Source organism: Anguilla anguilla, chromosome 3, assembly GCF_013347855.1.
Source record: "Anguilla anguilla isolate fAngAng1 chromosome 3, fAngAng1.pri, whole genome shotgun sequence".
NCBI classification, from domain to species: domain Eukaryota; kingdom Metazoa; phylum Chordata; class Actinopteri; order Anguilliformes; family Anguillidae; genus Anguilla; species Anguilla anguilla.
This window is the reverse complement of record NC_049203.1, coordinates 6,363,110-6,424,057: the sequence shown is the minus strand read 5'-3', so window position 1 is coordinate 6,424,057 and position 60,948 is coordinate 6,363,110. Positions and strand designations below refer to the sequence as shown.

At 47.3% G+C, this 60,948-nt stretch overlaps 5 protein-coding genes across 7 annotated transcripts in view; 2 read left to right on the top strand and 3 right to left on the bottom strand.

The window, feature by feature from the left end:
- Window positions 1-1,257: 1,257 nt before the first annotated feature.
- On the bottom strand, window positions 1,258-7,376 carry drap1 (DR1-associated protein 1 (negative cofactor 2 alpha)). The gene is made up of 7 exons (XM_035411742.1): window positions 7,239-7,376; window positions 5,510-5,582; window positions 5,044-5,137; window positions 4,464-4,586; window positions 4,114-4,198; window positions 3,459-3,550; window positions 1,258-3,237 (listed from the first exon to the last, which is right to left on the bottom strand). The coding sequence occupies exons 1-7, from the start codon at window positions 7,278-7,280 to the stop codon at window positions 3,060-3,062; spliced, it is 687 nt and encodes a 228-aa protein (XP_035267633.1). The 5' UTR covers window positions 7,281-7,376; the 3' UTR covers window positions 1,258-3,059.
- Window positions 7,344-10,588, top strand: c3h11orf68 (chromosome 3 C11orf68 homolog). 3 transcript variants are annotated; one of them, XM_035411740.1, is made up of 2 exons: window positions 7,344-7,427; window positions 9,035-10,564. In XM_035411740.1, exon 2 carries the CDS (start codon window positions 9,062-9,064, stop codon window positions 9,806-9,808), a length of 747 nt encoding a protein of 248 aa, XP_035267631.1. In that variant the 5' UTR covers window positions 7,344-7,427; window positions 9,035-9,061; the 3' UTR covers window positions 9,809-10,564. The 3 variants fall into 3 exon arrangements, with proteins under 3 accessions (XP_035267631.1, XP_035267630.1, XP_035267632.1); XM_035411739.1 differs by lacking the exon at window positions 7,344-7,427 and adding an exon at window positions 7,641-7,796 and having other exon boundaries at window positions 9,035-10,588; XM_035411741.1 differs by lacking the exon at window positions 7,344-7,427 and adding an exon at window positions 7,819-8,045 and having other exon boundaries at window positions 9,035-10,588.
- Window positions 10,589-11,528: 940 nt separating this feature from the next.
- Window positions 11,529-27,790, bottom strand: rela (v-rel avian reticuloendotheliosis viral oncogene homolog A). The gene is made up of 11 exons (XM_035410170.1): window positions 27,530-27,790; window positions 22,285-22,317; window positions 21,395-21,531; window positions 19,622-19,767; window positions 18,289-18,380; window positions 17,886-18,020; window positions 17,492-17,596; window positions 16,918-17,133; window positions 16,320-16,397; window positions 15,602-15,688; window positions 11,529-14,943 (listed from the first exon to the last, which is right to left on the bottom strand). The coding sequence occupies exons 1-11, from the start codon at window positions 27,540-27,542 to the stop codon at window positions 14,075-14,077; spliced, it is 1,911 nt and encodes a 636-aa protein (XP_035266061.1). The 5' UTR covers window positions 27,543-27,790; the 3' UTR covers window positions 11,529-14,074.
- A 2,182-nt stretch (window positions 27,791-29,972) lies between these two features.
- On the top strand, window positions 29,973-49,421 carry LOC118223738 (serine/threonine-protein phosphatase PP1-beta catalytic subunit). Its single transcript, XM_035410668.1, has 8 exons — window positions 29,973-30,132; window positions 44,185-44,316; window positions 45,804-46,034; window positions 46,807-46,911; window positions 47,378-47,449; window positions 48,508-48,659; window positions 49,045-49,179; window positions 49,284-49,421. Exons 1-8 carry the CDS (start codon window positions 30,081-30,083, stop codon window positions 49,386-49,388), a joined length of 984 nt encoding a protein of 327 aa, XP_035266559.1. The 5' UTR covers window positions 29,973-30,080; the 3' UTR covers window positions 49,389-49,421.
- Window positions 49,422-52,619: 3,198 nt separating this feature from the next.
- LOC118223737 (equilibrative nucleoside transporter 2-like) overlaps window positions 52,620-60,948 on the bottom strand; it is a 10,680-nt gene continuing 2,351 nt past the window's right edge. Inside the window, exons 3-13 of the mRNA XM_035410667.1 lie at window positions 60,416-60,496; window positions 58,630-58,775; window positions 57,389-57,528; window positions 56,915-57,049; window positions 56,362-56,459; window positions 55,937-56,009; window positions 55,297-55,490; window positions 54,612-54,714; window positions 54,084-54,169; window positions 53,377-53,576; window positions 52,620-52,828 (exon numbers count right to left, since the gene is read on the bottom strand). Coding sequence (XP_035266558.1) covers window positions 52,717-52,828; window positions 53,377-53,576; window positions 54,084-54,169; window positions 54,612-54,714; window positions 55,297-55,490; window positions 55,937-56,009; window positions 56,362-56,459; window positions 56,915-57,049; window positions 57,389-57,528; window positions 58,630-58,775; window positions 60,416-60,430 — 1,302 coding nt within the window. The 5' untranslated portion in view covers window positions 60,431-60,496 and the 3' untranslated portion in view covers window positions 52,620-52,716. The remainder of the gene's footprint in view (window positions 52,829-53,376; window positions 53,577-54,083; window positions 54,170-54,611; window positions 54,715-55,296; window positions 55,491-55,936; window positions 56,010-56,361; window positions 56,460-56,914; window positions 57,050-57,388; window positions 57,529-58,629; window positions 58,776-60,415; window positions 60,497-60,948) is intronic.

Below are 60,948 nucleotides of genomic sequence, written 5' to 3'. Positions count from 1 at the left end.
TACAGCAGAGGGAGGGGCTCCAAAAAAAACCCCATTAAATATGCACCCACCCACGCCCCCACACACACACACAAACACACCCATCCACACACACACACACACACACACACACACACACACACACACACACAATAGCATTAAATAGCAAATATAGCACTTCATTGGATTAAGGGCCAGTTTCACAAACGCAGATTAAACCCAGTCCAATATTAAATTCAGTTTTGAATGGAGATTCTCTATAAACAACAAGAACCATACGAAGTTGCCAGGACAAATTCATACAAAACTCAATTTAGGCCAGGACTAAGCTTAAGCTGTGTCTGTGAAACCAGCCCACCGCCACCAGTTTCTGGCACACCTTGAGTGATAGGCTCTATGGAGGGGTTGATTTTATTTTAATTTGGTAAATTCAGGAACTGAGATTCAATTAACTGAACCAAAAATAGAACTGACCCCAAAATGGCTTCATGGATTTGTATGCAATATTTTATGCATAACACTTCACAAGTGCCTTTCAGATTGGTTCAAAGCAAAATTATTTGTTGCTTTTTAAACTGGTGCTATATTTCAATAGTGCAGGGAGATTACATCATTTTGTAGTTTACAGTTTAAAGGCGCATGTTAGTCAAACCAATAATAATAAAAAAATATTGTATCACAGTGAGTTTAATGGATAAAACACTGGAATGTATTGCAGGGGCATCAACAGGAAATTAATTTCAGTTAACAATTGAAACATATTTTACAGGCTATGGCTCCAGACTTACACTACAAGTCCCATTGTGCAAAACTACAAGTATGTTTAAAACCATAGAAATTGGTTGCGCATTTACTGTACCACCTGCTATTGTTTAGCGAACTGTTTGAAAATGGAAACAAATGCTAAATATAACTGGTTATGATGGTCCGGGTCAAGTTATTATTTTAATAGACACTTAACAGACTGTGGCAGAAGCAGAAACAATCCTTTACGCCCTTTACAAATATCAACGTCGGAGTTCTGCTCTTTACCGTAATAACAAGTGTAAACGTGCACCATAATTGCTTCCCAGTCGCTACATACAGTACTTTAACTTTATCAATCACTTTTTTTTTTTCCAAAATCACTTCTTTAAAATTTATGTCGTAGGTGTATTTTGAGGGATACTTTCAGTGTTAAGCATTAACAAATATTTTCTAGGCATACTAATAAAATCAGATCTGTACATTTAAAACTTGTTTCGCCTACTGAGAAGGAAATGCATGTCAACAGACTGATATACTGAAACTTGAACTTTATTTCACTCATACAAAATAAAAAAAAGATGTTAAAAGTTTACAAACACCAAATTCACTCGCCTCTCATTAAACATTTAGATGTGAAGCAAAAATGGGATCTGCTCCACAGTTTCTCACTTTATACATTAAAACAGCTTAAAATAAACGGGGGGAAAAAGAATATTTATACTAAGGAGAAAACTATTACACCAACATGATTGGGGTAGGAAGCAAGAGGGGGAGGGGAGGTGGAAGGTGGTGGATAGTTCTGAATTCTGCAAAACAAAAAAACCTTGATTTCAGTAATCATTCCTCTCAGTGAAAACTAAAAAGTTTGCAAATAATGTCAAAAATAAGAACCGTGTGCCAGTTCTATTCCCTTTTTTTATATATATTGGAATATACTGCTTTAAAAACACAATGCAACATTGCGTAATTACTGTGAGTGGGCCAAGCAGTTTCTGGGCCAATGCACTGCACCTGTCAACTGCATCAAACGCCCTCTGTCCAACCGTAATGCAGCTTCTGCCATCGTCATAGCAGCTGGGCCATGTAAGCACACAGTGCTGTGTGGACACCCAAGCAAATGAGATGGGACTCACTTGGTGAGTCTTCGTTGGGTGTGGGGGGGGGGAGGGGGCGGGGCATAGGACTACATGGCACTGATTTAATACGGAAAGGTACACCTGTAATTCCTTTTGAACGTAACATCTGATGAAAATGTACACTTTTATCTCGATGGCCCCAATGGTGCACACGTGGGTGGAAATATTTTAAAATAAGGGGGGGGGGGGAATCAATACTAAAAAAAACAAATGCTACCAATGAAGGCAAACTACACTACTAAAGACTGCTCTGTGGTGACAACGTCACTTCTCATTTATAAAACATGACACAAAAGGAAAATGGGAAAGGTCTTCGATCGTAGATTGCCAGAGTTGTGACCTGCCACAAGGTGACCGCTCCCCTTCTCTGCCGTTCCCCCTAAAAAAAATGTCCTGAACAGTCGCATTTCATGGGTGGTGGCCAATCTACAGCATTAAAGGAGAACTATTTCTATAAAAAAAAAAAAAAAAAAAAAGAAAAAGGAAACCAGACACCTGAAGCTCTGAGGCTGCACAGAAGCAGGTGAGCTGGTCGCCCGCATCTCTCTGAGAAGGTTGGAGCATAACTGTACTGAGGATGTTTCACTGGTCACCTGCAACCTAGGCAACCAAGAGAGGAACTCTTTCCGGAAGCCCTCAAATCCCACCCAGTCCATACAGTACCAGAGCCCTTTTACTTTTCTGAAACGCCTAGCCGACATTACTGGAGAAAGAGGGCGAGTTTGAAAGGAACATAAAAAAAAAAAAAACTCAGATCAATTTTTCTCCACAAAAACAAATTCTTTTTAAAAATGATCGCACTACATTACATTGGCCCTAAGCCTGAAGTACATGTGCAGGGACCACCCGAGTACTATGCAATTCCATGTGCAATTAAACTGCGCTCAGGGTTCTACATAGAGTACACACATGCATACATGATACTAACATAGTAGCCGCACATGTCGCTGCAAGTGCAAGACCATTGTAATGTAGTGTACCCCCCCTCCCCAAAAAATAAACATAAAAAAATAAATCAAGAATGGTAAAACACATAATATACAAACTATTATTCACTGGCGATGGCGATGTCTGGCCACGCCTCCTTCTCTCCCGGTGGTGTAGGCTCCGCCTCCTCCCACGGTCCGAATGCAGTCAAATTAAAACAACCAACGTAAAGTGTAAAACAGCGTGGGGCGGGGGAGGGGGGGGGGGGAGCTATGAGTCATAGTCTTCGTCGTCATTGTCATCGTTGTGAGGCGGGGGGGCGGGCGGGGGCGGCGTGGACCCCATCAGGGAGGGGTGCGGGGCGAAGGACCCCAGAGACATGGCCAGGCCGCCCTGCCCGCTGACCGTGTGCAGGTACTGCGGGTGCACGTCCGGGCTGACGCCAGAGCTGGAATTGGCAGAGGAAGAGACAGGCTTGTTTTGACCACGGCGATGACACAAGCACCTCACCTGCATACCCCGTGGGCATCCCCCCCCTCCCTCCCCATCCCCATCCCCATCCCCTTCCCCATCCCCATCCCCATCCCCATCCCCATCCCCATCCCCATCCCCATCCCCAACCCCAACCCCATCCCCTTCCCCATCCCCATCCCCTTCCCCCGAACCTACCTCTGGAAACGGGAAGCGGGCTGCATGTTGGAGCTGGACCGTGACCCATCATCCTCCTCCTCCCCGTCCATCTCGCTGTCCTCCGAGTCGTCCTGAACACGGTCAACAAGCGGTCACTTTTACTCAGCACATGACCGCGTACCTCCCAAACCCCTGGGCTGATCCTGCCTATCAGCCTGCTTCTGGGGGGGCCACATTAGCTAAAGAGGTAGAGCAGGCGTCCGGCAGTCGGGGGAGCTGCCGGTTCGAACCCCGGCCCTCTGGGCAAAATAGCTGAAGTATCCTTGAGCGAGCCCTAACGCCTAATCCCAATGAGCTGGTTGGCGTCCATGGTTGTGATGTCATCTTATGTTAAGAAATTACAGAGAGAACCACCACTAATCGCGAAGCCTATTGGTAACCACGGCACCGATAGTGATTGACGGATGCTTTCAGGATATATACTTCTAAGACCCCCCGTGGAATGAGACCAGAAAGTAGCACCAATCGTCTGCGTTGCTGTCAGGTATATGCTTTGTGATTGGTGGAGCTCCTCACTGTTCTTTTTACGCATAAGGTGGCATCGTCTGCCGTAGTTTAACACCCCCTTCAGGTACTCTGAAGGTCGGTAAAAGCCCCAGAAGGTCTGGGACGTCCCGATAAGGGCAGGGCGCACCTCTTGCTCGGACTCCGTCCCCGACTGCTTCTTGTCCTTCCCCTTGGTGCCGCCGCCTCCGTTCTTCCGGCCCGGCTTTCGGCCTCTGGGGGAGAAGAGCGGAAACATCCCATCAGCCCCCGCCAGAAACGGCAAGACCCAGGGCGCGTAAACAAACCTCACACCCTCCCTCCCTCTCCCACTCAAGTGGAATGATCGTCTCGAGCACAGTTCCTGAACCCGCAAACGCGCACTCAGTCGGAAAACCAACGGTTCTGCAAAAAAGACTCCTAAACTGATCCTCAGGTCAATTTGATTTGGGTACAGCCCCCCCCCCCCCCCCCCCCCCCCCCCTCCTCCATTCCCCTCACCTGCGCGGGACCTTCTCGCCCCCCTCTGTGTGGTTGTCCTCGGCCTCCCCCTGCATGTCCGGCACTGCCGCCACCAGGTCCTTCAGAAAGTCGAACTGCTGCTCCAGCTCGATGCACTGCTTTCTGTAAGGACGGCAAAGCGGGGGGAAAAACGCCCATCTTTGCACTGAGAAGGGAATGGCTGCGCTGGCCTGGGTCCTGTTCACTAAGACGCTACCTCCACAAACAGGCACCTTTAGGCCACACTGCATGACCAAATCTTTGAGGAACATATGCTACCACCACTCTCGTACAACTGCCTCTCTGACGGACAGCTTCAGTCTACAGGCCCACAGAGTTCAAATGGCCTGTGCAGAATACACACTTCACAGACCTACCACCATGCCCTCTACAATATCACACATCAGCACATGCACTACTGCCACAGCTCAAACACAGATTCAAAAAAACAGCACTCCCTAAACCTGCACCCACATACATGCACACACAAACATAGACACACACAAACACACAACCATATACACAAGAAACACACAACGCACAACCATACAGAGACATACACACTCAAACTCAATCTTACAGATGTGATGTCGTCATGGTCTTTGCATTCCGTGACTGCGTGACTTGACAGGCTTTTGTCAGAAGGGATTCCAGGAAGAGTTCGAGGGCCCGTGCTGGCGTTCACGTTAAGGGGAACAGATATTCGGTGCATATTCCTACGTTACTTTCTAGCCTAGAGAACACATTGCAGTTAATTAATGATACCGTGTTCTCAGCTCTCATGGTCGTCCTGGTTTCTAAACAGGCCAATCAAGGTGGGTGCAAGCCTGCACGTGCTCAGCTAAATAATAAGGATATTGTGCATATTCCTAAAAACGGCAAAATTCCTTGAACATGAGTAATTAATACCAAGCATTAGGCATTACTAGATCACAAATAATGCAGTCACGCCGAAAACACGCAAAAGGCATAATGCGAGCAAAGAATTTGGTAAAGCAGGCGGTATGACGAACAAGAAACGCTTATCAGCCGTTTGTAAAGTATACAGATGATGACGGGAACTGGTGCTGCAACTTTTCCAATCTCTTCATCCGTCTGCATGATTTTCTTTATTCTTGCCTGGACAGAGAAGGGGGAGACCAACTGGTTAGTCATAGCCACCCCCGTTCCATGCAATCACTAAAAAAGCACAATCCATTTACGAGGATTGACCCGAGTTCTTCTGTATCCTCACATTTGACTCCATGGCTTTCAGCGCTTTTATTTCGACTGCACAAACCAATAACAATCAGGACATTTGCCGGTTAATGGCCTATATAGTAAAATAATTCGAATGAATGAACCCGGGAGCACGAGAATTCGCGTAAGCCTGTTTTAAAATACGAGTGACATTATATTTCACTACGTAGCAAAGTTACCGAGTTACTTTATTAAATAATGGCAAATCCATAACGCCTTCTAAAACAATTTCACGCCTGCCTGCAACAGCACACAGACAACCTTAAAATGACATGAAGCACAAAAATGGATGTCGAAGCCGAGCCTTAGAGTGTTTTCCATTTTCGGAAAGCTAGCTGCTATGTTCATTAGCAACAGTGTCTTTAAGTAGGGGTGATTTGTCACTGCCCACACCTAAAGAGATTTCCATATGTTGTAATTTCAGCACTATTGCCAGCAGTGAATGGTTGAATGTGTGCTACTTTGCTATAGCACAAGCACAGTAACCCCAAATGGCGTAACTGGTAGCTAGTTAGCTAATGACTGCTAAAATCAGCAGGCTAGGTCGATGTACTTGCTCATTGGTGGCACTTTAGATGGCCAGTAACAATACTAAGCAGGCGAGATATCAAAATCAGGCGGCTTTAAATTCATGTAAATTTACCGATCTAATTCCCAACAGTCCTTCCAAAAACAGTTTGTTTGCATGACAGTGCTAACTAGCAATCTAACAAACTCCGAACCAGCGGGATAGCTAGCTAATCCCATTATGTAGCCAATGTTACAAGAACAAAACAGAAAGCTAGCTTTGCGAATGTAGCCGAGTTGACGTGCTACATTGAGCCCTTTCACGACTAGCTAACATTGGCTGTCTAACATTAGCTAGCTAGATAACAAGACTTGTTTTGTCAGGTTTAGTTATGGGAAATTAACTAGCTTTCAACCCAGTAAGCCAGCATCACAATGGTAATGAAATTGGGTACAAGCATAGCTAACGTTAGCTAGCAATATGTTTCTGACACTTTCTATTCAGATAAGTTGGCCAGCAAGCTACAAATTGAATGTTTTGTATAAATGTTCAATTACAGTCGAACCTTTTTGTTCATTGTAATTTCCACACAACGAAAGGCCATGTTTTCTACTAGTTGTAATGTTAATGGAAAATTCCCCATCAACACCAAGTAGCTACCAATACCAATCTAGTTTACTCCAACTAGTGCTAGCAATTTTTCATTTTAGCTAAGCCAGCTTGCTAAGTTGAAAACTTTTTAAAATACCAAGTTTTTCAGAGTGCAACGGAACCGGTTTGACCGCCATGGAAAGTCCCACGATTTGGTTTTTTTATTTTTATTTTGAACGTGACTCGCTTAGCTATCAAGGACGATTCATGTTTCCAACAGCACCATTTAACACCAAAAGGCCCGGCAAACGTCTTAATAGAGCCCGTGGCTCTGAGGTGGACAGCTAGCTAACAGTAGCTCAACTAGGCCCGAGTGCTATGCCCATCCAAGATAATGTTTCTCACGTCTAAAAGTGTGTGCGTTTCCGCTTACTCACCGGAGGAAATCTGGCGTTGTATTTCTTTTTTTTACTCGGCATTTTTCATACAAAAAATACTTATTTTCTGAAGATTTACGCTTTTATTGTTATTATTTCCCCGTGTCTTCGGACACAGTCCCAAGCAGCGACGCCTCCTCTCGGGCAGTTTCGGGGGACACCGCGGGATCTCGTCTCGTCGTTCGACAGGTTTGGATATTTCTCTGTACCAGTCGGATTGGACAGGAGTAGAACAATCAGTAACGACAGGACCCAAATGCTACTCTCCTTATAGTATCCAAATGATGATCCATTTCGTTTTGTAACTTACCATGAATATCGAGCAAATTATTAAACGTTCAAAAGTTTATGGGGTTTTTTTTGTTGGTTTTTTAAAAATTAAATAAAGTTAATGCGTGTGTATTCTTATGTTTACGGTAAAGTCTATCCTTATGTTCCAGATTCAGGTTTAAATAAAGTTTATTTTAAAAATGAAGACGTACTAATGCTAGACTAACATGAAATCAAGTATAGAAATTTAGATATGAATGTAGTACGAGAGTGAGCCACCGCAACGCTGTAAGTAGCTATGGCCTAGTATCGTTAGCCGGTTTTGAAAAGCGGACAGAATCGTATCTTTAGCTTGGGTTTGCCTGGTGGCTAATGTTAGCCAGCCATAGAAATGTTTCGAAGAGAATGTGGCCTTGGGTTTTGGTGATAACATTATCTTAGATTGTTGATATTTAATAGAGAAATGTAACAGTGAGCTAATTCCTAGCTAACTTGCCGACTTCGTAGTTTGCCCAACACTTCGCAAACATAGCTAATGTAAGTTAGGACTTTGTTGTGAGAAATCGAACGTATGTTAGTTAACATTTGGCTATTAGCTAGCTAGTCTAGCTAACTATACTGAATATCTAACGAGCAAAATCTTTAAGTTAAAATTTAGGCAACTGCGGGCTGTGGGAGATGGGCCAGAAACGGGTGGTTAGCTAGTTCGTTGTTAACGCTCGCAAGACATTTTCTGCTATTTTAAATGTAACATGTGGTTTATCTAATCTGTTTAGCCTCTATAGCCAGGTAGTGCTTAAGTAACGTCAGACTAGACCCAAAATGAAAAAATGTCATCTTATGAAAATAAGCTTTCCATGCTGTCACGCGTTGGTAGCAAACAAAAATTGGACGTGGGCAGTTGGTACTTTTCCTCTCTTCACGTTAGGCCGTCCAATCGTGATCAGAAAATTTAGCAACACATTTTATACGTTTAACAATTGATTGACCCAAACTACTTATCAGTACACTAAACAATTGAGAAAAAATCGTTTTGATTCTTGCTGTATTTTAAAACGTATATTCTCTCCGATTGTTCTTTATCATGTTCAAATAAATAGGACATTGAAGGAAGGCACCCGATAGTCTACATAAGTTCACAGCAAGTAAATGCCAAACTCGTAATCAGTACTCGAAGGAGTAATGATTTACGTTACATTGTATCAATCGAACACGATGAAGTACTGTAATGAAATGAGTTACCAGTTGAGTTTTATTGGCGAAAAAAACGTTAGTTTTTTCTCACTCCATAGGTGTCACGTACACTTACTGTATTTAATCACTTTTTTTTAATAACCATTTTTTATTATTATTGATGTCCCAACCATGGTTATCTAGGTCCAAAGGTCACGTAGTTAACCACTCTGTGTAAAATGCAAGCTTCTAATCTGCCTGATTGTAGACCTTGGTGTATGCATGTCTCGGCTTCTCCTGTCGGTGGAGTTAAGCTGAGCTCCCTCTAGCGACTATAAACAGTTTATTTTCAGTCTGATAGAAGTCCACGTGCAGACAAGATGAAGGAGGAGGCTGGTGCAGAGGGAGAGATGGAGAACGCGGAGCCCCTTTCGGCCGAGAAGTACGCCGCCGAGGCACTGGCGGCCGACATGGACCCGTGGATCGTGTTCGACTCGTGCAAGACCCCCAGGGCCGAATTCGAGGGCTGGCTGGAGTCCAACCGGCCCTCCCAGGTGAGCCGGTACAGGGACGAGGAGGGGGGGACGGGCCCCGTGGGGTGGATCGCCGTGCTGGGCCCGGACCACTGCCCCAGCATGGGGAACGTGACTGGCCTGCAGGAGAGCTGGGAGCGGCTCCAGGCCAGCGGGAGGCCCGTCAGCTTCCAGACGGTGAAGGAGCTGGCGCTCAACCACAGCGTGCTGATGGGCAAATGGCTCATGTACCTGGACACGGGCTTCAAGGTGGACCACGCCTGGGAGTGCATCGCCCGGGCCGTCCTGGACGGGAAGATCTGCTCGGCCAAGGTCAGCCCCCGCGACCCCAAGCCGGACAGCAGGCACGTCATCTGCGTCTACAACCATGCCTTCACCGAGGAGGACCAGGTCGTGAGGCTGGACGCGGCCATCCGCGCAGCCGGCGTCAAGTGCCCGCTCTCCTACAAGCCCGACGTCTACACGTACCTGGGCATCTACCGCAACAACCGCTGGAAGCTCTGCCCCACCATCTACGAGAGCAAGTTCGACCTGGAGTGTGTGCCTCGCCGCTCCCACATCGTCAACAAAGTCACCGGCGCGGAGGTGACATAAGATGGCGTCGGGGGCGGCGGCGTCGTGGTGGTGGGATCGGACGGACGGACAGGACGGACGCTGAATAACGGCACGGTTTGTGAACGTTCACTCGTGCGGACGCGTTTTTTCTCTCTCGTATTTGTTCCGTTTGTGCCACTACAAAAAAAAAAAAAAAAAAAAGTAGTACGGAAACCTGCGTGCTTCCGATTTCACTACCAGGAATTACACTGGATCCTAGCTTCCGCTGCACGAGCCAGCCTTATACCTGCTTAGTGAGGAACCTGGTGCATAAACTACAACAAAAAAAAAAAAAAAACTGAATGGAAAATAGTCAAACTGTCAGCTGCCCGCGATTGGCTCTGGCCTTTAGGATATTGCCGGGGTTGAGATTTTGTTCATGGTCACACTTGTCACTGGAAAAATAACGGCACTGACCAAGTTGAAAGACTTCAGCTGTGTGAGCTGGGACAGCCGGAAATGAGGAGAGGCTGGGTTTCGCCCTGGTCACAAGGTTTCAGTGTGGAGACAAGGACAGCCATTTTATTTCCACACATCCATCCTGAGCTACAGCCCGGCAAATAATCAGTTTACAAAAAAAAAAAAAAACACACACACAGCAGAAACAGACATTTAAGGGCTGTAACAATGGTTTCCTTTGCTCAGAAATGAGCTGACGTTTTTGTTATTTTATACGCAAACATAATTTTGTTTTCTGTGTTATATTCTATACACCTGTCCTATACGTTTGCCAAATAAAAGCAAATTTGGAAACCAGCTCTTGAATAAATTGCTCAATTTTTACATCATTCTGCACATAGGTGTGTGTGCATGTTTTTATCAGGACCAATAACCCATGCAGACAGAGAGGTGTTTTCACATTCAAGGAAAATGTTATTTTGGGAAGGGACTTGGGGATTTCCACCCCAAAACAGGGGAAGGGACTGGGGATTTCCACACAAAAAAGCCAAAGAGGTAAAGGGTGTAGACATCCATGCCTGGATTCAGAATGGAAAAAGTTTCATGTTACAAATTATTTAACACTGTGGGAAGTACCTGGAGCCAGCTGAGTATCTTACAGGATCTCCACACACAACACATGCTTACATCAGATGGTCTGCATGGGGCACCTGGATTAAATGAATGTCTATACAAGCAGAGATCACATCACTGAAAACAAATGACATATTAAATCTGTTTTTCAAACCAACTCACGTCTCCCTTTCATGGGAAAAAAAAAAAAAAATGAAATCTGGCCCTTCACTAAAATATAATCCACTGCCGCTAACACCACCCCCCCCCCCCCCCACCCCCATTCAATTCCAAAATTAATCGCATGCAGCAAATGAGCGCTTTGCAAATGACACACAAATCCTCTAAAATACCCACCAGACCTGGAAGTGCCTCTCCTGCAGCCACAGCTAGGGCTGTTACCTCAAGCTGAAAGGGACCAAGATTAAGAGATGGGGGGGGGGGGTGTGGTCATCCAGTTGTTGATTCCCCTCCCTCCATCCCCCCTCCCCCCCCCCCCAGATCAACAACACAAAATAAGTTTACAATGAACAATTCAAATGGAATCAGTACTTGTTTGGTCTATATATTTAGGTTTAATATGTATATATGCATAGCCATTTTGCACAAAATATCCACATAGATTTGTTTCCCAGAAAAGATAATGGGGGGCCAAATGTGTTTACCAACATCTGAAGGAGGAAGCAGACGCAGATTTTTGTTTTAGCAGATGTTACCATGGTTACTGCACAATCCCCAAAAATATATTTCCTGTGGCAACAACGGTAGAAACAAGTTCTGCAATTTTCAAAGCTGCAGACCCATAAATTGACCGTGAGATGGGTAGGAGCCGATGAGCAAATAAATAACTGTGACATATAGTCCCAAACAGTAATAAAAATAATGTCCAGGCAGAAGTTTCTGTTTATTTTCAGTATGCGTATTGAACAGTCTCAAGTCAATGCAACGTCAGTGTGTTTACTACCATGATGTTCGTACTGGATTTTTATTTACTTCGGTGTTGTGTGTGAATGTATTTGTGAAAATATAAAGTGTGTGCTTGCGTACAGATTATGCGTACAACCGTTACTGAGAATAAAGGCACATCATAGCGAAGTCATTTACAATGTTTCTGTGCTGCCGTATGGCAAGTGACAATAAGGACACAATAAAAGACATGAAGGCATCAAACTTGAGCCACTTGAGAACTTGTGGTATACACAACTATCTGACAAGTTGCTAGAAACTGGCTACATCTGCTCATTTCATCTGGAGTAATGCCACTTGCAGAACTAATCCTGTTTTGTTTTTTTGTCTGGACCGCAACAGCGGGGCCAGCCCTACAAACGTGAATGTCTGACTGAGTGAGTGACGAAGTTACACCATTGGTCGGCCGAGTTATAAAGTTACACCATTGGTCGGCTGGATGAAGTGTGTTAGGTCCAGCCATATACTAGGTTTTGACCTGGTCTTGTTAATCAGCTAACAAGCGGGTGTTTTTGAAATTAAAATCCTCATAAAGAAATGAGACAACAAAGTATAGAGACGGACACACAAGTAAAAACAAAGATACTGTACAAATGTACACTGGGTGGGAACTCAACACCAGCCACCAGCCAAATTCTGGTAATATTTATCTGGCTGGTAACAGTCTACTCTTGCCAGCTCCTTAGGTAACCACCCATCACTTGGAGGACCTGTTCAGTTCTAAATGCCTAGTTGTCCATTAAAACAGTTAACTTGGCTGGTGAATATTGGGATGCGTCAGCCACTGTGGCCAGTGGACAAAAAAAAAGTTAGCTTCCTGCCCTGAACTCCAGCTCATAGCCGTTCAGGGAAACGAGACACAGCATTTCATGCAGTGTCAGGAAATAGCCACCGACTGCACAAGAGAAGATTGGGGATGTCACGTTTCTCTTCGTTTCCCTTTCAGGGAACCAATTTTCCGCCATGCAAGCAGTCTGAAACAAGTTCCGCTCAGTAAACTGTACACTGGGGTTGCTCATCTCTAGTCCTGGAGGGAAACAGTGCCCACACAGTTTTGGTTCCCACCAGGCACTTTGACTAACCAAACAACGGGCTCTACCGAGCCTGCTTGACTTTCCTACCCAGCCTGGAAGACTGGAGACTGGAAGAGAGGTGGGGAACTGGTGGAACCGCTCCAGGGCTGGAGGTGAGCCATCCCTCTTTTTTCACTGCTACAACTTTAGCCGGTAAGTAAGGCACACTAGTCTTTCCCCTGAAGAGAGTCTGCTGTGAACTGCTGGCCCTCTCTCTACTAGCTATTCAACTGCCCTACTGCCCCCTGCCATTCTGGGAGGAACAGGAAGTCCAAACACTCCCCGCTGCTGAATGGAACAGCACCAGTATATTGGACTGGGATCCACACCTCGCCCCAAAATGAGGGAATTGTTCCACCACACTTCTGCAGGCAGGACTTGTGAGGCTGTCTGCAACACAGCAAGCTTCTCTTGAGTTACCTCAGTATGTCCAAAAGGGAACAAAGAATCAGATCAGCAATAATGAGACCAAAACTGTATTTTGCTGTGGATTTTCTTCACGGTTTCTTTCCAGCACGTTCACATCCAAGGTTCTCGAACCCACGGTACGGACCGAACAGTTGCAACTTCGTCCTGTGACCCTGAAGACACTTCTTGGCAAGGCTGCTTTATAGGGGGTCAGGATTTTCCAGTGGAGACATTTAACAAGATGTGCGCTGTGGAGCATCTTCTTCTGTAGACACACTGAAATACAGTGGGGTCCTGGACAGTAACGTACAGTCATGATACAACAAAAGCAAGTTTACAGTTGTCCAGTTGCTTTGAATAAAAAGTACTTCCTTCAGTCTAGCCCCGCCCACTTTTTTCTTTTTCTTTTTTTTCCTGGGCGGTGTGCATTGCATATTCATATTTGACAACATTTATAAAAACACTTACGTGGGCATGACCTCTCTGGCTTTCAGCAGACTCCAGATACATGTATGGCCCTGTTAAAACAGGGTCCCCCCCCCCCCCCCCACTATATACAAATTCCTGTTTAATATGCCCCGGCATAGCTTGGGAGGTCCTGAGCAAACCCACACCTATAACAAGGAGAAACGAACCCCTCGTCTGAAAAGTCTCAAACCTTCCCCATTTTGACTGTTTGTTGCCTGAGCCCCTCCAGCACCATGGCAACAACAGCATGACCAGAACTGCTGGGGGAGGACAGAGGGGGAGGGGGGAACACATTGGGGCAGCTCAGTTTGGCCAACGAAGAAGCAGGGAGTAGGCGGGGTTAAGTGTGGTGTCCGGGCATGAAGCTGGGCGGGGTGCCGCAGTTCAGAAGGGACATGAGGCGGTCCTCGTCCAGGTCGTCCAGGTCGTCGAGGACCGGGGGGTTGCTCGCCGCGGCCATGGGGACCTCCATCATGCCCTCGTTCTGCAGCAGGCTCATGATGCTGTTGGGGTAATTCATCCACGTGCCCCCGCAGACGTGGTTGTTGGCGGACAGGTCGGGGGGCTCGTGAGCGGAACTGTCGGAGGCTGAGGAGGACTGGGCCATGGGGCAGGACCCCCCGGCGTTGCCCAGACCATCCCCCGCCATGCCGCTCTGGCCCAGCAGGGCCTGGAAGGCCTCGGTGTCGATGCTGTCCAGATTGCCGGACACGTGGGCGTCCCTCAGGCAGGGGAACTCGGCCAGCTCTTCGTCGCCCAGCGCGTGGTCTGTCCTGAACCGCGCCCCCGACCCAATCGCCCCGAAGGCGGACCCGGGCTCCGAGTGGACGGCGGCCTCGGGAACTCCCGCCCCGACTCCGCCTCCTCCGCCTCCTCCTGCACCTCCTCCTGCTCCGTCAGCAGCGCCCAGCTTGGACCCCGTTTCCTGGCTGCTGGAGAAGGGGAAGTTGAACCCGAACAGGTCGGACAGGTTCACGGTGCGGAAGTCTTGGGAGGGGGCTGCCGCGGAAGGGGCGGGGCCGGGGGCGGAGAGGCTGGTCACCGTGGAGGCCGTCGGCTGGGAGTCCAGAGCGAGGCCGCCGCGGAACTGCCAGGGTTCCGAGACGGGGACCGCCTCCGGCTTGGGCGGGGCGGAGAACAACTGGCCCGGCTGCTGGCCAAAAAACGGCGAGGGTTTGACTGGAGCCACCGGAGCCACAGGGTGTACCACTGCAAGGGACAAAACAAACAGAGCCCACTGAGTGCCCAGTACAAACGCAGGGCACCCGCTCAGTGCCCAGTACAAACGCAGGGCACTCACTGAGTGCCCAGTACAAACGCAGGGCACTCACTGAGTGCCCAGTACAAACACAGGGCACCCCCTGAGTGCCCAGTGCAAACGCAGGGCCTGAGTGCCCAGTGCAAACGCAGGGCACTCACTGAGTGCCCAGTACAAACACAGGGCACCCCCTGAGTGCCCAGTGCAAACACAGGGCCTGAGTGCCCAGTACAAACGCAGGGCACCCGCTCAGTGCCCAGTACAAACACAGGGCACTCACTGAGTGCCCAGTGCAAACGCGGGGTACCCGCTCAGTGCCCAGTACAAACACAGGGCACTCACTGAGTGCCCAGTACAAACGCGGGGCACTTTGCATTCAACACTGACGTTACAAAATGCCCTTCACGTGTCACTTCTTGCAGCAAAATGAAACGAAAAACTCTTCATATTTGTGTTTTGATTGTCCACGTTCATACCAGGGCTGAGAAATGCTTTAGCAACTGCACAAGGGAGACAATGACAGTGTTAGTTCGACTTCTGCGTGTGCGTTTTAGTGCAAAGCCTGAACTTCCAAAAAAAGATCAATCTACTTGTGGATCGCTGGCTTACCAGGCTGCACCCGAGCGGCTGGGGGTTTGGAAGCAGGCACTGTTCTCCTGGCCGCGGGGAATGGTCTCCTCTCTCCAGACACAGGCCCTGAAATTCCCCCCCGGCCCGTTAGACCAGACCCACTGAAGCAGCGGCAACCAACCTTGTTCCTAGGAATCTACCACCCGGAAGCTTTTCATTTCAACACTAATTTGGCACACCTGACTCTTTCATTAATTGGCAGCTCAACGAGATCTCTAGCTGTTGAATGAGGTGTGGCTTTGTTAGGGTTGGAGTGAAAACCTGCAGGACGGTGGATCTCTAGAAACAGGGTTGGTTACCACTGCACTGCATGAACCATTCCTGCTGCTCCAGTTTCCCATTTTCACTGAAAAGTAGAGATTCGGCAGGAGACCCAAAAGGGGTTTCATCTGCAAGGACTACTGTTGTTTTTCAGATTTATCTGTACTCGCTATGATCATTTACACACTACATTACCAAAGCATTTAACTCTAATCAACCTTCATCGATATAACATTAAAACTTTCTATACGTTGTTTTAGTTGCGTATTAACACCATTGCTTCGCTTAATTACATCAGGTTTGTCCACAGAACAACGGTCAGGTATTCATCACCTGAATCACTCATCATCTGCTGAAGCAGAACCCCTAGACTAGCAAACTACCCACACAAACAGCAAAACGGAACAAAAAACAGCCAAGCTAAGGGGACACTCACCTGGCATGCTGTTTCCCAGCTTCAGGTTCTGGAACATTCCCTCAGTGCGCTTCCTCTTCTCCATCAGTCTGTACTCATCTGTGGGGAGACAGAGGCGAGATCAGCGCCCAGAGTCACACCGCAGACCAGACGCTGCACAGCTGCCGCGTGACCGGCTTCCCTATGTTCCTTTTTTTAAAATATCGTTAGTTCCGTCTCTTCTGCAGCTGAGGTTCGGTATTTTACCATCTGCCAGCTTTTATATTATTTTTAAATTAAAATTTAAAAAAAGTATGCATGAAGGGTTGTGGTTGAAGGCAAACATTTAGTGAAGCAACACAAACCAGAAACACTGCAAACCTCCTGTTCCTAACCCAACCAAAACCTCCTGTTCCTAACCCAACCAAAACCTCCTGTTCCTGACCCAACCAAAACCTCTGGTTCCTAACCCAACCAAAACCTCCTGTTCCTAACCCAACCAAAACGTCCTAGTTGGGGAGGAACAGAGGAATGGAGGAATGCTCGAGTTGACCATCTGGAACATTCTAATCACATATATGTGACCTGACGCCTGAGAGGGGGTTAATCCAGCCAATCGGACGCGAGGGCGGGCACACACCTTGGTCGGCAGGCAGGTACTGGAAGTCCACGGGCTCGCTGACCTCGCGATCGGACGGCCTGCGCAGCTGCATCTTCACCCGCACGGGCTCCGTGAGGTGGGGGTCACTGTAGGGGGGCGTGCGGAAGACGATGGCCACCTGCCGGTGGACGTCCGCCTGGGAGAAGGACCCTTTCCCCTCCCAGGAGTCCAGGTAGAAGCGCACCTCGATGTCCTCTGGAGGAGGAGGGGGGATAGCAGTCAGTGTACCAGAGACAAGCCATTATCTGTACAGAGGAACCATCCCCTTTGCTTTCTGACAATTATGGCAGGTTCTCACCCAACAGTGCATCTGCAGCTGGCTTGACTTTGTTTCTTTTAAAACTCCCAGTAAAAAAGACTGAGTGAAAGACAGAGGGAGGGGGGGGAGAGAGAGAGTGAGAGAGAGAGAGAGAGACAGAGACAGAGTGAGATAGAGAGACAGTAAGAGAGAGGGAGAGATAGAGAAAGGGGGGAGAGGGAGAGAGAGGCAGAGACTGAGGGGAGAGACGGACAGATATACAGTGAGATAGACTGGCAGAGGGTAGCGACAGACCTTTCTGCACTTTGTCACACAGAAGGAAGATTTCATCGCCGCCCCTGCAGCTCCCGGAGTTCTTGTTCACCCGACAGATCTTCAGCTCGGCGGTGTTGGGAGCCCCTGAGGGGAGAAGAGGAGCAGAGGGAAGCGTTTACCCCCAGCATGACCCCCTCCCCCCCTCACCATTACACCATGTACGTGTGTGCTGCAGACTCACGGTTGTCGTATAGGGGCTGGGAGTGAAAGTGTGAGTGTGTGAGTGTGTGCGCGTGCGTGTGTGCGTATGTGTGTGAGTGTGTATGTGCTGCAGACTCACGGTTGTCGTATATGGGCTGGGAGTGAAAGTGTGAGTGTGTGTGCGTGCGTGTGTATGTGTGTGAGTGTGCGTGTGTATGTGCTGCAGACTCACGGTTGTCGTATATGGGCTGGGACACCACAGGCTCCAGGGGGCAGATCTCCCCCGTGGGCAGGGAGATGGAGGCCTGGAAGCAGAGCCGCACCGCGTTCAGGTCGTACTCCTCCGCCCACACCTCCGCCTCAGAAACTGCAGGGAGAAACGCACGCACACAGGGACACACGCGCACGCACGCACACACACACATGCGCACGCACACACACACACATGCGCACGCACACGCACATAGACACACACACACACACACACACACACACAGGGGCACACACGCGCACACACACACACAGGTCAACAGACATAAAAGCTGAAGAGAGCAAAATACAGTGTATTGACTCAAGTGGTAAAGCATGACTCCAGCGAGCTGTGTGCCACAGCCAGAACGGCGTGCAGTACTCACTGTTGTAGGGATTGTTGTGCGTCTGCAACCTGCAGGAAATGGCCTCGGCCACATCTTTCTTCTTCACGCACTGAATGCCCAGATTCTGAAAGCTGCGTGCAGAGAGCGAAACGGCCAGCAGAGGGCGCTTCAGTCAAAACACAGGAAGCCGCGACGCTGGGCTCAGTGTTAGCCGCTGTCTTGGAGCCCCCACAATGCAGCAGTGCTTTTCACAGCCCTCTTCATTTACACCACTTGTGTTCTCAACGGAGACAGAGCTTAAAACTTTAAGGGGTTCAATCGGGTCAAGAATGTCCATCTGCTCTGGGCTTCTCTGCAATGCACCCTTGTTAATGGTGTTACATTAAATAAAGTTTTATTGACCGACTGGGAGGGTAGAGGTAATTAAATCAAATATAAAATTATTTTGCCAGAAAAAAGCCATAAATGTTTAACATGTATTTGTATGCATGAATGTATGCATGTACATGCTTACTGCCAAATAACTTTTGTCTTTAAATATAGCCATACCCTTTTTTGCAGCTTTTCTGCATAGCTGTTCACACCAGTTGCCACCATTTCTTTCATTTTATTTCCTCATTTGATGGAACATCAAGGACCACGATGGAAATAAGTCCAGGACTTTTTTGTGTTATCCCTGACAATTTCTCACATGCAAGTCTTTTGATACATGTGTTTTAATTTTGTCAAATAAACTAAACTCATTTTTTTTGTTTTTGTTTTTTTTGGCCCAGCGCACATACCAGCATGTTTGTACCTTGTCTTGAGACGAAATAAATGGTAGCGATGCCATTGCCATGTTCAAACTCTTGCGATATTATTATGTTCTCATGAGCAAACCCAGACTTTGAGCACCAAAGCTTTCCTCCATAATGCAGTAAGCACATCCCGCCTTGTTCACTTCCCCAAGAAACAGACTCGCAGTTCACACTTGATGTTCACATTTCACACTCTTCAGTCATACATGAATCATTATAGGCTGCCCATGCCCATATTCAAATCATTAATTTTTGCATCTGATGGTGCTGTTTTTTCATTTTTCTTTTTTGTTGCATGTTCTATCCTGTTATCACACAGCTTCAACAATTGTGATTTTGAAGAGCACAGCCTCAAAGCGATCTACGTAAACACTGACCCCTCCAGTGGCCATATGCCTTCCGGAGGAAATCCCATATATACAGACTCTCCTCTACATCTTTGTGGTTTCATTTGATTATGCACGTCCTTGTATGTTTGTGTCAGCGTCGGATGGACAGAATCGCGCACACACAAACACTTTCAGGCACTTTCTCACGTTTGTTTTCACGCACACACACACACAGTTCTAGCGTACCTGTGCACGCGTCTGTCCTGCAGATCGGCCTCGTAGTAACCGTGCTTACAGTCCTTGCCAACGAGCTCGTGGGGGTGTGGCTTGTAGGGAGGAGTTTTGGTGACCAGGGAAATGCGCACGCGGAGTGGGCCACTGTAGTTGTGGACCTGTTTACGGGAGAGGAGAGGGTAATGAACTGGAACTACCAGCATTAACTCCACACTGCAGCCGAAGATCAGAGTGTATATTCAGGGTGGTGTGTGCGACTGAAGAATCACTGGCCTCATTGTGCAGTGCGTTGTGATTGGAGGATCAGTGTCCTCACAGTGTAGAGCGTGGTTTGCGATTGGAGGATCACTGTACTCACAGTGAACAGTGTGGTGTGTGATTGGAGGATCAGTGTTCTCACAGTGTAGAGTGTGGTGTGTGATTGGAGGATAACTGTCCTCACATTGTAGAGTGTGGTGTGTGATTGGAGGATCACTGTCCTCACAGTGTATAGTGCGGTGTGTGATTGGAGGATCAGTGTTCTCACAGTGAACAGTGTGGTGTGTGATTACATTACATTACATTATACATTACATTGGATTGGAGGATAACTGTCCCCACAGTGTAGAGTGTGGTGTGTGATTGGAGGATAACTGTCCTCACAGTGTAGAGTGTGGTGTGTGATTGGAGGATAACTGTCCTCACAGTGTAGAGTGTGGTGTGTGATTGGAGGATAACTGTCCTCACAGTGTAGAGTGTGGTGTGTGATTGGAGGATCACGGTCCTCACAGTGAACAGTGTGGTGTGTGATTGGAGGATCACTGTCCTCAGTGTAGACTGTGGTGTGTGATTGGAGGATCAGTGTTCTCACAGTGTAGAGTGTGGTGTGTGATTGGAGGATAACTGTCCTCACAGTGTAGAGTGTGGTGTGTGATTGGAGGATAACTGTCCTCACAGTGAACAGTGTGGTGTGTGATTGGAGGATCACTGTCCTCACAATGTAGAGTGTGGTGTGTGATTGGAGGATCACGGTCCTCACAGTGTATAGTGCGGTGTGTGATTGGAGGATAACTGTCCTCAGTGTAGAGTGTGGTGTGTGATTGGAGGATAACTGTCCCCACAGTGTATAGTGTGGTGTGTGATTGGAGGATCACTGTCCTCACAGTGTAGAGTGTGGTGTGTGATTGGAGGATCAGTGTTCTCACAGTGAACAGTGTGGTGTGTGATTGGAGGATAACTGTCCTCACAGTGAACAGTGTGGTGTGTGATTGGAGGATCAGTGTTCTCACAGTGTAGAGTGTGGTGTGTGATTGGAGGGTAAATGTCCTCACAGTTCAGAGTGTGATAAGTGATTGGAGGATCAGTGTTCTCACAGTGAACAGTGTGGTGTGTGATTGGAGGATAACTATCCTCACAGTGTAGAGTGTGGTGTGTGATTGGAGGATCACTGTCCCCACAGTGTAGAGTGTGGTGTGTGATTGGATAATCGCTGTCCTCACAGTGAACAGTGTGGTGTGTGATTGGAGGATAACTGTCTTCCGTGTAGAGTGTGGTGTGTGATTTGAGGATAACTGTCCCCACAGTGTAGAGTGTGGTGTGTGATTGGATAATCGCTGTCCTCACAGTGAACAGAGTGGTGTGTGATTGGAGGATAACTGTCCTCACAGTGTAGAGTGTGGTGTGTGATTGGAGGATAACTGTCCTCACAGTGTAGAGTGTTGTGTGTGATGTGAGCATCTATTGCTTTGCAGCACGGTGTGAAGTCTGTGTTTGTCCCAGCGTAAAAGCCGCCGTCCGCGCTCTCACCTTGATGGCGGGGTGCGTCTTGGTCGTGTCGTTGCTCTTCTCGCCCGGGATGCTACCCGCTGACCGGCCCTCACACTTGTACCTGAAGCGCATGCCCCTCTGCTTGGGCTGCTCTATGATCTCCAGGTAAGGGTTCCCTGTGGAGACATCACAGCCCGGCTCACTCACCGGTCCTACCGTCAACCCCGCCAAAGGAACGGGAACCGAGGCAGAGTCCCAAACAGCCTCCTAACCGCTGCGTCCTCAAAGTACGTACTTGTCCACTCTCCACTAAACATAATGCCTATGGTTTAGTGCACACTATTTAGTATGTGATGGGCAGTATGCAAAAAAATATCCTCCATACTATTTTCCAACTGTACTGCGGAAGCGTCGTAAGACGTGCCACCCCTGTAGTAAAAAGGCCCCGCCTCTTATGGGACCTCCTAAAAAGTATGGTTTACTTCCTGAAAAGTGTGCTCCCAAATACACTCAGTGAAACCCCGGATATAATCGTATCATCCGGGGATTTTAAGGACACTACAGTTAGAGAAATTTTTATCTGCTTAACCTTCTCATCCAGTGTACTCAACACATAAACTCAATAGTAGGCAAGTAAGCAGGTTTTTTTTTGGACATGGCCCTAGAGCTGATTTCTGACACAAAAACCCAGGGATAGAGTCTGCCTGGACACTCAAACGCAAGTGGTCTGCTCTCGGTAGATCCAACCAAGTATCAGCCAAGAGCCTCCTCGCTCCACGTTAACGTTACAGATCCTAGAATTACAAAGGCTTCCTTAACGAATCCTCTTCATCACCTGATCCGTCAAGCTCATTAAAAAATGCAAACAATTTGAACATCTATTTTTTCATGCTGTCACTGCCTTTCAGAGAACATGGAATTCTTCTTACCTTGGTTCATAGCTGGACCCCATCCAAATATACCTACAGGCACAGAGGGCAAAGACAGTATTTCAGAAATGCAGTGAGACAAAACCCTCAGGATAACCCAACATTCAAAATGCAAAAATGAACAAAAATCACTAGCAGGCTTCTACTGGTGAATCGGTCAATACCAATGCTAATGGTCCCGTGGCTAACTTTCTTAATGCACAAAACACTTGCCATCACCTGTATGTTTCATGTAGAACAGACAATAGATGAACTACGACCTTCAGCATCAGATATCATCAAAAAGTTGACCCGACAAAAGTCTGTTTGATCAACTGAAATCACATCACACCCATAGCTTTGTCTGGCGTGCTTTCCTTGTCCGTTAGAGTTGTGCTTCTATTAATGGTAAGCATTTCGCCAGACATAGGGGAAGTCCCAGCGGCCGAAAGCGTTCACAACCGCCGTCCAGCTTGCGGATATAAAGCTTCCCAGGTCAAGCGCTTGCGCAATATAAACACAGACCTGTGGTAGAAACCGAGAGGAAAAAAAAAAACCCTACGTTACCTAGGGGGTTCGGCCAAGTGGAATTCCTGCAAACTGCAAACCCAAGTTCAACAAACTTTCTTATCGGGAACGGAGTGGACTTGATAACAAGCAGAATGAGCCAGGGCTCGGCGGTCGGCTCCCGAAAAAAAAAAGATCCTGCGCAGCACGTAGCCTACCGCATGCAGGCCGGGAGTGGCCGGAGCTCCGCCGAGCTAGCAGGACGCCGCCGCCGCAGCGCGCGCTTGCCGGGAGCGGCCGTCCTCGTCACGCCAGGCGAGGCCAGCTCAGAGCGCCGCGCGGAGGGGAAGAAGTGCCCGGGGGCCCGCGCCGTGGCGGGCGAGCGTCGAATCATCTCAAACCAGCCGCGCTGCCGAGCCAATCCCTCGGGGGCGGAGTCACATTACTAGGTTTTCCAGTTGTGCCACAATTCCCACAAATATTTTTAAAACAAACAAAAAAAAAACAAAAACAAAACAACATCCATAGCTCAGATTTCTTCTCAGGTAAAAAAAAAAAAGAAAATGGTTACACATATTTCACTGGAAAAGGCAGGGCTGCCATCGGGGGGGGGACAAATGGGTATATTGTCCCAGAGCCTGCAGGAGGGGGGCCCCGATGGCCTGTGAAATTGTGGTGAATATTACTGAGTAAAACACACTGAGGAGAGTTTGTGCCAGGCCCACGAATTTCACTCAGCAGCCCTGGGGTAAAGGCGCCATTCTGGTGCAAGGAAGCACTGCCCACACTCGCCCGCTTGCCCCCGCCCCACTGTTTGTTATGCAGCCCGCAATCGGTGCCCAGGACAGTCGGTGCCCAGGCCTTTAGGACGATGCCCGATTAGCTCTCGTGCCACCCAGGGACAACTTCCGTCAGCAGGGACGATAGCGTCTCATCACGCATCATTGACTCCTGCCGTTTGATTGGTTGTCCCCAGGTCCGCCTGTTAAGCTCCTCCCACTCGTGGTCAGTGCAAGCCCGACTCGCGAACTGTGCAGTGACGGGGAGAGGTGGCTGTGGGCAGAGCCCATGCTCGTCTGCAACCTCCCGAATGGACACAGCTTGTGCCAGCGAGCCAAAAAAATATGACTGGGCCTTCCAAATGCGTGAAAAGGGGGTAAAGCGTTTTTTAAAACGGAAAAAAATGCACATTTCTTATCATAATATTAGGTCACCTCGCTCTCACTCTGCTCCAGCTTCTCTCCCCCTCTCTTTTTCATTTCGGTTTCAAAACAGCTCCTCTTCGGTTGCTGAGTCATGACCAAACTTGCACCCAGGTCTCAGACGGGAAACGGAGATCCTGAGCCAGCCGCGACGGTGAGAACCAGCCTCTGTCCTGCTAAAGCCACAAACACTGATGCCGTGCAAACACGTAGAGCCCAACAAACAATCCCTCGCATATCATCCCTAAAAGGGTCAGATGGGACGGTTCACCAGGAGGGACCCGAATGAGCTTCTATTGACTTGATTCACAGACGGGCTGCAGGGACGCCACCTCACTTGGCAGCTATGCAAACAGACCTGGCCCAAAAAGGCACGTGTGCCCGCCACCATTTCCTAGACCGAGACAATGCAGGCGCCATGACCCGGGTCAAACTTAAGCTGCGGGTGTGTCACTCACTCGACCGGCATGCGTGACTGGCTTCCAGCTCCCCAATCCCTCTGTTGACTACACCAATCACCAGTCTTTGATAAGAGCTCAGGACATTGCTGGGAACACTGGCTATTGGCTGCTGGATGGGAAACGGGATTGGGGGTGGGGGGGGGGGGGGGGGGGGGTTCAGGAGAGCAGCCACCGTTCTGCACTCCCAGCCCAGATGTTTCCTCCATCCTTCTGGAACACAACAACTGCTGCCATGACCATGCTCTGCACCCCCAAAAGTGGTGCAACCCTAAAAGGCTCTACTTACTCTCAACCTCACCGTTTTCCTCTCAAATCTAAAATTATACATGTTAAAGAACCTTATGATCAATCTGACAGCAATTTGAAATGATTTACCACCCAAACTGAAGGTTATTACTTACTGGTTAAAAATAACTAGTTACTTGAAAGAAAAAGGGAAGAACAGTGAAAACAAAAATAATAATAATAATAACAATTAAAATCAAACAGGTAGTGCTCGTATAGAGTGCCACAGTTTGTAGTCCTAAAACCGGGAAGTGTTAGTATTTTTGAGCCATGGGTTCTCTCGGCAGATTTCCAATGCTTTATCCCCCCCACAGAGATTTTGATTTCTGCATAAAATAAGGCCTGTAGTTGACATAAGGTTAATGTATACACCCATTAATGTCTAAACCATAAATTTTTAAAGGAGCTGTGTGTTTCAAGCTAGCTATACGTTGCTAACACGTCGCTCTGTGGAAACCACAACAAAGGTTGCATTCTTGCAACGACTTAGCAACTCTTAGCAAAGCACATACCAGCTTCGAACTTCCAGATTGAGAGATTGGTGTGGTGTGTGATTTATGGCACAAGATAAAACGTGAAACTCTCTTAAGCTTATGTTAACCAGGGATCTCATTTTCTGCAGAAATCTAAATCCCTGTGGGAGAAGATCATTGGAAATCTGCCGAGGGAACCCACGGCAGAAGAAACTTCCGTACAACAACGCGTCATCACTGCGGCACTCCCTTATTGGCTGTAATTACGAAACTAGCTTTTCACCCACTGGCGCCACTAGTGGTAAAACTGTTTAATTACAGCCTGCGAGTTAGTCAAGAGATGTGACCAGCAAACAAACTGCTCCTTCCAAAACAAGCATTCAGTGACTGCGCTGCGCCTCCAGCATCCAACACCGATCACAACATGCCCTTTGTGGACATTTGCAGATGTGAATATTTGTATGAATCATCCCGAGATTATTCTCTCACAGCCACATAACTTTCAGTTTCAAAACAACTCCCCATTTTGTGGGAGGGAATAAGATAATTTCCCCTCAATGTAATGACAAACGCACTGGTCGCTAAACCCAACAAATGTAACAAACAGAAATGGATGTAACACTCCGCAGGGATTTGAGCAATTTGTGATTTTACCACAAGATGGGTACCATTCCACAAGCTGGTGGTCTCCACACAACGCACTAACCTGCCTCAAGAATAACCTTGATTACACATTCACATAGACTACGCATGCCCAACGGTAGCTGTGTACAGAAAGAACTCAAGTTCACATTCTGCAGCCCATACCAATCATGTCGTCAAATGGACCCATGGGGCAACATAGCTCAGGAGGTAAGTGCGGTTGTCTGGCAGTCGGAGGATTGCCGGTTCGATCCCCCGCCCTGGGCGTGTCAAAGTGTCCCTGAGCAAGACACCTAGTCCCTAATTGCTCCCAATGAGCTGATTGGTACCTTGCGTGGCAGCCTTTCACCGTTGGTGTGAGAGTGTGTGTGAATGGGTGAATGAGAGGCATCAATTTTAAAGCGCTTTGGATAAAAGCGCTATATAAATGCAGTCCATTTACCATGTCGACGATAGCCAAACAGTGCAAGAACAGAGTGAGGGAAATCAGCCCACGTTACAAAGACACACCCACACATTTCACTACGCATTTTACTTTCAGTTTGAGGTTTTAACTTGCCACATATTAGCTCATCTTTGTGACAGATGCATACAAATCCACTGAACTGTATACAGTGCCAATCAGGAAATAGCTTCAGCCGCCAGAGGCAAATGCAATAGTAATCCAACAATGACGCTGGTGCACACTGGAAAGCTGTAGAAGCACATTTATAACACAAGATACAAGCATACTTTGCCCATTAAATGCGGGGCATACACTGCTGGTTGCACCTCGAGGTGACTAAGAAGAAGCGATTCCAATCATTTTATTCTATGAAACAGTGAAACTGGGACGTCAATCCAATCAGTGACCTCAGTGTGACCCAGCATCAAACAGAGCGATAATAACCTACATGAACAGGTTGATCTTAGTTGTCAGAAGAGTGCTCGCGTCGCAGTTGGACTCACGTGCCACTGCCAAATTAACATCGAAGTCGTAAACAGTACACAAGGCCGATATTAAACGTGTTTAACCTGGTTTGCAGGACAATGATTGTTCTGTACTTAGTGACTCGTCACATGTAACATTGTATGAATAATGTCAGGTACTCTGAATTGAAACATGAATATCTGAAAAGGCATACCATTAATCTGATGTCATCAGACATAGGACAAAAATCATGTGTCGACAAAAGCAAGTTATTTGGCAAGGGTCACGGCTAATGCATTTAAAGACGGAGAACAGCGAGAGGAATGTACGGGCTAGTAACTTCGAGCGTTTTACTTTGTAGCTGGTTATTTAACTAGACGATAGACACCAAGTTGCAGTTCGTGCTTAGGAAATGAACAAGGCCTCCGAGTACAGTGTTGCAGTTTTTCGATGTATGTGTTCCCGAGTTGCATCTTGAATCGGCGCCAGCTATGATGGCGTGAAGAACAATAATTATCTGCGCAATACTTCACAGCTAACGTTAATCAAGCAGATAACTAAGCAAACTAGCTAACATAGCCGAGCTGTATAATACTACTTCCGACCATAAATCGAGGTCTCCATTAATTGTGCAGCTCTGCTGTGGGTGTACTCGTTCCATGAAAACGTGGGGGATTTCCCTGTGGCAAAAACAAGTAGCCTGCTAGCTATCAAGCTAAAACAAAATGAAATCAGCCACTTCAATTTAGCAAGTTAGCTTGAGCAGTTCTAGCTGGAATAACTTACCACTACTAGCCATCTTTTTTCTACTCCAAATTCGACCTCGAGTCACGATTGACCGGAGCAACTCTCTTCCGTGTGTTCTGTATAAATTAGTTTACTCTTCGTTCTCGGTTTGCGGCAGTTTGTTTTCGTGTCTTCCTCCAGCGTGAAGAAGTTTGTAGGCTACTCTCGCTTTCGGCTCCCCCGCCCCTCTTCGCAGACCAGAGTCTGCGATTGTGACGACAGCACAGTTTCACCGAAGAGCTCTGGTTCCACCCCTGCAAAAAGTGCGGAAATACCCAATTGACGTAATTTAAAGAAACAGGGAGAGCGTAGTGCTCATGAACTGTTTCCACGGTGGACGCTCGCTGCGGTGCAATATTTACTGTACAATCAAAACAAAAGATCAGGCGGATCATGCAGACAAGTGGAATGGTCTTCTTGGAATTCTTTCACGTATCGAAATCACGGAAAGCTTCATATTCCTAAACAGGAAGCTATCGCTTGCGACAGTGAACGTATTGTAGTGTTCCTTGCTGTAAATGAATGCATTCCAGTGGTTGGCAGACAGGAGCTTTGAGTGACAAGGCAGAACCTGCAAACGTGAGCAACATTCCCTCCAGTGCATGTCACAGCGCTCCCATCGCTGCCAGGAAAGTCCAAAGACCAACCGTGAAACGAGGACATCGTCCAGGCGCACAGCACGCTCCTGGCAAGGGGATGCCAGTCAGTACCCTGTCCGTTAGCCTCTCAAATGGGGCATTTCGGGGGCATTGCAGAGGCCAAAGCTGTGGATACTAAACTGCCAGAGCCCCCCCACTAGTGCAAAAAGCAGTTTTAGCCCTGGCCTCAGGGGAGAAGGGGGGAACCTGCTAATTACAGTTCTCAACCGGCCTGAAAATTCAAGCCTGACCTGACCAGGCCCGACCGGGCCAGAGTGAGTTGAAGCTCAAGCTCAGCCCGGCCCAGTCCACGGTCACATGCATTTTACTAAGCCCAAGCCTAACCAAACCTCTGGTAACATGATGTCACTGTACAAACTACTACCTGGATTTACTGAAAACCTTTTTTTTTTTTTTGCTTTAGGCCACAAACCTGACTGCCCCGATCACAGTCCTCGTAAAGCAAGCAGGTCCTCAGAAACTTGTGGTGATATCTAAATATCCTTCCATTTTTATATTTTAAAAAAAGGTCTCAGACAATTGACAACATCAGTTACGCAAAAACTGAAACAATATCAAAATCCTCAGAAAGGGAACTATCACTCAAATGCGAATACCAATTAATGCCATTTCTCAGCAATTTTATTTTTTAAATGTGACCACAGTAAATTAATTGGCATACTGTTGGCTTCCATTTTGGCATAGACATCTCTGAGAAACTACAAAGTTGGTTTTTGTGCTCTGCGGCGTCTGGAGTCAAGACAACGGATAGGCCAGCCGGATCAAAATGTAGGCCTCGTACTGTATCTGTCGAAGTGAAACATGATCCGTGAGCATGATCTGTACAATGTCGCCACCCACTGGAGACAGAATTTGTGAAACGTATTTTTTTATTTTTTACATTTTTTTATTGGTAGCCTAATGCAAACATTTGGAGAGGTGTCAGCTCGACCAATATTAATATCTGATTTCAGTCGCCTAATAAGGAAAGGGACCTGCAGAATACGTCTTTATCACGGGGTTCGCATTTTGTGCATCCTAGTACTTTACCATGGGCATGAGCCTGTCTGGACCTGTTGCATGCATAGTTTAATGGGTCGACTATTTTGCAATTATTTGTACAAGCCTAAATCTAACCCTCATAAGCAAAAAACCTTCAGTTATGGACTGCTGTTAAACTAGTTACCTCAGTTCTCGGTGTAGTAAATACCAATCCTTCAACGATAGTGAGAGACCTAGGTATGAAGAAGCACATGAGTACCGAAAGTGAAACGTAGGCCATTTGAAATGACTTACACGGATTTTAGAATTTGTTTAAAATGCGCATCTTGTCAATGGTTGAATTAATTATATTTTTGCCATTCGCCGTGACTGACACTAAGTAATAATAATAATAATAATACTCCCTCAGACACACCGCTAAGTTAGGCTGTTATTACTTTACAAATAGGCTATATCATAACCTACAGATTGTTCCATTCTTATTTTAAACAATCTTTGAGAATACGAGTTAATACAAAAAAACACAACGCTTGTCATAATAGAAAAAAGTGACGACCATCATCCCAATTAGTCGACAGTAGGCTGATTGTTTATTATCCGTAGCCAAATGTATGATAATTCTGGTTACTGGACGGAACTTTGATTATTAGAATTATTCGATGTAAATTCGTGTTCTATAATGCTTGAATGAATACCAAATCAGCTGGTTAGACAAAAAAATTTTTATCGACACACACTAGAACGATGTTGGCCATAGGCTGAACAGAAAAGGTTGTTCGGGCAGCGAGACCCAGGGGGGATTGCATTCCGTTGCTGCGGGTAGCTGTGTGGCTGTTGCAGCCTGGCAGTGCCTGTGTGTGTGCGGCTGCACTGAGCGAAACAGCTTTGACAGCACCTAGTTATACACAGAAATGGCGGAGGGGGAGTTGGACGTTGACTCGTTGATCTCCAGGCTCTTGGAAGGTTAGTATTTGATTTGTACTTGTTCCGATTTCTCTCAAAGTGTTTGCAAGGGTTAGTTACTAACCGAGGAACACAAATCGTGGCTGCCGCGTCTATCTACGTTGCTAGCGCTCTGCAGGAGCGATGGATTAACAACAAGAGGCCCGATTTAAGGGAAGCAAAGCCCTGAATTAGAGTTACATTAGTCTGATATCTGACCCCAGGTTCTGTAGGCTTACATGGTTAGATTCGCTTTGGCAGTTCGCTTTCGCCTTCATCAGTGTCTAGTAACCCATTCCACTTCGAAAATATCAGAACCCGGAAAGATGGAAGTCACTGGTCAAATTCATAGTTTCCACTGGGATTAACGAGAAAATAATTCTCTTTCTGTTCAAACTGTAAGGCTAGCCTGCTAGCCAGTTTGCTAAATGGATGCTGGCAAAGTTCCTGAACTCTTACTGCTTACTGGCTAGCTAGCTATCGTTAGGTTATGCTGGCAGCCAGTCGGCGATCTTGGATGCTTTGGAGATGTCTTCCCCCTTAACCTCAGAGTTATTTTGAGTCTTATTCAAAGCATCCAGCTATTTTAATAATTTAAACTACTTTATCGATGTAACGTTAGATACTTTATGAGACTTGTAACTTGTTCGGTTTTGTCTCACATTAGCTAATTAGTTACTACTGGGTATATGTCAGCAAAGCCTAGCCTGCCTCTATTAAGTCTGATACGTAGCTAGATACAATAGATCTTATGTGATTAAGCCAGCGTTAGAAAACTAGCTAACTGGATAACATTGTTTGGTAACTTACCTAATTTTTAAGTTTTAAATGTAATCAGTAAGTTAGTCTAGTTGATACTGAAAAACAGGACAAGCTAATCATAGCTAATCACTTGTATACTGAAAACATAGCCTATGGGCTATATGGACCGCACCACCATGTCTCCAGCGCTCCCTGATATAGCAAAATGTTTCATTTTTTCAATTCTGCTGCATTTAGCTGTCTTGACTCTTTACCAGTAATGTGAAGGCACTGTCCCTGCTGGACGTGGCACCAGAGTACCTAACTATTTTTGAATGAACGAATTACACTAACTAATGCGGAAAGTTACTGTTATTGGCAGTAATTATAACGCTATAATTGAATTGCTATTGTTCAAGGTCAAATGTGTCGATGCAAATAAAATGTTAGGCTAACGATTCCAAACAACACGGACAAGTAAAGGTTTTAATCCGTATAAACGTCGCTAGGACATTGCATCATGATTTCCTGTAATCTATCCGTATTCTTAAAAAGACATCTATAGGACTCGGTATTGAACTACTTTAGGTACGATCCCTTGTCACATAGCTTTTTATGTGTTCATGTACTAATACTATTATTTTTTAGGCTATTTTTTGTGCTTAACGGGTGCTTTACAGAATTTCCTGCTCTGGGAGTGACTGATGTGAGACTTGTGATCTTTTTGCTTTAAATGTGTAATACGGTATTTGCTAGGTTCCCAATGAATGTTTAAGATCGCTTTCTTGTTAAATAGGCATCTTAAACTTAACGACGTTAGATAAATCACTGCTGCAAAGTAAAACATAAGTTAAGTTGTGGAAATTTGTCCTTGTGTAAGCCATAATATGGCCGCCTTCATGCACTGTGATGCTTGACTAGTAGGCTACTTTGTAACAAATGCAGCATGTTTTAAACCACTGGTGATCTATGTAGTATAGGCTGTCTGTGAGTGAATAGCACAAAATAAGTGAAAACAAATAAATATTAATGATTTAGACTGTGGATTGAGTGGTTTTAAAGTAATGCAAGCCATTCAACCTCGTCCCCAATAGTACTAGTTTACTTTTTGAAGAGCAATTCCAGGTTAAAAAAAAAAATATTATAAACCCCTTACCTGGCACAAGCATTTACATTTAAGGCATTTAGTAGACGCTCTTATCCAGAGTAATTTAAACAGCTTGCATTCTTGTGCATATAAGTCATTTATAAGACAGGATTACTGAAGAAATTCAGGTCAAGCACCTTGCTCTAGGGAGCAACGACAGTGCTCCACCCTGAAATCAAAACCTGCAACTTTGAAGTTGCAAGCCCAGTTCCCTAAACCATTATGCAACACGATCATTGTGCTATCGATGAAACATTTCAACCTGTGTAATTTCCCTTACAGCTTTCGAAGAAACTCGAAGAAATTTGCTTTCTGTTTCTGCCGTTTCGACACATCCTAACCATTATTATGCGCAAAGCACCAGTTGTCTGTAACGCACCCTAAGAAGAACAGCCTGGCTGAATGGGGGATCACTTATATAGATAAGGCAATTTTCCTGTGAATACAAAAAGCCAGTCTTTTTTCTTTTTCCTGTCTATGTGTTTTGTATAGCGTGTTTATTTATGGGCAATGTCTTAGGTATGTGGATAGTCCAGGTTACCCACATGCAGTAGCCAGTGTCTCACACACACACACACGCACACACCGAAGGACACTCGCACACACACACACACACACACACATACACACACACACAGAGCAGTAAGATCCCTGAGCCGCAGATGGGAGCCTTCTTTGGGTCTAACACAGGGTTATGCAACCCGTCCAACAGAACTTCAGTGTCTACAGGGCCGTGCCCAGGCCAGTGGTACATTTTTGGCCATGCATTCCATGGAACTGAGGACATCTTGGATGTGGCTGGCCCCTGTTCTAAGGGCTTCCAGATGTACTGTACGCAAAAAAAGACCTCACCAGGGTGCCGTGTTTACCATTTTTTCCAGTGGAACCAGATTAGGATTGAGAGCGCTCGGGAGGGATGCGATAATTGCTGTTTTTTAGGCCTGTATTGTTCGGTTTGTATATGCAGTCCTGTGGGAACTTTGAAAATGTAAATCCTCTGGGGAAAAAAGCGTATAGACTACAAAAAAGGAACTCTTGTCTCTCAATTGTTTATTAATTGGAGAGCTGCCAGGTGCTCAGCAGTGTAGCCAGGGCTATTTACTGTATATACTGTATTATCACAGTTTTTAACCAGAGGAAATAAAAACCCCAATTGTGAAACCTTCTCTTTGGGCTGGTTCAAGTTTACAAAATTCACGACTGTCTTTGGATTCTGAAGATAGCGTCAGGGTGTGAATTCTCTCTCTCTATTTTTAATCCAAGGGCATAAACAAAACTCACCTCGGATTCAGGTGCTGTCAGTGTGACTTGTCATGCATGACGCATAATCGATTTATTGATATGGGCTTGCCGTGCTTTTATTTATACTTCAAAATGTACCATTTTCCTCTCTGCAGTTATGTAGCATCATGGTATAAGTCTATACTATACCACTGGAACAAAATATAGTAATATTGATTACTTAATTAGTGATGCTATTAGCTGGTGGAGGAGAGAGTCATCCTTCCTGCCTTCAATATGAAAATGGAAAAACGAATGTGTTCCAAAAACACATTCAGAAGTTAAGTAGCTTTTGACATTTTAGTTTCACTACGAAACGTGGAGTGATATTCACACGGGCCTGTGTAAATTACCAGAGTGTATCCTCTCCGACAATCCTTGAACGGGTCTGGTTTTCAAGAGGATAGCGGAGAGAGTGGGTTAGGTGGGCGACTGGTAGCTCACGGTTAAACGTCCTCCTCAAGGTCTTGTCGGAACTTCTTCCCCCTCGTATAACTCTTCGTCTGCAGTCACTCATTAAATGTCAACAGCCACAGCTGTCTCTAGTAGCAATTACTTGTCTTCTTTTTTTTCCCCCACCCCCTGCTTAGTGACACTCATACAGCCGAAATGGCAGCAGCGGGCAGCGGCAGCACCTTGAAACAAAACCGATACTCTCGGCTTTTCTATTTTAAAGGGGAGGATATCGCATGTCGGAGAGGAGAACGCTTTCGCGATTACGCCTTTGCAACCGCCTTTCGAAATGTGTGTGCGCGTGCATATATATGAACGTGGGTATTATAGGCTACGTGCGTACGTGTGCGGTCGTCGGCTCTTTCTGTTCGGCCACCCACTACATTTTTGTGCTAATAGTGCTGTCCTCCCCACTGGTTTGTGATGTTCTCCCTGGCATAGTGGGCTTTTGCAATTCTAGTGTGCTCAAGTCCATTCTCCCATGTTTATTTTTCCTCCCCAGCTCTAGATTTCATTGAATTAATCAAGATTTCTTGCATTCCAGTGATTCCTATTCCCAGGTTCTTTCAAAAAAAATGTCCAGTCTTCTGCTTGGGTTTGTGTGCCTTATATCCAGTAAACAGGTTGACTGTAATACACATGCCAAGCTTTTTTTGGTCCATGAAATATGTACACGTAACTGTGACTGTTAGAAAGAGGCCTGTCTGAGCTCTACTGTATTTTCAGTAGCGGTAAAGTGGACTGCCAACCCTCAATCCCCCCCCGGGACTCTTAGCCTAACTAGTCTAGACATCTATAGCTTGAGTCTGAGCTTTGTTATAAGCAAACAATGACTGTGGGGGGAAGTGTAGGAGACAGAAAAGGTCTAATGGAATTTTAATTTACTTTATCGGAAATCCTGGTCGAAATAACTTTCTGAAGCCCCGTGAACGGATGGCTGAGGCCTTGCTCAGATATTAACATTACCAAATTGAAACAGCGAATTGCGACAGCGGTAAGGCCACATTAAAGCTGAATACTTACTGGTATTTTTAGATCAAATGAAAGCGCTGAGGCCTATTCATTGGCTAGGCCCGCCTGTTTTTTGGAGCGTTCACGGAGCTTTCTGAAGTTCTGGTATCGCGTGAACAGTATCACATTGCATCGACTACACCGCATTGTGGCTCCACAGAGAATGAGGTAACTGAATATTTACATTATGTCATTCAAAAGTTTACCAGGTCTGTGAATGGATCCATTGTGCAGCTGCAAAATGGAGTCTCTTGACTTGAGACTCTTGAAGTGAAATATTGCCCTTGGCTCTTTTCAGCGGGCAACTCAAACCCACGTCCCCAACCTACGGCCTGGAAACTTTGACTTTGAGTCACGTTCATGCGATATCACTTTCTGTTCAAATAATAGGCCATCTAGTATCAAAAAATCTAGTATCATTATGTCGGATATGATGCTGAATGAATGAGTCCATCAATCGTAATAAAAAAAAACTTTTAAATATAATATTCTGATTGGCAGTTTACCCAGTTTGTCCAGGTCCATCTCCCTTTAACGCACTGCCCCCCTCTCTGGTGCGCAGGATTTTTTTGACCGTACTTTATATAGATTGGAGTGTGCGGCGCTCCCGCGGTTCTTACCATCCCCCACCCCCACCCCCCCACCCTGTTATAAATAACACGCTACCCTTCCATCCCGCTTGTTTTTACCCCGCCGCTCGATGCGCTGTCCGTCCTGGCGTCCGGCGCCGAAATGTTTTCTCACAACAAACGGGACGCGAGGGCGTTGTTGACGCGTACTGGGTCCCGAGCGAGCCGCCCGGCCGGGTGAAACACCCGTTTTGGGTGAAACACAATGGGCCACGCCTGTGCGCGGGGGGAGGGGGGGGGTGGGGGGGGCGACTCCGCCTGGCACCGGCGCTGATGCGGAGAGGAGGGCGCGGGGGGCTTTTTAAAAGCCTGAGCTGCTTTTCCAGTGAAACGCGCTGCCTGTACAATGAGGGGAATTCTCCTCCTCGGCCTGTATGGAAGAAAGCTTCGTATGTCATCTACTGCTGAACCTAACAAACGACACACAGGACACACACAAAAAACACACACGCACTCACTTACACACACACACACACACACACACACACACAGAATCCTCTTTTGGGAACTCTTTAGGGTCATAGTTTTCCACTGTGTTTGTGTGTGTGTGGGGAGGAGGGGGGGTGTTGCTGGACTACATACTGGCACTGTGCCTGTAGGTCAGGGCGGGTGGGGGGGGCATGCCAGATTCGTAATGCCCTGCTTAAAAAAAGTAGAAAATAAGCTCTCTGGTGCACAGTATTTCTCAATGGTTATCATGGTTGTCAACACAAGGCTTTGTGTGTGTGTGTGTGTGTGTGTGTGTGTATGTGTGTGTGTGTTTGTGTGTGTGTGTGTGATTTAAAATAGAACTTTTGGTTATATGGGGAAAAATGTATGAAAACAAACCCAGAGGAAATTGGATTTCACATAAACAACAAAGTATTCTGCTTTTACAAGCCTTGTTTAGGAAATGCTTGGCACCAACATTGAAATTTTATTTGAGTGCTCTTCAACAATCAGTGTGCAAAAAAAAAGAAGCTAGTTTAACGTTGCTTAGAACGCTCGGTTTTAGCTACGTGCCATCCAGGTGTGTGGCCACCGTTTCCATGGACCTGTCCTTGGCTTACCTGCCAGACAGGTGCCCCTGTAGTCAACACAGGGTTCTGGTAAACCTCGTTGGAGCACTTTTGGGGAAGGTTTGTTAGCTGTTTGTTAGTGTTGCGTTTCGGCTGGAGAACAAGAGAGGAGATGCAAATGTGGTCAGGAGAAGTTATGTGGACTGACTCCGTCTGCTCTGCGTCTGTACAGAACGTCCCGGTAAACCTGTAGGATGTCCGACGGTTGCCTGGGCAACCCCCCCCACCCCCCAACTTCCAACTGCCATTCCGTTACCTTGTCGATGAGTAGCCTTTTCGGAACAGTACTTCTGAAGGTTAGCTTTAGCATCATGTAGACTGTGTTTGCAGAAGGGCTTGATTCATTAAAAAACACACCCGGGAGAGCTGTAACAGTTCCAATAAATTGTGTCGGATCGTTTCTTGCCGTTTGGAATGTGCTTAATCTATGACTGAGTCTGATATGGTCCCAGAGTGGCAACTGAGGACACTCCACTGAGGATGCCTCTGGTTTTGAGAGATGTGGGCACAACAAGTAGGTTATAAATTTTTATGTCATTTTTATTTTGCCTGTATTTACACTGGGTAAGTTGACTGAGCGCATCGGCTGTTTTACAACCACGCCCTGTGGCACTCTCTCACGGACACCCAATCACACACAGATACCGAATCACCCAATTAATCACACCCACTACTACTACTACTACTAATAATAATAATAATAATGTATTTTATTCAGATAGTGCTTTTGCTGATCACAGAGATGTAGCATGTAGCTGGATGTTACATGGCAGCCATTTTGTGCCCGAACAATCGCCACACATTGGCATAGGTGGAGAGAGGAAATTAACAGAGCCATTTGGGTGGCCCGGTTGAGAGAGTCAGTTTGGGAATTGTGCCGGGACATTTCTGTGGCAGCTCTGGGTTGCCAGGCGTCCGGTTTGCGACCCAAATATCCGGTTGTCAAATTATTTGTACGTGTCCGGTTTACGGTCCTGTCCGGTAATTGATGGAAGAAATTTTCCGATAGTTTGTATTGAATTCGCATCTCAATTACAAATTACAAATCTGGCAACCTTGAGCTGTGGTGGGTGACTGTCACAGTACTGAGGGTGGGGGCAGGGAGGGGCTACACTTTCACGGCTGGTGCTGCTCTCGCCTCTGTCTTGGCAGTTATCCTCGGGCAGTTAAGACTCCCTAACTCTCCCTCTGAGATTCCCAAACAATGGCCATATACGGTCATTGCTCGAACAGACTTTCCATAATAGTGACCTCACCATCCACCCCCCACCCCCGCTCCCACTTCTGCTTCCCTGCAGCCATCTCTGAAATCAACGGCCTCATTTTTCAAAAGTCAACGGCAACACTGAGGGAACGTTACGGCGTGGAAAATGCCAGAACACCACAGGAAGACCAGTAAAATGGCACCCTGGTCCAGAATTCTTACGCGACAGTGTGTTTTGGCAAAACAGGGAAAACTGTTCTCACCTTCTGTCAAATCATTTGTAAGGTGCTTGGAGCAATTGATCCCATCGAGGCTTTGCAATTTGCTGCTGTGGGTGGCAATGTAGCATAATGGGCAGGGAAGTGGGCTTGAAACCTAAAGGCTACAGGTTGTACCCTTGAGGTTAAGGTTCCTGACCTGTAATGCGTCAGTATATATCCAGCTGTAAAAATGGATACTATTCAAAAATGCAAAAGTTGTCTAAGTCACTATGGATAAATGGTAAATGGTAAATGGACTGCATTTATATAGCGCTTTTATCCAAAGCGCTTTACAATTGATGCCTCTCATTCGCCAGAGCAGTTAGGGGTTAGGGGTTAGGTGTCTTGCTCAAGGACACTTCGACATGCCCAGGGCGGGGTTTGAACCGGCAACCCTCCGACTGCCAGACAATCGGTCTTACCTCCTGAGCTATGTCGCCCCTGAATAAGGGTTACCTGCTTAATGGCGGTAATAATTTACGAACCTGGAAGATTTGTGGCGGGTTTTTGCCAGTCCTGTGAGGACCGGGAGGATGTCGAACAGAGCCGTGATTCATTTCGTACACGGCGCTTCTGACCATGGGACCGTTGAGGGTTACACAAGGAGAGGGTGACTGAGAGGGCCGCCTGTAAACCTTGTGCAAACACCAGGATGGCAAGAGCCTCTCGTGGATTCATCCGGTTTGGGAGAGGGACAGAGAGAGGGAGCTGGAGGGAACGACGGGCAAAAAGAGGTCAGAAGGAAGTGAGAGAGAGAAGGGGGGGGGGGGGGGGGGGGGAGAGACTTTGACATTTGACGATCCTTCATTGAAACACAAAAAATTTCCACGGTTACCTTAAAACCTATCCCTACCCCCTATTTACAAACCCAAAACCTTACCCTACCCACCCCCCCAAAAAAAGAAAAAGAATGAGAGAGAGAGGTCAGGAGGAAATGATAGAGGGAAAGAGTGATAGAGAGAGGTAGGGAGGGGGGTCAGAAGGAAAGCAGAGTGAGAGGGAAGGACTGAGAGGGAGAGGTCAGGAGGAAGAGAGAGAGAGGAACTGTGGGGGAGTGAGTGGGAGTTGGAGGGAATGAGAGAGAAGGAGAGAGAGAGAGAGAGCGGGAGGCTGGGAGGGCGTGAGGGGGCTGCTAAACACCACTGCAGTTATGGCCCGAGCACTGCATCAGTGAGAAAACAATGAGTCTCTCTCTCCCTCTATCTCTCTCTGTCTCTCTCCCTGGCTCTCTCTCTCTCTGTCTCTGTGTATCTCCCCCCCTCCCTGTCTCTCTCTCTCTCTCTCCCTCTATCTCTCTCTGTCTCTCTCCCTGGCTCTCTCTCTCTCTCTGTCTCTATCTCTCTCTGTCTCTCTCCCTGGCTCTCTCTCTCTCTATGTCTCTGTGTATCTCCCCCCCTCCCTGTCTCTCTCTCTCTCTCTCCCTCTATCTCTCTCTGTCTCTCTCCCTCTATCTCTCTCTGTCTCTCTCCCTGGCTCTCTCTCTCTCTCTGTCTCTGTGTATCTCCCCCCTCCCTGTCTCTCTCGCTCTCTCTCCCTCTCTATCTCTCTCTTTGTCTCGTCTATCTCTCTTGCTCTTGCTCTGTCTCTCTATCTATCTCTCTCACACACTCTGTCTCTATCACTCTCTGTCTGTCATCTCTCTCTCTCCTGCTCTCTCTCTCTCTCTGTCTCTCTGTCTGTCCATCTCGAATTCTAAGTCCAGTTCAAGTGTGCTTTATTTGTATGACAAGTATACTTGTGTCGTAACAGCAATGAGATACACAAATGACAGACAGACCCCTACAACCAAGAAAGGGGAAGAGTAGCAACCTCATACACATCTCTCTTTTTATTCCTCTCTCTTTCTCTTTTTGTAAGAACAGCTGCTGTCCAGAAACATTGTAGCTGAAGGCAGTGACAGTGATGGGAAAAAGGCACTCAAATATAAAATTCTGTTTTTACTAGAACGTTTGAAGAACTGAACATTTTATGATCATTATCACCTGAGATAGTCATTCAAAGACAACCATGAAATGTGATGCCATGACATAACATTTTGAAGTCTAACATAAATGTTTTATGGCAATAATAGCATAGCTCATGTCATAGAGTATATTTTAATTTATGTTTATCATATGTATATTATCATATGTTCATTGTCCCTGAATTTTGAGCATTTTTGTACTTGAGAATAAATAAATATTTTTTCTGAATCATCCTCTTCGGATTTTATCCATTTTTATACACCAGTGGACGGGTTTTCCACATTTTCCTACTTGTTAGATTCCATTGGACCGACACACCTGGTCTTATACTCCACGGTAAAGACAAAATGGCGGACTTTTTCTATGGTACAGAATACATCATTCTGCTGCGTTTAGGATACAGACTATTAAATGGTTTTCTCAGAGCAGGGAAACGGTAGCGTTTATTGGAAGGGACATTTGATTGACAGTCAGGATGCTGTGGAAGATTGTACAGATTGCATCACAGGTCACGTGACCACATTGGGGCGTCAACCATGAGAGTCTTGAGGCCTGTGTGTCCTGGTTATAATTTTGGGGAACAGACCGCTCGATATTTGAGCTCTGTGTGTCCGGGTACGAGAAGCAGCGTGCCGCGGGGGCGCTCTTAAAATCGATCGCGGCTCTGAAGAACCCTCGCCCCGGGTTTCGCCGTTCTCATTGCCCTCACGGCTTATCTGGAGGAGCGGTGCGGCAGACCCGATGGTCTGTGTGATAAAAAGGTCCTTTTTCTCTTTCGGAGTGACGGTTTTCTGACGGGGCGTGTCTGGACGCGGAAGCCGTTGACGCGGCGGCGCGCTCCCCCCTCCGCCCGGAATGCCAATCAGTCCCCCTGCCGGGATTTAGCGGTGCGGGGAGCACCCGTGTTTCCATGGCAACGCCCCCCCCCCCCCGACCCCGCCCCTCCACTGTGCTGCACAGTGAAAAAAGGAGGGAGCCGGTCTCTCTTCCAGCAGCGCACTCGTCCCCTTGCCGTAGCCAAGGTCACAGAACCTGTGTCACGTTTTGTACGTCGCTTTGGATAAAAGCGTCTGCCAAATAAATTAAATGTAAATGTCTTTCAGCCACGCGCTGTGCTGTGGATTGGGCAGGCGTAGGCGTGAGTGTTTGTGTGTTTGTGCATGTTTGTGTACACCTGTGTATACCCTGTGTGTATTTTCGCGTTGCCAGGCTGTGCTTTGGGGCGGGGGGCTCCCTGTTTACCAAACTGTAACACAATCTGGTCGAAGCCTGGAGGAGCGCTGCTCTCAGCTGCCCGGCAGACGCGCTCCCTCATTGGTCCTTCCTGGTCAGGTGACGGGCCCGGCCCTGTATGCATGTCACAGCTGGGGTGAAATTCCACGGTCGGGCCTGCTCGTGTTTCCTGCCGTGACGTCCGCTGGAAGGCCAGGAGGGTGGCGACAGCGCCTGGTCGGTCTTTCCACGCATCACAGCGCTGGCGCTGCTCTGCCGTTAGGCGGTGTTCCTGCTTCAGCGAGTAGCTCAGCGCCCAGCTTGTAGGCGAGAGACAATTCAGTTTAATTCAAATTTTTATTTGTATGGCGCTTTTTAAAAAATTTTTTAGGGAGAACTGTCACACAAAGGCGCTTTGCAGAGTAACAGAAGGCAAATTGGGCAAAAACCAAGGCCTGAACCCGCAAAAAGAGGTGAAAAAGAAAAAAAGAACTACCCAGTGGGAAGAAAAACACGTAAATGGTGGCGAGAAAAAAACTCCCAGATGGGAAGAAATCTTGGGAGGAACCCGGCCACTGCTCGAGACCTTGTGCTGATATACACAGTATATCTATACGGAGCAGGAAGAAGTCTCCAGATTGGCTTCCTCCACCCCCTGTGGACACACTCACGTTCTGCAGGGACATATTCTGCTCGGTTTTTTGGCTTCTGTCTCACAGACAGACCGCGGGATCTTCTCTGCCGGTTCCTGTCCGTGCCTGCCGTGTCTGTGGGCTGAGGCGCCCGTGTCCGAACATGGAGAGCTCTGTTCAGTATAAACGTTTTTTTGTTGAAGGCAGGAACCGAACAGCTAGAATCGTACAATTTCTCTTTGCAACACTCTCCTTTGATTGGCTCAGGCAAGAGCACATGGGAGAGGTCGACTGTGGTTCACACGGCAACACCCCCAAGGCAGGGTGAGCCCCCCCCCCACCCCCACCCCGCCCTGTTTCAGGTGCAAACGCATCTCTACCTCTAACTCTACCTCTAACTCCACCACTCTTCTCCACTGCTCTCGTGAAGAGCATACAGCATTTTCATATTTCATATTTCATCTTAATGCATATATTTTTTTAAAACATACACTACACAACACAAGCGCATTATATGAACCATTTATATGGTCATTTAGTTACCAAAAGTAAGCAGGCGTAGATACGAAAATATATTATTTCCCTGGTATGTATTTAATTATGATTCCACGTTTTGCCATGTACTGTTTACCTTTCCACGGGTCAGTGAGTCATGATTGGTTCACACGCCACATGAAGCCCTCTGAACGCAGAAGGTCTTTCCTGATTTGGCGGGACGCCACATCCTAACCGTGATTGGCCGTAATCGCTCCCCTGAGGTCCCGCTCAGGAAGTGGCTCAGCTGCCCTAGTCCTGGCCCGCTCGGGGGGGGGTGCTTGTCTGTTTTTTTACACACAGCGCTCGGTCGGTGCGGAGTCCTTTTTAAAAGGTCTGGCGAGCTTTGGGTTTGTTCGCCTGACTCGAACAGGTTTGGCTGTGTGTGGACTTGACGTTGTTTTTCGTCGCGCTAACGGAAGGGAGTCGGTGGCTAAATATAGCACGCGAATTTCATCCAGTTCGCTGTGAGTGCGGCGAGGCGTGTGAAGGTTAATTTAAGCTAAATCGCAGGCAGTGAACTGTTTACCTGTCCCGCGCTGGGAGAGGGGCACAGAACAGCCTCACAGTGTGCCACTGTTACCCATTTATATAAGGAACTGTTTTTGTTATCTCAGCATTCCTTTCAGGGGTGCACGACTCCTGTCCTGGAGGGCCGGTCTGTGCGCTGGTTTTTGTTCCAACCAGTTACCTTAGTTTTAGTTTTCTGAAGGCTCCATAAACTCTGCTGGTTCACTCCTGTACTTTTGCAAGGTAAAATCTTTAGGATACATTTTCAGTCTGTGGTTGTAGCTGGTGCTTATACGAATGTCGGATCAAGATCTGATTGTGCTCCCTAAATAATTAAGAGCAGAAGTTGGCACGTAACCCTGAAACGGATTGGCCCTTGTCGTGCACCCCTGATTTATTTGGTCTGCCGCGCGCTGGGTGCGTCCTGCTGATAAAACTAAGCCCTGATATTTACCTTTCTGAACGGAAGAAGAAGAAGACCTCTGGTCCTGGCGTTCCACCCGGTTTTTTTTTGGTTGTCATTGCAAACACGGACGAATTCCTGGCGATGTTAAAAATCCAAAAACGTTCCGCCCACGTGGAGCCCAAACAGCCCCCCCCCCCCCCCCCCCCCCCCCCCGTTTGGCACACACTCAGGAATTCTGCCCGCCCCGTCAGAAGAACCCCTCCCTACAGACTTGTGTAAAAAAATCTCTTACGCCAGCCGTGCACCACGCAATTATTTTCTGCTGTGACTCGGCCGCCATGGACAAATTTTCAATATGAGAGAGAAATCATTAGGGTTTTAGCTTGGTCGGGACACTGACAGGCCAGCGATTCAGAAAAGACTGATGGTAATTGTGTTGAAAGGGTATCCAGCTTTGGGTGCCTGAAACGCGGGTGATTTATGGGAGGCGTTTCTCCAATTTCTGGGTTTGCGCCACCGTGGTGTAGCTAATAAACGTGCGAAACTGTGCTGAACATTTTTGGATTCACCCTCTCTTTAATATGTACATATACAACAAAGGATGATTATTAAAAGCAAAGCTCTAAAAACAGTTACACCGCGTTGTAACTAAGACATAAAATGAGTTAAAACATCGTCAAGTTTCAGTTCCTTATGTAACACGTTCAGAGTTTGCGGGGCATAAAATTTTGAAGCAGGTCAGAACGAATTTGAGGAACTTGGGAACGTGCATTACAAGACATAGTTTTCTGCCAGACTAAAAGTGAAAACTTCTTGCTGCCACTTTTTTTGTTCGGTATATTAAAGTAAATGCATAGATTGAACTATTTTGACTTGTAGGCATGTTCACCTGCTCTATCCAATGTTTGTCTTCTGCCAGCTTATCAGGATGGTAAGCACGGTACTACTAACTCTGTCTGTCTGTCCCTCTGTCTGTCTGTTTCTCTGTGTCTGTATGTCCATCTATCTGTCTGTCTCTCTCTCTCTCTTAGTGCGGGGATGCCGTCCCGGGAAGATTGTGCAGATGACAGAAGCAGAGGTGCGGGGGCTGTGCATCAAATCCAGAGAGATCTTCCTCAGCCAGCCAATCCTGCTGGAGCTGGAGGCGCCACTCAAAATCTGCGGTGAGTCTGATCCTCTGTCTAGCTCCACCCCCAACCTCCCTGCCTAACCCCGCCCCCATCCTCCCTGCCTAACTCCACCTCCAACCTTCCTGGCTAATCTCGCTAACTTTGACGCCAGTGGGATTGGGTAGAATGACCTGGCAATTGTTGACTGATCAAAAAGTTTTTCTCTCCACAGTGCATTGATTGGTGTACAAATTAGTGAGTCACTGATACCATGTATTAGCTCCGCCCATTTTCTCCCATCATTGAATAACCCCAACCTATTTGCCTAACTCCACTTACCCCCCCACCCCACCCCAGGCCTTGGCCACAGGACGGCTTGTTCTGGGGGAAATCTGGACGTCTTTAATATGCAGATTCTAGTTTCAACCAGTTGCTCTTGTTCTAATTAGTTCTCCTTGTGATGAAGCTCTGGTCGTTAGCGTAGCGCATGGGCGGGGCTGTAATTTATGGCCTTATGAAGGCGGCCCACCTGGGCTGAACGGTCGGGCTCAGCAGAAAGCAAACCCCCTGCGTCAGCTCTTCTGTACTGTAACAAGCCTGGTCTTCAACGTAATAAAAAAAAAATCCATTAAATCCAGGGAAGACAGCAAATATCAAACATAATATGTGTGTGTAAGTGTGTGTGTCTGTGTGGCTAGAAGGTTATTACACAGCAGTGGAAAAACACCAACTCCAAAAAAAAGTGTGGCGCGCGTACGGACTAATTCACTTGGGTGTGGGTCACAAAGAAAACAAGACGAGCAAAGTGAGCGATCTAATTGTGTTCGGTTCCCTGCTGGACGAGTAAACAGGGTTGACCTTTGCGGAGGCGTTTGTTTCCGGGTGCTTCCGTAACCGCTTGCAGCTGGAGACTTCCACAGAAGAGAGAGAGAGACGTGAGCGACACGCCGCCCGCCGGCGCTGTTCGTTACCGCCGACGCGTCTGAAAGGGGGCTTGTGTCTCTGAGGAGAGGCGTGTGAGACGAGATGGAGTCCCTTGTACCAGCCTCAAGTGGGGGGGGGCGTGAGGGGTGTGTGTACTGAACAGCACCGCTGGTGAACGAAGCGATAAAAACGGAATCAGAGAAGCACGGTCCGTGTGGGTTCGTGCATACTTCTCGATTCGTCCACTAGCGTAATTTTTTTTATTTTAGGCGGTTTGGAATCCCGTTTAAGACCCTGTTTTATGTTGTATAAAAAAAAGCATCTGCTCCCCTTTACTCCCAGTTCGAAACGTCCAGTCATGCTTACACGACAGCACACATCAAGGCCTCTATTGTTTATTCAGGAACGCATGGAACTGCCTTATTTCTTATCACGCTGCAGTTCACAAATCGCGCTCACACAGACATGAGTCAGAGGAGAACCAATGCGCTCCCAGCCCCGGGACAACATTACAGACAACTGTGCATAAGCGCTGTCCAAATTTTTTTTCGACTTTGACACGAGCCCGTGGGGCCCCAACTGTCTGTCTGTAATGCGTCTGTTAACTCCTCCCCCAGGTGACATCCACGGGCAGTACACAGACCTGCTGCGGCTCTTCGAGTACGGCGGCTTCCCCCCGGAGGCCAACTACCTGTTCCTGGGGGACTACGTGGACCGAGGCAAGCAGAGCCTGGAGACCATCTGCCTGCTGCTGGCCTACAAGATCAAGTACCCCGAGAACTTCTTCCTGCTGCGCGGCAACCACGAGTGCGCCTCCATCAACCGCATCTACGGCTTCTACGACGAGTGTGAGAGCGAGCGCACGCACACACACACACACACACACACACACACACCCAACCGCATCTACGGCTTCTACGACGAGTGTGAGCCTGCGCGCACGTACACACACGCACACACACACCCAACCGCATCTACAGCTTCTACGACGAGTGTGAGAGCGAGCGCACGTACACACACACGCACACACACACATCGTATCTACGGCTTCTACGACGAGTGTGAGAGCGAGCGCACGTACACACACACACACACCCAACCGCATCTACGGCTTCTACGACGAGTGTGAGCCTGCGCGCACGTACACACACACACACACACACACCCAACTGCATCTACGGCTTCTACGACAGGTGTAAGAGTGCACACTAAAACACACATGCACTCCCATACGCGCACACACCGCATCTACGGCTTCTACGACGAGTGTAAGAGAGCTCGCTAATGCACACACACACACACACATCGCATCTACGGCTTCTACGACGAGTGTGAAACTGCGTGCGCACACACACACCAAGCTCATCTTTGAAGAGTATAATAAACACACACGAGCCTCATCTGTGAAGTGACACACACACACACACGTATGGTTTCCACGTCGACTGTTACATACATTGCACATGCTCGCAAAAAACTAAATTTATGATTAGTGTATGACACACACACATCAACCACCTCTATGGCTTCTATGATGAGAGCGAGACACACACACAACCCAAAAGCGTCCACACGAGACACGCAAACACGTCTCATGTATTTACGTGTTCTCCACTTCAGGCAAGCGACGGTTCAACATCAAGCTGTGGAAGACCTTCACAGACTGCTTCAACTGCCTGCCCATCGCCGCCATCGTGGACGAGAAGATCTTCTGTTGCCATGGAGGTACAATAGCCTGCTGTCTGTCTGTCTGTCTGTATGATCAGCCTGTCTGTACACGACTGAATCTCTCCTTGTGTGTACACTAGCTGTCTGTACATGTCTAAATCTATCTGTGCGTGTACACTAGCTGTCAGTTATACCTGTATGTACATGTATGAATGTGTGTGTGTGTACTAGCTGACTGTAAATGTCTGAATCTCTCCATGTTTGTGTATGGTCTGTCTGTAACACTTGTCTGTGAATCGTTTGAATCTCTCCGTGTATGCGTGTGTTCTAGCTGGCAGCCTGTAGTCCTTGTCCGTCTTTGTACATGTCCTTATAAGTCTGCGTGTGTGTGTGTCTGTATTGGCCATCTTTGTGTCTGTCCGGTCCAGTTTCTAAGCCATTTGTCCGAGTGCCGCTTTCCGTGGTGTAATGAGAGAGACCCTTTGGCCTGAGGCTCAGCTGTCAATCATGTCTTTCCACACAGGCCTCTCCCCCGATCTGCAGTCCATGGAGCAGATCCGCCGCATCATGAGACCCACAGACGTGCCTGACACTGGTGGGTCCCAAAACAAACACAAAAACACGAACATACACGTACTCACTCACACACACACGCCCCCACACACACAGACATATACACACAAACACACAAAAATGAACACACACATACTCACTCACACACACGCCCCCACACACACAGACATATACACACAAACACACAAAAATGAACACACACATACTCACTCACACACATGCCCCCACACACACAGACATATACACACAAACACACAAAAATGAACACACACATACTCACTCACACACACGCCCCCACACACACAGACATATACACACAAACACACACACGCCCCCACACATATACACACAAAAACACAAACACACTCACACATACTCACACACACACACCCCCACACACACACAGACATATACACACAAACACACACACGCCCCCACACATATACACACACAAACACATCTGCGCGCGCACACACACATACTCGCACACACCCACACGCACAAACACACACATCTGCGCAATGGACATCAACGTCTGAATGCATCACGGCTTAGACTACGGGATTTCACTAGTTTATAAACAAAGCAGTCTTCCATAGGACAACCACGCCACTGTTCTCAAGCTCCGCCTCCACAGTTCACTCTGACGCCATCTGCGCTGAACACATACCTGCCGTGACCAACAGAGGGCAGCATTCCTTTACAACAACAAAAAAAACCAGTAACCAATGGCCACATTGGTTAAATGTGCCTGCTAGTAAAATGATCTGCATTTGTACACACACACACACATTTTTATGTTGTAGTAGTTCGTATTGATAGGGCCGCCAGTGTAGTATAATGGGTAAGGAACTGGTCGTGTAGCACGAGAGGTCCCAGGTAGGACACTGCCATCGTACACCCTTGAGCAAGGTACGTAACCTGCATTGCTTCAGTATATGTCCAGGTGTACAAACGGCTGCAGTGTAAAAAGTTGTGTAAGTCGCTCTGGATAAGAGCGTCTGCTAAATGCCTGTAATGTAATGTAATTATATGAATTGTAACTAAATAGATGATGAACCTTTCCACTCCCTCCCCCAGGGTTACTGTGCGACCTGCTGTGGTCAGACCCAGATAAGGACGTCCAGGGCTGGGGGGAGAACGACCGTGGCGTCTCCTTCACTTTCGGCGCCGACGTGGTCAGCAAGTTCCTCAACCGGCACGACCTGGACCTCATCTGCAGGGCGCACCAGGTGCGGCCGCTCTGCACGCCCTGCGTCCGGACGCCCTGCGTCTGGACGCCCTGAACACACCACTGCTGCACACACTGCAACCACGGGTGTATACTCTATACATGCTGCGCAACTACACAGTTTACACTGTGGGTACACCCGCTACTTTAAACACACTGACACTACACTGTAAACATGCTGACACTACAGGTACATGCTCTATGCTGCAAATACACTGAATTACTGGTACACACACTACACCTGAAACACGCTGGTACTATGGGTACACACTACACTTTAAACACACTGAATTACAGGTACTTGCTCTACACTGAAACACACTAACACGCCAAGTACACACTCTACGCTTTAAGCACACTGAATGTACAATCTCCCGCTCACCCAGGTGGTGGAGGACGGCTACGAGTTTTTCGCCAAGAGGCAGCTGGTCACCTTATTCTCCGCCCCCAACTACTGCGGGGAGTTTGACAACGCGGGGGGCATGATGAGCGTGGACGAGACGCTCATGTGCTCCTTCCAGGTAACGCGCGCACGCGTGTACGCATACACGAGTTTAACCCTAAAGTTTTTTGGAATGTTTTTTTTTTTCCTTCAACATTCACCCTGTACACCTCTGTCTCCTAGATCCTGAAGCCCTCGGAGAAGAAGGCCAAGTACCAATACGGGGGCATGAATTCTGGGCGGCCCGTCACCCCACCCCGCACAGCCACCCCTCCGAAGAAGCGATGAAGAGCGAGCGGGAGTGCGAGAGAGAGAGAGAGAGAGATAGAGAGACGTGTGGATGAGTGAGACTTCTGCAGTCCATGCCGCAGGACAACGCAAGACCTGAAGCAACTTGTGATTTTTTTGAGGAACCCCCCCCCCCCCACAGCCCTGACCCCCTGTCCATCGCTCACTGCTTTTTACCACACTGCCAAACCCCCCCCTCCCCCCATCCACGTTTCACCCTCGCCTGCGAGTGACCACGCCCCATTTAAACAGGAAGTGTGTAATTGCACCGAGCCATCTTTCCGTTTTCACACCAGAGAGTGTTTCTGGGTAAAGCTTTTTTCCTCAAGACAGGATGTGTACACCCCAGTTACTAGTACCTGTCCAGTGTTCAGTTACATTACCCCCCCACCCTATCTGTACAAAAGAACAGGTAACAAAGACAGAATGCTGAGTTTTCAATAAATAACTTGGGGAATAAACTATGTGTAGGATTTTTTTTGTACAGTAATAACTGTACAATTATAATTACAACTGGATGTGTCAGGTTTCTAAGTCATACACAGGCTGTAAATTTGGCCCCTCTGACACACATAAAGACTAGTCACACTCACATGTACAGTGTGACGACCTGTCTGGTAATAAGAGAATCTGACCCAAGACAAAAACTGAAGGAAAACCGTCAAATGAAGGGAGACATTTACTTTTTCCATTTACATCACAATTACTGCGATTGTGCTGTGACAGAAACTGTGAATACATTGTTTATGTAGATCAAATGGTAAACAACCTTCCTTTCAAAAAAAAAAAAAAACACACACATTCAAGTAATGCTGTTGACCATCGTTTTAACAAAATTTACTACAGTAAATGTTCTGCAGAATGTTGCATATAGACCAGCAGAACATATCCCTTGCCCTAGGTTACATCACAAAGCTCATTGCAATGGGCAAGGATACAACCTCGTTCAAAAGTCACGCATTAGACGCCTGAAGATTACAGGTCCTGGGTTGGTTTCATTATTACAACTAATCAACTCCACAGTTTGTGCAGATGCATCATTCTGACAGAAAGCCTCAAATACTGGGACACTGGCTTTCTGTATCACTCACTCACACACGCACACTGTGGTCTTAAACGGCATTGAATTCTAAAAGGTCAAACCTGGCTAATTCCCCATCGCTTGCATCTCTGGAAAATGAGACGGTTAATGAACTTGTCCCATTTATGCTATACCCGTTTAAATCTAGCACATCAAAAAAAAATCTCACGGGTTGACGGTCCTTCACGAAACAGAATCCTGGCTTCACTATAAGCTGCATTGTGTTTTCTGGTTTGCCGACAGCCATACCGAGGCACCTTAGCCTAGCTTACGGTTTTGCCTGTCTTCCATTAACACTGCAGGAGTTTAATGCAATAGATAAGACATATCAGTGCTTCATTCACCATTCGAACCTTGTGTGGTTTCTAGTGTAACTGTATAAAGTCTGGCCAGTTTTTCCCAAATTGTCCTCATCTTTGACATAACGTTCTCACAACACTTCTAACCCGTCGTGGGACTGAACACGGTAAATTTGGCCAAGAGCTTCACTCCCAAACGTGCCTCCAATGTTCAAAACAAATTCCTGTTGCATTAGTTATATTAAGATCTGAAATCTCTAAAAGACTAAGCAGCAAATTATTTTATAAAACGTGAAACCGTCTCACATTTACCACAAGTCATAAATCTACACCACTGAAAAACCATGGTGTGCTTTCCTGCAAACTATCTGTTCTGTTCTAGACTGGCAAAACAAACAGCTGGCCCTGTACTGAAATGCATTTTGTAGTGGGGTGGGGTGGGGTGAGTACACATCAAAGCAGCACACTATTCTGAACAAGCTCTAAAAACAAGTCTGAGACAAGAACGGCACCACAGAACGGCAGAGACGGGTGAGCAGGGGTGCATAATCTTATCCGAAAAGGGCCAGGGTGCAGGTGCAGATTTTTTTGCTTTTGCCCAGCACTACAACACCAGATTCAACCAATTAGCTAATCACGGTCTTCAATCAAGACCTCGATGAGTAGAGCCGGGGGGTCTCTGCACCCCCCACCGGCCCTTTTCGGATAAGACTGGACACCCCTGGTTTGGAGCAAAAAAGCGGGAGTCACAGAGGTGACCTGAATATCAGCGGATCTGCCCAAAATCGTACCCCTCAAACCCCTACATGGCTATACTGAGCAGTACTTCCACTGCCTAAAGCCCTTCTGAGATTAGTTTTGGGGTGGGGGGTGGGGGGTGAGGGGGGGGGTATACGTGAAGGCACGTGATAACAGGATGACAAGCTTATCGCAGCGCTGCCAGTGTGACGGCTCGGTTTGACTGGGGAATTAAGCGCTGCGATGGGTTACCCCATCACCGCCTCCAAACCGAAATCCTTACCCAGAACCTTCCGAGACCAATGCGTGACCGATGATTTCCAGGGACCCCGGGAGAACTCTCCGGAACGCGCTTTCCGGAAAAAAAAAAAAAAAAAAACCTGATTCCGATCCGCCCCGTGTCAAAGTCACCTCGAGCGCTCATTCATGCTAAAGGGGTCTCCACAAGACACAAAATAACGATTTTCGTTTTTTTTTTTCCTACGAGCGGCATTCTGTGTGAAGGAACAGATTCTTTCTGCATTCCGCGGTTTACAAAGACACAAAACACCAGTAACTGTGCGTCGAACGGATTCAACTGAGGCAACGGCCGTTTTCGATTCGTGACGGGTCCCAATTATGATAAATATTACTCAATTATAATTTTTTTTAAAACTACACCATAGGCTGAGAGGAACAGTATATACAGATGTCCCTGGGCTCAGAATTAGTGACAGACACACAAAATAAATACAATTTCCACAGTGACCTGGCGGCTGTGGAGCAGACCTGTATGTCCCTGTGCAGTCCACCAATGACAGACCTCTCCACAGAGCTGCTCCTCTGTAAGGGTGACTATTCTGTGAGTGCACACTCCCTTCTGAGAACCGAAGCTGGAAATAAGCTGCATCTCTGTTGATGCGATTCTTTAAGATAAACAAGACCAGGTCAAAACCAAGTACATGGCTGGACCTAGCACACGAGATCCGGCCGACCAATGGTGTGACTTCATAACTCGGCCGACCAATGGTGTGACTTCACTCAGTCAGATCACTCAGTGACTCAGTCACAGACATTCGCGTTTATAGGGCTGGCCCCGCTGTTGCAGTCCAGCCAAAAATGGGCGGGGGGGGGGGGGGGCGGAGGGGGGAATAGTTTTTGGATGTCAGTCAGAGAGTTTCCTTCCTCTGTGGAGGGGAGCGTGCTGTTTTTGGGCAGAGGGGCGGGGCCTCTACACCAGGGCCCGCAGGGGGAAGGACAGGCCGGCTCCCAGGGACAGCCCCAGCGCCAGGAAGAAGGTCATGAGGGCGCCGGCCGTCTCCGCGTCTTTGGGCTCCACCAGCCTGGGGGGGGGGAGAGAGAGAGAGAGAGAAAGAGGGAGGGAGAGGAGAGAGGGGGAGAGAGAGCGAGAGGGGGAGGAAGAGAGGGAGGGAGAGGGGGAGAGAGAGAGAGAGAAGAGAGAGAGAGGGAGGGAGAGAGGGAAAGAGCAAGAGAGAGGGGGAGAGAACAAGAGAGAGAGAGAGAGAGACGGGCAAGAGTATGAGAGAGTGAGTGTGTGAATGGCTATGACATTCAGGGTACAAGTCGAGTGATTGGAGTATTGTAGTGGCCATGCTCGTCAACCAGGACATGCTGCCTCCTCATTGGCCCTGGCCTTTTGCTGATGAAGCAATGAGGTAATAAAACCCTTGCTCGACACAATATTTATGGATTTACTTATACGGTACACCATTGGATTTAAGGAGTGGGGGAGTGAAATTACTCAACATCCTGGTTAAGGGAGTCTTTTGTGCGAGTGAGGGGGGGGGGGGGGGCGGTGTCGCTGTGGGGGGGACGGGACGCAGGGCATTTGGGGGGGGACACAGGGCGCAGGGCATTTGGGGACACTCACATGGGCGCGTAGGACATGGTCAGACAGACGAAGTATCCGCTGGAGAAGGAGAAGAGCATCATGATGACGGCGAAGGCGGCGTCGTGGGGGAAGACCACGGGCAGGTGGGAGCGGTACTGCACGTTGCACAGCATGATCAGCGGGATGAAGACCAAGCGCGCCACCACCAGGATCGGGACCAGGACACTCTCCTTAGCGGGCTGGGGAGGAGGAGAGGGGGAGGGGGGTAGAGGGAGTAAGAGAATGAGATGGGGGGGGTCAGTAGAAATATTAGCATGAGCAACTGCAGTCCTCTTCCTGGACACTCTCCTTAGGGGGCTGGGGAGGAGGAGAGGGGGAGGGGGGTAGAGGGAGTAAGAGAATGAGATTGGGGGGGTCAGTAGAAATATTAGCACGAGCAACTGCAGTCCTCTTCCAGAGAGGTGGATTTGCAGAGAATCCCGTATCGGTGGAATTCTAAGACGGAAGTTCTACAGCCCACACACAATAATCCATCAAAAAGAAGGACAAATTCAGAACACAGTCCTTGAGTTTGACTGTTGTGTACTGCAGACAAAGGTAGGTGTCATAAGGCAGATTATGAGAGGGGGCTTTTGGGTGGGGTACCTGTTAAGGCTCTGTTCCTGTGAAGGAGCAGCGCTTCCCCCCAGACGGACAGCCATAAGAAACGCGTCGTCGTCACCACACAGCACAGCACACACACTCACCCACTGAATCACCGACGTGGCCGTCCTGCTCAGCCAGTCCATTATGTTGAAGTTCAGGAAACAGCACACTGGGACGAAGTAGATCTCTGGAGAGGGGGGTAGGAGAAATAGTCAGGCGGAGAGAAGGAAAGAGAACAGTAGAGGACAGACAGACAGACAGACAGACGGACAGAAGGAAACAAATCTCATCAGCACCATTCAGTTGCACCTCTACAGGGCAGGCATCACTAATCCAGGAGCAGCCATTTACAATGGGAGCTGCTCAAGGACCACTGTAATTAAAATGGCGGAAGCAGAAAATAAGCCGCAATCTAAGAGTGCAATCTTCAAAATATAAAGGGGAGAAAAAAAACAGAAAAATCCTCTGGTTGGCAGTTTTTCCCCTCAGTAGAAGAAAATGAGGTTTTGTGCTGATGGGCGGAGCCTCTACGCCAGGCCCCATCACTATCCAAAATGGCAGCCATTTATAAGGGGAGCTGCTCGGACACCAACTGTTATTAAAATGGGCGTCGTAACGGACCGACCTACCCCACCTCCCGCTGAACTCAGACTTCACGTCCACCGTGACCGCAGGGAAGACGGAGAGCGTGACGATGAACACAAACGTAATGGAGAAAGCCATGACCCAAATCTGCGAGAGAGAGAGAGAGAGAGAGGGAGGGAGAGAGAGAGAGAGTATAACCACATAATCACATAATTATTTACTGTATGCAACTGTTGTCTGCACTGTCATTATTTCTGCGTATGTGAACACAGTTTACTGCCGCTATAGCAACACAATTCGACTTGTGACCCATGAAGCTCCATCTGAACTGAAACAAAAAGGGAGAGAGGAGAGGAAGATAAAGCGAGAGCTCGAGAGACAAAAAAAAAAAAGATAAGGAGAGAGGCATCGCATGATGAGGACAGGTGCCAAGAACCCGTTCACCCTATTCTACTGATGTCACTGAATCGCCAGCCAATTGTCATGGTTACATGACAATGGTTACAACGGGGTCATTACCTTCTTGAACACGTTTGAGACGGAGGGGAACGGGGTCATTACCTTCTTGAACGTGTTTGAGACGAAGGGGAACGGGGCCATTACCTTCTTGAACACGTTTGTGACGGAGGGGAACGGGGTCATTACCTTCTTGAACACGTTTGAGACGGAGGGGAACGGGGTCATTACCTTCTTGAACACGTTTGTGACGGAGGGGAACGGGGTCATTACCTTCTTGAACACTTGCAGGACGGAGGACTTTTTGGCGGGGACCTGGCGCTCGGTGTCGGGGCGGTCCTGGGGGAGCAGGGCCCGCGTGTCGCTGTCAGCGCCCCCGGGGGTCAGCTGCTCCTCTGCCACGGGCCCGTTAGCCGAGGAGTAGCCGCTGTAGCCATTGAGCTTAGCGCCCTTCAGGAGCGGCTTCTCTGTCAGGGAACAGGAGGGCGCGTGAGTCCAAAAACTCTTTGGGGGTGGGGGGGTGCTGGTTAGGGAAAACACTGCCTTTTAAAAGCTTTACAAAGCTTATATTTATCATTATGTTCTATCGCTCAGCCTAAGCCCACAGTAAGCATAACCCCAACTCTCCACATCTGGTTACAGCATGGACTAATCATGCCTGTTACTGCAAAGAGACAGCCCTTCTATGCATTATGGGAAATCATCTCTATCTTCCTGTACATGCAACAAAAAAAAAAAAAAAAAAAAAAAAAAAAAAAAAAAGCTTTTATTCTGACATCAAAGTGGTCTGTCAGTGGATACCGGTGGGCGAGCGGGCTTTTATTCTGACATCAAAAGCGCGTCAAATTGGGCCCTGCGGGTGGGACAGCTGCGGACGAGCAGGCCGCAGCCCCTGGTGTGTCGCCGAACCCACCTTCAGGAGAAGGTGGAGCGTTGCAGTCCACGTCCATTCCTTTGCCTTTGTTGAAATAATAGCACGCAAATGGCTGCAAGAGATAAAAGACGCTATCAATAGCGCACTGATTTTATCAACGCTGTTTTTAACCGGAGCAATCGGACGCGTGACATCACTTCCAGAGCACAGACGTTAGAAATGGTGCAGATCAAAGGGCTGTTGCGTCAACAGCTAATGATAAAATCTTAGGAAAATGAGCTGCTGTTGAAAATAATTCAGGGTTTGATGCTGATTGTAGCAACAATGCACCAGTATTGCTAAGTCAATTAGGGTATACTCATATAGACGAAAGGCCACATTATACATGTGTGTGCGTGTGTGTGTGTGTTGTAATGCCCACACTTGCAGCTTGCTATTTGTTTAAAAATAATGAAAACCCTCACCAGGTGTGGCAGTAGCAGGTAACACGATAAGGTGACGATGGTTCCCCCACAAGGGGTAATGAAGTACCCCAGGGCAGCAGTGTCTGGGTCCGTCCCACCTAAACACACACACACACACGCACGCACGCACGCACGCACACGGACACACACAATTGTATGCACATGCACACACAAATATATGCACATTTTTTAAAACACACAAATAGGTCCATGTAAAATGGCTCAAAACATCTTGCTTACACATGGCATTGTCATTGTAAGTAAGATTCCGATATTAATTGACCTGCCTGGTAAAATAAAGGTTAAATAAATAATAGAAATAGCATTCTTATGTAGGCATTTCAGCTACAATCTACAGGTTGATTACCCGAGATATTAATTTTGTGATCTGCATTTTTGTCTCATTTCCTGTGGTACACAAATCTGAAAAACAGGGTGTTCGATTGTAACTCAGAGTAACACAAATTCTGCAGCAGGACAGCTAAGATTCAGGCATCTCTGTCCAAACAGGAGAAAACAGAGAGTAGAACACAGACAAAGCCGCGGTACTCACTGGAGATGGCTATTAGCATAGCGATGGTAGCGAAGGTGCCCGCCACTCCCTGACCACTCATGAAGAAGACGCTGTACTTCTGGGGGAACTGCCCCACCAGCCCGAACAAACTGCCCTGCATTACTGCCCCGAACGCTGGCGCGAGAGACACACGCTATGGTCAGTACTGCGCCCATAATCACACGCAGAGCATACACAGGTCCATACTGCACTCACACAAACTCACGTTACACACTCCACTACAGGGAGAAACGGGTCAGTACTGCAATCAAGTACACCATCACTGCAAGTCTGTAGAGAGCTGTGTCAGTACTGCACTCAAACACTGCAATCATACACACCGACACTGCAGAAAGAATGTGAAATGTGTCTGTACTGCACTCACACAGTGAAACTGCAGAAACGGTCACACCTTTTAAATTTGTTAGTTCACAGACATACATTGCACACACTGACATGACAGGTGTGACTCACAGTTGATGAACCAAATGGTTGCCATGGTGACGGAGAAGAAGCAATCGTTTTCCATGGGGACCCTGACCAGCGACGCGTTGAGAATGAAGAGGACGAGGATGCAGACCAGGCTGCCAGCGATCCTCATCTTCTCTGAGATCCTAACGATGAAGGACACAGGGGTTTAAGAACAGAGCCCCGCTCCCACAACTCACTCTGATTTCAAGAAGGTTTTTGATTAAAACCTTTGATTTTGATTCAAATTGGATAATTCACAGTGGAAACTCATGGAGACATGAAGTGCTATGGCTCGTTCAGCCAAACAGGGTATTAAACCAAAAGAGGTAAAAAGCAATCAAGCCTCACCAAGCTCATTATTACAGATGAAAAAAATGCTGAGTACCAGTAGCATCATCCAGGAGTCACACACACCATTGATTTAAAAAAAATGAAGTCACTATCTAGATTACACAAGTAGCATGATTTTAAAAAAAAGCTGGTGTTGGATAGCCAGAACAGCAAGAAAATCTAAAGAGATCAAAGACAGCAGTTTGCCATTTTGAAAGCAACGCAGAAAAATAGTTATACCACTTCAAAAATCATCTAACCCACTAGTTCTTGGGCAGGGGGATGAGGCTATCCCAGCATGCACTGGGCAAGAGGCAGGATGCTACAGGTAGTCAGCATTTCATATTTAAGGTTCTGAAATATCTGCATCAATTTCACAAAGATATTTGCAGCAGTTATGTAATGAGGAAACGTCTCGGACACTCAAGGATCAGGGCTGACTCTCCTGTAGGTTTCACGCTTCTACTGGCTGGCTGCAATAACCAGCTCGAGATTGTGGAACCCAGCAGTGATCGAGACCTCAAGTCAAGGGTAAACTCCGTTAAAAAATCAGGCGCAGGGGTCGATTTTCCGGGGTGTCACGATGAAGCACAAAATCGGAGTGACCAATCGCCCAATCCAGTACCAAATAATGCGTGACCCACGCGTGGATTTTACGCCCGGTTGTGACACGGCATCACGCGTTTTAGAGTCCGATTACGCGCGCGAACTCCACGTTCACAAAGCGTGCACGACAAGCGATTCAGAATCAGGCTGCCCGACCCCGACCCCGGTCCCGGTCCCGGTCCCACCCCCCAAGCACAGCCTACAGGAGAAAGTTGAGCTGAGCGGGTCGCTGGGGGGGGGGGGGGGGGGGGTGTCAGCTGAGATCAGAGCCGGGGAGGGGGTGCTGGTGTGTGGACACGTGTCCTCACTGCTGGTAGAGGAAGGAGTTGAGCAGGGTGAAGAGGAGCAAAGGCAGCTGGGACAGCAGGGTCAGCCAGTTCCCGAAGTGGTACTCTCTGTGCGGGAGGGCCGTGCCGTTGGACCACTCTGTGCTGTTGAGACGAGCCTGGAAGTACTGCAACAACAAAAAACAGAATGCGTACGTTTAGAGAGAGAGAGAGAGGAGGGGGGGGGGGGAGGAAGAGGGGGGGAGAGAGAGAGACAGAGAAAGAGAGAGAAGAGAGAGAGACAGAAATAAGAGAGAGACAAAGTGAGAAAGACAGAGAGAATAAAGGAGGAATGTTTGCTGGCATTACTGTGAGTAAACACTGACGAGAGTCACCATCTTGTATAAGGGTCGTCCCAGAACTGAGTGAGCCAAATCCGCGAGGGAAAGTGGCTGTTCAGCGCTCCAACGCTCCCTCAATAATGAGGTGCTGGCTTAGAATCGAGTGCTGACCCAGCATGCACTGCGTTGCATAGTGCCGTTACCAGAGTCGTTAAAACATGGCAGGGCTGACGACATTTAAATCCAATTTGACAGCCGTGTCATACCTTCTCTAAAGACGATTATCATGGTCCCTCGCAGTATTGTCTTCTTTGCAAATAAGTGTTTCCTCAATGATGCAAGTTTTGTTGAATGCCAACAAATTGCAATAAACATTATTTGTAATGCAAATGGTCAGTTCAAGATCAAGCTCACTGTTCCCGAACTGTTAAGAGATATTCTCTAAGCCGTGATGATTTATTATGGTAGATAATTCTTTGTAAATTCCGATTCGTCAAGAGCACGTAAGTGACACTTATAATTAAGCGGAACTCCAAACAGAGGGGGGAGTAATTAGGACGTAAATGGGACCAGGGGGGAGAGAGAAAGAGTTGGAGACAATGAGAGAGACAGACAGAATGTGAAAGAGGGAGAGGAAGAGAAAGTAAGAGGGAGAGAGATACAAACAGAACAGGACAGGTAGGTTTAAGAGAGTGACAGGGCCTGGAGATATTCTCCATTATCCAGACGTTTACGTACTTTGCTGTTATTCCTTCAACACAATTTTATCTCAACTGCTTCAGGAAACATCCAGCAGCATGAATGGCCTTCTGATAAATACAGCCCGTGTAAGTCTCTCTGGATTAAAATTCCTGCTAAATTAATTTATTTCAATCAAATACGGAAGTGCGCGCTCAGACACACTGTCCCAAGCTCACACCAAGACGGCAACCTTAACAGACCAAAAAACCGACTGAATCAACCAAGTCTCTCCACAGTTCCACTCTTCACAAACGCAGTGTTAAGAGAGTCTCGTTTAACATACTTTGACACAGTCAACACATCAGCCCGGCTGAGGCGCACAGTTAACTCACTTACATACATGACTACGCAATTACACACTAAAACACTTTGGAGCCATTGTCCAGTGCTGATCAAATCAGGAATCTTAGCCACATCACGAGGGCTTCAAACAAAACGTAACTTGGAACAGCGAGGGAAGAGGTCTTAAAGCGAGCGCCTTGAGTTTAACAACACAAACTCCTGAATCAATGTGTGAATTTTAAAACAATGAAACTAATTTATTTTAAACGCATTATATCTGAATATGTTTAAATGTGTCTACATAAATTGATCCATCTTCAGGATTCAAGAACTAAATGGCTGTTGAAGAAATTCATGTTAAGAACAGAAGGGCCCACCATGGGATTTGAACCAGCAACCGCCTCTGGTTGGAATTATGAACTATGCCACGCTGGGACAGATATGCAGGTGCGTGAGTGGCTTACCGTTATAGCAGTCATGAAGAAGTTCCATGGCAGGAGAGTTCCCAGACCCAGGATGAAGAATATCACCCTACTAATAACCCACTGCCAAGGAGGAGCAGACAATATTCAAAATTAATTTTTGAAATATAACTTTATTTTTTAATGTATTAATTCTCAATTAAGTGCTAATTGCAGTCATTTCAATACATCGACATACACAAACTAGACACAATATAATCAATAATCACTACACATACTCATAAAGGAAGGAGGAGGAGGAAGGGAGGAGAAGGAGAGAAAGGTTTGAAAATAAAAGAGGAAGGAGTAGAGGGTTAAAATGTATGAATCAGTAATGCTGGTATCTGAAAAAAATCTCCAAATATACAAACAGGATTAAAAATGAACTGGGCGAACAACGAGGCTACTTGTTGCATGTGAACGATCAACAAAGAGCCTGTTTGTTTTCTCAAAACAAACAAAACCAAAAAACATAGAAGTTAGCCAGTTATTAACTAGAGTTGGTAGGGTACATTTTTCAAAGATACGGTGCATTT

What these genes read in the sequence shown, in the direction of transcription:
- drap1 (XM_035411742.1), bottom strand. Translation starts at nt 7,280, where the DNA reads ATGCCGAGTAAAAAAAAGAAATACAACGCCAGATTTCCTCCG. An exon ending in ACCAGTTCCCGTCATCATCT is followed by an intron (nt 5,138 to 5,509) that starts GTATACTTTACA and finishes CGTGAACGCCAG; the next exon opens with CACGGGCCCTCGAACTCTTC. An exon ending in GGACGGAGTCCGAGCAAGAG is followed by an intron (nt 3,551 to 4,113) that starts GTGCGCCCTGCC and finishes GACCGTGTTCAG; the next exon opens with GACGACTCGGAGGACAGCGA.
- LOC118223738 (XM_035410668.1), top strand. Translation starts at nt 30,081, where the DNA reads ATGGCGGAGGGGGAGTTGGACGTTGACTCGTTGATCTCCAGGCTCTTG. An exon ending in GATCTTCTGTTGCCATGGAG is followed by an intron (nt 46,912 to 47,377) that starts GTACAATAGCCT and finishes CTTTCCACACAG; the next exon opens with GCCTCTCCCCCGATCTGCAG. An exon ending in CGCTCATGTGCTCCTTCCAG is followed by an intron (nt 49,180 to 49,283) that starts GTAACGCGCGCA and finishes TCTGTCTCCTAG; the next exon opens with ATCCTGAAGCCCTCGGAGAA.
- rela (XM_035410170.1), bottom strand. An exon ending in GTACCTGCCTGCCGACCAAG is followed by an intron (nt 16,398 to 16,917) that starts GTGTGTGCCCGC and finishes GTCTCCCCACAG; the next exon opens with ATGAGTACAGACTGATGGAG. An exon ending in GCTGGGAAACAGCATGCCAG is followed by an intron (nt 15,689 to 16,319) that starts GTGAGTGTCCCC and finishes GGGGAATTTCAG; the next exon opens with GGCCTGTGTCTGGAGAGAGG.
- c3h11orf68 (XM_035411739.1), top strand. Translation starts at nt 9,062, where the DNA reads ATGAAGGAGGAGGCTGGTGCAGAGGGAGAGATGGAGAACGCGGAGCCC.